We start from the raw sequence: 72,089 nt of genomic DNA on the forward strand, positions 1-72,089 counted from the left end.
CCTCTCTGTCATCTTTTCTTGGTCACCAGTTAATTCAACAGTAGGATAGATACTCAGATCTCTCGGGTGTTGGACAAAAGGAGTGCTAATAATAAACATAATCTTCGAAATTATAGGTAATAATATCCATTTCTTTTCCAGCTTTGCATAAATTAGTTATCTTTTTAAATTAAAGCACATCTGCAATATCCCTGAAAACTTGCCAAGATACTTAATATGTTTGTAGCATGCTTTAACTACTTTAATTTTATTTTTGGAAGTTTAGAACAATAGAAAAGCAAGTTCATATATAAAAATGAAATGTAAAAGATCTTAATAATTAAGATTCATTTACACAATGTGATAACACATTGAAGTCAATTCCTCACCTGACTTGCTCGTAATTTATCTTCATAATGGAGTTGATTCTGTGATGATCACTTTCAATCATTTAAAAAAAACTTCTTTATCTCAAACTATCTGAAGGTCATCCATCTTCCCAACTGCCACTCACCCAAAGTGTACCGAAACTTCTGACCTGTATAATATCCAAATTCAAGATTAAAATAAAAAAAAATCTCTTCACAATATTGGTCTTTTTAAAAAATGTGAGAAAATAATTTTAAATACTTTTCTAAAGATGGAATAATGTGGTGAGCACCTAACAATGTTTAAAAATATTTTGATCTCTGTACAGTGATAACATATGAAAAAGTCATGTCCCTTGTAATTGAAAAAAAGTTCCATTCTTAAGGACATTACCCAACATAGAAATAATGTACATTTATCTCTGGCACAACCAATCCACAAGAGACCTTTCCATACTTCGCACCATGCATTAGCTCTCCACTCTTTGTTTCTACAAAAGATAAATTATGAAAAGGTAATTTTTTGACTTTTAAATCAGATTAATTATTTTCTAACCAGTGATGAATAGAATATTTGATTTCCTTAATAATCAGGGACATATTATTCATGTTTATCTCAAATGAACAAAGTTTGATCCCCTCCCCCCCATCTCCACTACAAAAGGAAATAAACTGACTCAGAAACTCTTAATTCAGTGAGGTAAAGGAAATAATGGCATCAGACAAGGAAAGATTATTAATCATTTTTTCAGTTGAGATGAGATTATATCTTTTAAACAAAAAAAAAGTCGCCCCTTTATTTAGCTCTCTTAAATCTATATAAAAAAAAAAAATTAATGATTTTTTTCATTTTAATTTATTATATCTTGACACTATACACAGTGGTAGTAGATGCAATAAATTAAGAGGTGACCCCCCCCCCCCCCCAGATGTTACGTCTGAAATGTTAAACGACTGTTGTTCAATATCTTGATAGACAGAAAACAGTTATACACAACAATTAAGCACATTTTCATTACCTTGCAGTCAGTGTCGAGTGACACACGTAAACAACATCCCGCAATTTCTTTGTTTATTCTTGGCGGAATTTTGTGGCCTTGCAGACTGGTTCCCATACATTGCAAGTGCCCTGAATATGTCATACGCTTATTGGTTTTGTTTATAAGAGGTAATATCAGTAATATGTCCCGTTCATTTGACAGCCTTTACTTTAAAATACTGAAACATATATTATCATATTATACCGATGTTTTCCACCTCAGTATTGTGTAATCCTCTTCATTCAAGTCTTCTCGAATACAAAACGAACGATTTACTTTTAACAGTAACCCAAATATGGCACTGTGTATTCGGTTGAATAGCCAATCATTTCAAATCAAGTTGAGCGGGTCTCATCGAATTTTCTGGTATTTTTGACGAAAATATGCAACCAGTGATCAGTTGATTTAATACCTTTTCATCTACCGGTAGAAAAAGGAGGTTATTGCTTGGAAAACTGCTCGAGCTCCCGGGCTGGCAATTGGCTCGCACTGCAGTGCAGGTTTGTTTACGTTTTCCATCTGTTTTCAGCATATATTGTGGAACATTGAAACTGATGAAAGTCAGGAAAAATTACGCTAAATATGTATTTTAGATAAGTAACTTGATAAAATGGGGATAATGTTCCATTTTTTTCTGTAAAGGATCATGGGTTAAACAAGACAAAGAAAAAACAATTCTAGGTCACAGTTTTAGAATGTTTATCTGTTTACATTAATGCTAGAAAAAAAATAGAAGCCAGGGTAGGAGCAATGTTCTTAATAGAGGGCAAGTTAGGTTATATTTTATAGATATTATTTTGTATTCTAAACCATGTCCATTTTTCAAAAACAGGTACAGTGAAATCAATTATGCAGTTTCTTGAAGGAAAAAAGGATGACAACAATATATGATTTACCAGACCAAGGGATACCAATGTTTTTTGACGGTACTTGTACGTATTAGTTTTAAAAAAAATCAATAAATGGTATCATTAAAATGTTACTTAAACAATTATTTACATTATCAATTGCTTGACTTGTTCGGGAGTCAGTGTAATTATACATTTCTGTTTTCAAAAAAATGTGTTACTACTTTTTCCAGGCTCCACCTACTCAGCTTACTGTGAGAGAGTTAACACCTTATTGACAGATCTTTCAAGAAGAAGAAACACTTGAGAAGGGTTCAATAGTTTAATTTTATATATGGCAAGTATTGCTTAGACCTAAAGTATTCTTTAATTGTGAAGAAAACAAACATAAGGGTGTTTGGCAATTCATAATTATTAACTGTGATTGCATTGTGTATTTTCAAAATCATTCTTTGGTATGCTTCAAACTCCAAAGTATTTATGAAAACATTGACTATATTTATCTAGATGTATGAAATGTTTATCAAAGTATGAATTCCATTTTAGCATGTTAACTTCAAAATGAGGGACCTGTCAACTTTTACAATTCCAAGATCAGGAAATAATTCATGAGCAGCAACATGCTACTGGGAGAAAGGTACATATATCCTAAACCATAACTTGAGTATCATACTATAGCTCGATAAGCAGCAACTATTGGTCCTTTTGTTATCTGATTACTAAGAAGGAAAATGGAGTTAATTATATGTGTTCAGTAATTATCCATAGATACTGATGCCAGTACTTTTTCACAAATTATCTTGCAAGTAAGACAAACATTTTTCAATTCTGCAAAAGTATCTTAGCTACAGAAGGTCACAAGAAATCTTATACATGTACTACTCCTACATTAGTATATTTTGTAAATAATCCTTTCAAAAGAAATATTAGGTAATGATAAACAAAGAAATTACAGAGTTATTAAATTTTAATCTTAGGGGTAAGATAAAGGCTAGTGGCCCAGTCCATTTATATTATAAAATAAGTTAACAACAACATGTTCATCTGTTTGTATCTGTCTTATTTAATAAGATTAGCATCGGTTTTTTTTTTGGTAAAAATAAAGGCTGACATTAATGGTTCAAAATGTTTTCTTTTTGAGGTTAAAGGTCATGTATGAAATTTTTATTTATTAATATGGTGCATCTTGTTTCAATTTTCATTAGTCATGATACTGTGAATACTGATATCACAGTTTATTTGAATTTATAACACATATGCCTATGAAAATATTCATATTCATGTCACTGAAAAAATATATATATATATATTTTTCTTTGAAGGAATCCACAATAGAAGACTGCCTGCATGAGAATAAAAGTTTTGGACTCTGAAAAGGAAGGTGTGACACAATATATATTTGGACAGTTGTTGATTTCCACAGAAATGCATGTTCAGTAACAAGAAAGCAGAGCACAGTTTCATGTCAATTCAAATCTTTAAATTCAAGGATGAACAATTGGTTCTATATACAAAACAAAATGACATGTATGAAAAGGATTTTGGTGAAATGTATTCTGTCCTGGATACTTATTTATGTGTATTGGATTTGCAGGATAGACTATGAACAACAGATACTGTCAAGAAATTTGATGTTTTTGATTATATGTTTGTATAAAAATGTTTGGTATAGTAATAAAGAAAGTTTAAGTCAATCTGTTGTTACTTTGTGTATTAAGTATGATGTCCAGACTTCTTTTGCAGTTTCAATTTGGAAGGAAAAGCTTATTTATTATATGCACAAGCTTTATTCAGAAGAATGGAAAAAGTAATTATTAACTTTTGTGGCTATTAAAGATGGTATTTAATTAAATTTAAGATTTGTAATTATCAGCTTTAATGAACCCCAAATACTGTGTTTAATAAATATTAACTTTACTTTTTTGCAAAGTCAAGAAAAAGTGGGACATTACATAATATTTAAGTGCATGTAAAGTTAATGTAAAGGTTACCTTTTCCAACTTTGACTTTTTTCAGAAAAGCCAATTAAAGGCATTGTAAATAATAAATTTACATTATCTTTACTTGTTTTGTAAAGCCAAATTTTCATGCAGTGACTACTACTACTACTACTACTACTACAACTTCTATTACCACCACTACAACAACAACTACTACTACTACTACTACTACTACAACTTCTATTACCACCACCACCACCACCACTACTACTACTACTACTACTACTACTACAACTTCTATTACCACCACCACCACTACTACTACTACTACTACTATTACCACCACTACAATTACTACTACTACTACTACTACTACTACTACTACTACAACTACTATAACTACTACTACTACTATTACCACCACTACAATTACTACTACTACTACTACTACTACTACTACTACTACTACTATTACTACTACTACTACTACTACTACAACTACTATAACTACTACTACTACTACTACTACTACTACTACTACTACAACTTCTATTACCACCACCACTACTACTACTACTACTACTACTATTACCACCACTACAATTACTACTACTACTACTACTACTACTACTACTACAACTACTATAACTACTACTACTACTACTACTACTACTACTACTACTACTATTACCACCACTACAATTACTACTACTACTACTACTACTACTACTACTACTACTACTACTACTACTACTACTACTACTACTACTATTACTACTACTACTACTACTACTACAACTACTATAACTACTACTACTACTACTACTACTACTACTACTACTACTACTAATAGTACTACTACTACTACTTCTACTACTACTACTTCGCTATGCATGATCGGGTTGTGATTGACTAACTTTTTTTAATATTAAATGCAGCGTCGTAATATTTTCAGGAACAACTTAAAATAAATAAAAGTGAATTAAATACTTTATCGTTTTTTCTATGATTTTATCTACCCTATTCTTGTCTCTATGAACGTTCTCGGAAACCAAAACACATTGGAAAATGTATTAGGATTCTGTGCTATTTTGTCAAATCAAGCCCTTAAATCATTTTTTATTCATGCAATAATTTTAGGGAGAAATGATTACAGATTTAGCAACAACAAAAAATCAAAAAAAAATACAAACTAAATTGTCAATTTGAAAACGGACATGTTAAAATGTAAACGCCTCTTAATCAAAAGAGAAAATAAATAAAGGCGATGTATATATAAGTAATATGTGTTGGTTTACATTCTTCTGACCAATCCAAGATGTTATCGTCAATATAACATACTGTCAAAAAGTTCGATCGCCATATTTTCGCATGGAATTTTCAGTTTAGTACACGAAATCATAAAAAAAAAAACAAACAAAAAACAAATCTGGATATATGTCAGAATTAATTTTTATTCAAAGCATTTTCCCATTTCATTTGCTTTATTCATTGAAACCTTCAGGTAAAATATGTTACCTGGAATTCACACATAAAGCCCAGTTTAATCTTTTTTAAAAAGTGCTTAGTCCGTGCATGCTTGTTCATCCATTTTTTTTTTTAATGAAACTGATACATTTCTTGCCATGGTCTCCTTATCTAGACTGGCGTCTTTCTATGCCTCCGTTATTTACTCAAAAACATTTGAAAATTTCGATCAAGTATTGTCATGACACGTGCACAGGTAAAAACTTAAACTGTGTATATTGAACCGTATCTAATCCCGTTAGTCCAGATATGCCTACATTCACACGTATATCAACAGTTTATTGTCTTAAACAGTAAGGCTACAACAAAGAACCAGTTTTAATCGGCAGATAAACAGAATTTCGTATGCACTCAGCTTTTCTTCTAGATCCTCAATAAAAAAAGTTTGACAAGGAAACAAAGGGTGTGGGGTGGTAGGAGTAGCACCCGGCATTGGCAAATTATTCATTTTCAAAGTTTTTGAGGACATGCATGGGTGCATATTATTTATTTTCTAGGTAATTGAAAACGGACTAATATTTATTTCTAACATTTTGATAGATTATTTATTTCGGATATCTGTCTTTGCAGTCAATATATATTATATGTACATTTATACAATGTAGATGGAATTGTAGCTGTCTTAACCGTTTTCTTGATTGTATCTTCCCTTTAAAAGGCGTTTTTACACATTGATGGAAAATTTATGTAAAAAGAAAAACAATTAACAGAAAATTAAGTAATATTTTGCACTAATTATGTGCACTTCTACCGATTACTTTTCAAAGTATTTTTTCCTAGTGAGCAAAACACCTTAGGAATCCATGTAAAAAAAGCAAATGGAATAAAACCTATTTATTAAGGTCTTCCGCTCCAGGCGGAAGACCTTCTACTGATTCTGATGGTTAAGATTATTCTTATTATTCTTTTTTTTTTCCTAGACGCCAAATTTGAGACCTCATATATTGCTCATTTCTCAACGGATTTTGCTCAAATTTGCAGGGTTTAAAGACGTTACAAAATTCTATCAGAATGCTGTCAAAAATTTCAAAAACCAACTTCCGCTTTTGGGTTATCTCCCTTTAAATGAAAATTTAGGAGGCTTCATTTCCAGACAAAGGCTCAGAGACTACTGAAGCTGGAGTAGAAATTCTACCGAATTTAAATAATAGAAGCACTGAAGTTGTGCACATCGGTTTTTGTTTTTCAATTTCTGTATTCAAAATGGCGCTAGAGAGGGGTCAAAAATTAGAACGCAAAAAAGAGCGAAAATTTACACATATTTTCCTTTTTATCTTCTAAACTAAAAATATTTTGATAAAACATGTAGAATAAAAGTTGTGCACAATTTTAAGGCCTTTCATTTGAGACCACTAAAAAGGGTCTGGCCCATAAAATTAGGGATCTGGGGCCCTTTAAAGTTTTTGCTTTATAACTCAAAAACGGTAAATATTTCGAAATAGCTGCCGTAATTAAAGTTGTTATTTAACATCTTATTGATCTCAAGAAAATGTTATTTTGTTTGAGTCTTGTGTTCTAAATGAGCTAGAAGCATAACACATATACAGGTAAGTGTTTTCATTCAGCAAGTAAACAAGAGCTCTTCATGCGTGTAATTAAAATAAACTTACTATAAATAATAAACCTTGCTATATTAGATGCTAATATTCTTTAGAATCAGGTTTTTGAAGTATTTTGTGCTTTATTTCCAAATTATTTACTGACAACTTTCCCTTTTATTTCGTTTGTTTTCAAATTTGGATAAACCAGTCTACTAAACAGGGAAAAAAAGATAACCTTTTCTTCTTATCATATAAAAACAAACAATAAAGTTAGAAAATAAAACAAAACTTTAAACATAGACTATTCACAGCCACCATAAGTACACGCCTTTTACATTCACCTCGTGTGTTTACAATTATGTAACCCCTCCCTCGATAGCGCGTGGCAAAGGAGGTCACCGAGGATCAATCGGCGTGTGAACCAGCGACCTAAGGTCATACACAAAACAAACCATAGAATGGCCATTCCAAATACATTTTAACTAAGTGATGAGCGGATAAATATGTTGAATCTTTCAGATTATTTCATATCTTTGATTAAGTCGCTAGTACATTTCGATTTATATTTTATTCGCTCAATTACAAGAAAGTTGCATATTTATTCTTATAAACATTGCATTGTTGAGATAATTGCGCTTTGTGGAAAATTACTTTAAAATCATTTCGAATCTTTCATATGATTCCGTCTTACTGTTTAATTATCACTCGCTCGTTTTAATCAGCTAGTATTAAGTGCCTTTCACTTATTCACTTCAAATTCAATGCATTTTGAATGCCGAAAAGACCACTTTGTTTGCGTATTAAAGAAACAGTTTATTTATCTCTCTTATGTTATTATTTAACGAGTTGCTATTTCTTTCATGAACATTAAACAGGATGTGTATAATTAAAAACGATAATTGTATGTAGAGGTCACATGTTTAATTGTCAGGAAAATCGAAAATAAAATTAAGTACTTTTGAGTTTGTATTATTTTCTTCCTAACTTACAATATTATTGCATACAAAATACTAGGTGGGACGCATGTAACTTAACCGCCTCAATATTTCACTTGTATTTGAAAATTCTATCGAGCGTCGAATGAATTTTACCCGTTAAAAAGTGTACCAAAAAAGAACCCTTCCTATGCAGTTTTCTTTGGGAATCAATTGGCATAGATAGTGTACTCCGACATGTGTTGACAAAACTCACGCAATGAGAAGCCATACATTTCAAACTTGTGACCTCTTGGTCAGTGCATGTGAAGATTACGCATGGCAATTAGTGTCTGGAAAACGAAGTATGTTTTATAAGTTATTTGACAGGTTAAGATTTGTTCTCATTCCAAATTAAATACAAACACAAACCCTTTATTTTCTTTGTTCTTTTATACCGTCAGTTATATCAGATAGATTGTTTTAAAAACGTGTTGTTTAGGAAGATTAATCTTCTGCATTTGTTTTATTTCATCTAATAAATTGAATTTACCCATGACACAAATTATTGGTACATGCATGTAAGTACGCGTAAATGCGATTTAATTTGTTTATGCGGAAGAGCGCCCAAAATAAATACACTTCGAACTCTGGAATTTCCCTATTTTACTGTTTAAATCATAGGTCCACTCAGCTGACGAGTTGTTTTAATACCGGTAATAAATTATATTCAAGTCCTGGCCAGCGATCGTTACGGTTGGTGACATTGCAATTAAACAGGTCGATACTAAGGTACTAAGATACTAATGGGTGTATATATTTTCACCTAATATGTTTTCATAAGAAGTAAATTGCTGGAGGATATCATGTTCTCCCTGATCACATCGATAGCGTGTAGAAACAGCGGTATATGAACACACGCTTTTGTGTACAAAGCAAACGTGTAAACCAAAAGGATGGGAAAAAAAACGACGAAATAAAAACATTTCTCTATTAACTGAAATTATTGTCTTTAGACAGATAAAAGTAAATGATTATCCGCCTGAGAACATGTGAAAATTATACCCAAATACAATGTAACCAAAGATTTTGGGTTTAATCCCGAGTACACCATTATAGCAATGATGTGTACATGTAGATGCAGAATACCTCTTTTTTTATCCTTCGTCCATGTGTTCCTCCTTAACGGAAAAAATTATCAGTAAATTATATTATACCGAACGAGGTTGAAAAATGCCGAACTTTATTTCTTAAAATTAACAGCAATTATCCGACGTTTCTCATATCACTGTAAAAATGCCGTAAAAACTAAAACCGTCTGGTTTGACTTTGTCAACGCGTTTTAGATCGGGTTTGAGATTTTTATTAAATGTTTGGAGTATTTCGCTTATTCTGCAAGTCCGTATAATGAAAGAAAACACTGACAGATTTAGAGGAGGTTCAGGGGGCCTGCCCCCACTGGCGGATTTAAGTGGGGCTTGGGGGCGCACGCCCCCCCCCCCCTAAAATTTTCAAAATATGACATGACTAATATTAATAATGCCATACTTTGGTTTTATAATTAATGGTCAATCAATGGTCAATGGTAATTTTATTTTATGACCAAGTATCAGTTTTCTTAGAAATCAAGTCTGAAAACCTTGCATTCCCTAGGCTATGAAAATTATCTCATAATTATTCAAAGCGGAAAACGTCTCCCGATTTCGTTTGAAGGGTAGACAGCACTTGTCAATTTCCTATGATGATGCAAAGAAAAATACTGCAATATTTAAAGGCTGGTCGAAGGTAAATAACATTCGGCAAACCTCGGCTGATTCCGTCACCTTCATCCAGATGAGGTACGAATCGGCCGAGGTGTGCCGAGTGAGGTAAATAAATGAATTTAAAATCAGAAGGTCTACGTTACAAACCTATCCACTGATTGATGTATTTATTTATCAAATGGTGTAACTATGCAGTAATTTACTTACATAGATACAAGACTTTTTTTTAACGTCAGGATATAGGTTAGGATGGTCACAGACGAGTGTAACTTCGACCACCTGGTTAATTTCGACTGTTCATAAATACCTTAAAATAATTTGTTTAAAACCCATTATAGTGTACACACATCTATTTTATGCAGAAAGAAAATGCATTTTTCATATACAAATCAATGTTGATAATAATTGGCCAAAATTTATTTCTTTACTGGAAAATTACATCCAAGAAGAAATTTTATCGCCCGAAAAATTACGGACGAGTAATTTTAAACCATTGCGGGGAATTATCAGTTTATCACCTCTAAAAATATCTTGTATATACAGAAAGACACAGTGGATATTCCTGGCGTGAAATTTATCAACTATGTTTAAATTTGCAACTTAAATTCATACCTTTTAAATTTATAGTATTTAGTTTTTACAAATAAAATGCAAATCAGCTAAACAGAAATCGGCCGAAGTTACCCTTTGCATGAATACGGCGTCAGCAGGTAACTCAGTTCGACCAATGAAAATGACGCAATGCTATTTGTTACCAGAAAAAAATCATGACCACCATCCGTATAAAAAAAGTATTAGGATAATATTATGTACAAGAATACTCCGTAGAAACTAGTTCTATAACCGTGAAAAAATCATCTGTTTTGTTTACATGCGGTTTAGATGCCTGGGCATATATATATTTGTAGCATGCCTTGATAAATCGGTAAATTAGTCTCTAGGCACCTGGTGCACTTAATGTCTTCAAATTAGGTACATTTTGAAAATTGCTTTTTTTTCTTTTTGTCAGCATTTTTTCACAATCTTTTATGTTTTACAACAGAATAATTTAAATTAATATATATGTATTTTTTTTTAAATTAGAGATGACGCGAATAATTTCATTTATATTTGCACATCGATCGAAAATACCCCGTGTGCAGTTGAAGTTACCCAACACACATATCTTGTAAATCGAACACATTTATTTTATATCATGACGAATAATACATATAACACAATGTAATCTGAACAATAAAAGGTATTCCGAATGAAAAATAATCCAGTAAATGTTGAGCGTAATACATGTAATAGGCAGTGACATACTTGAACAAATCTAAATATAAAAAAATAATCGGTCGAAATTACACCACCCTACCCTACAGTGTATCTGTCATATATGTATAATACTATAAAAACAAACGTTGCAATATTTAATTTTTCAATATTCAGATATTCTTTGTGTATCATTGTGCTTCGTTTATTTCATACTGCTATAAAGGGAACTGCACGTTACAGCGTGTTCGTTGGCTGCGGTGGAGATACATGTGTAGGTCAGTGAATGGAATTTAAAAAAAAAAACAACACTTTTTGGAATAACATTAGAGTTACATACAAATATCAGGTTGACTAGCATCCTTGCTGAAATAATAATGATTGAGAACGACTTCTGACATACACGAAGTTCGAAGATTCACCAAGTTCGGAGATACACAAAGTTTCTGCTTTCTCAAGAGTAAATTTGAAATAAAAATTATCAAATGATTAATAAATTTATACATTATTCTTAAGCAGACGTGAAATTCCTACAAAGACTTTAGAGTATTGTAAGTTACAAACTTAATTCATATCTTATAGGCTTTTGTGTAAAGGAAGTAATCAATACAACTATTTTTGTGTCTGGTTTTACTGACTCTTAAAATTCACGAAAACCCAGGAGCTTCCGGGGGCTTCGCGCCCTGGGCCACCACCAGGGCTTCGCCCTGGACCCACTGGGGGCCTTAAGGCGGCCCCCAGACCCCCTGCCTGAACGAAGTTATCCACGCCCCCCCCCATCACAAATCCTATATCCGCCCATGGCCCCCTTTTGAATCCAAAATATACATAAGATTTAATAAATCAATTTATAATGTGGCTTTGGGCCCCTACCCCGACACAAAACTGGTCGGGCCCCCTTTTCAAAATTCCTGTTTCCGCCACTGAAAAAGAATGTGTTGTTCTCTTGGATGTCGATATCTGAATTATGTTTTATTTAAACACATAGTCTAATATATCATGGGCGCCCATAATAGGACGATTATTTGTTTTTTAAAGTGGTTCTTACAGATGTTAAAAAAACCTTATAAACGGCTAAATAATTATTTAATTCATCTACAACAAATGTTAGTTTAGTTCTTTGCTTTCATAATCTAACTTTTTATAAATTAACAAGAAAGTCGTGCGATCGTATACAAATACTCAGAAGCAATCTTTCATATTTAATGAACGTATAGGTGAATAAATTTCCTCTCATCACTATACGTAAACCCCCATCCTCGAAATAAATAGAATGTTTTCCTTCGCAGTCGGTTGGTTTTACCAGGTACATGTCAGTACAAGTGAGGATGGAGCTTTATAGAAGCAGGTGATTAATTAATTAAATTAATTAATTTAATTAATAATTAAAGAGAAAGGCACTGCCTATTTTATATACATGTACATTCTTAGGGACCTGGTTTTCTGAATCGATCTCACTGTTATTCAAAGACCTAGCTAGAAATTCTCTCTCTCTCTCTCTCTCTCTCTCTCTCTCTCTCTCTTTGAAATGCAGGCCCGTCGATTGTAAAAAAAAAATGACAAAATAATTTCAATTTTTAATAAGTATCTCATCTCCAAAGCCAAAGACCCAAGTAAGCTTTTGCTGTTCATAATTCTTCATCTTTGTTTGCTATATTGGTGTATATAAGCATTATCGTCGTTGTTGTTCTAAAGCTACTCGTAAATTTTTCTCATTTTTATCTTATCAAGAACCACTGGACCATAACAACGAAAATTAACACAGAATATTTTTGGTAAAGTTTTGTTCAAATGAAGGGTCACATCCTCTTTTAACGGATACATGTAGAAAAAATTAGATGGGATCCAGGTGCAGATCAAGGAATTTTTTTCCACGGAGGGGAGGGGGGGAGGGGAGGGGATCCCAATAAAAAAAATATTTCAACCCAGAAATTTCTTGACGAGCCAAAAAAAAAGAAACTCTTTTCCCAAACGTGAAAAACCTATTTCGTGTGTGTGTTTGTGTGTGTGTATGGGGGAGGGGGGGGGGTCGTTGACTTTTAAAGCTTCATACTTAAGACTAACACAGATCCGCGTTTTCGAGGAAGGGTCCGTGTTTTCTAAGGGGGGGGGGGCATGGTCAGTTTTACTTGTTAACTCACCTGAGCTGAAAGCTCAAGTGAGCTTTTCTGATCACCCGTCGTCCGTCGTCCGTCCGTCTGTCTGTCTGTCCGTCCGTCTGTAAACTTTTCACATTTTCAACTTCTTCTCAAGAACCACTGGGCCAATTTTAACCAAACTTGGTACAAAGTATCCTTGGAGGAAGGGGAGTTTAAATTTTTAAAATAAAGGACCAAGTCTCCTTACAAGGGGAGATAATCAAGAAAAGACAAAAATAGGGTGGGGTCATTAAAAAATCTTCTTCTCAAGAACCACTGGGCCAGAAAAGCTGAAACTTATGTGGAAGCATCCTGGGATAGTGAAAATTCTAAATTGTTAAAGTCATGACCCCCGGGGGTAAGGTTGGCCACAATAGGAAATACAAGTTTTACATTGAAATATATAGGAAAAATCTTTAAAAATCTTCTTCTCAAGAACCACTGAGCCAGAAAAGCTTAAACTTATGTGGAAGCATCCTGGGGTAGTGTAGATTCTAAATTGTTCAAATCCTGACCCCCAGGGACAGGACTGGGCCACAATAGGAAATACAAATTTTACTTAGAAATATATAGGAAAAATCTATAAAAATCTTCTTCTCAAGAAGCACTGAGCCAGAAAAGCTGAAACTTTTTTTGGAAACATCCTGGGGTAGTGTAGATTCTAAATTGTTCAAATCATGACCCCTGGGGGTAGGGCGAGGCCATAATAGAGAATACAAGTTTTACATTGAAATATATGGGAAAAATCTTTAAAAATCTTCTTCTCAAGAACCACTGAGCCAGAAAAGCTGAAACTTATGTGGAAGCATCCTGGGGTAGTGTAGATTCTAATTTGTTCAAATCATGACCTCCGGGGGTAGGGCGAGGCCACAATAGGAAATACAAGTTTTATATTGAAATATATAGGAAAAATCTTTAAAAACCTTCTTCTCAAGAACCACTGAGCCAGAAAAGCTGAAACTTATGTGGAAGCATCCTCAAGTAGTGTAGACTCTAAATTGTTCAAATCATGACCCCGGGGATAGGGCGGGGCCACAATAGGGGGATTCTCAAGTTTAACATTGAAATATATAGGAAAAATCTTTAAAAATCTTCTCAAAAACCACTGGACCAGAAAAACTGAAACTTATGTGGAAGCATCCTGGGGTAGTGTAGATTCTAAATTGTTCACATCATGGCCCCTGGGGGTAGGGTGGGTCCACAATAGGTATTACAAGGGGGAAGTCTGGTAATGAACAGCATGGCCAAAGTTACTCAGGTGAGCGATGTGGCCCATGGGCCTCTTGTTTAGTATATACATTTAACTGCCCCCAACCCCCTCTAGATCCGCGCATGGGGTCATTTGAAAATAGTATTCTCAAGAATCCCTGGACTAGAATGAGAAAATTTCCAACATAGCATACATTCATTTTATTTTTCAAATATTGATTCCAGGGAGAAGGTTTGGGCCGGAAAGAGTGTTCATAATTTAACAAAGGAATTTATATATCCCCCCAAACGAAGTGTGTGGGTTTGGGGTGGGGGAGTTTTGAGTCTTTTGGAATCACACTGTCCGTCTGCCTAGCTGTCCGTCTGTACGTGATAGTTTGCCCAGGATATAACTTTGTTATGAAGAAACTGGAAGGTCATACGTGGTACAAAGATTACTAATGATCCGAGGGTGTGTCATGGTTTTGATCCAACATCATTCCGGCAAGTTCAAGGTCACTTAAAAAATAGCAAAGTCTTGTCCTACCCATTTATTTGTAATAGAGAGTCACTGGAAGCTCATACTTGATACAGGAATTGCTTATGACAAAAGGGTTTGCCACGACCTTCATCCAAGGTCATTCCAGTAAGTTCAAGGTCACTGACAGAAAAGTGTAAGATTACTGTATGTGCTATAATTTTGGAAGCTCATACTTGGAACAAAGATTGTTTAAGATCCACCGGTTTGAGATAACATAGTACTAGACTGGCAGAAGAAGTGGCAAAACTCGTGCCTGGATTATAAATTTATAAGGGGTGGGAGGAACACAGGAAACTTTTTCTCAGATTGCTTGAGATGGGTTTGTCCTGACCTTGAATAGAGGTTTTTCCGGTAAGTTCAAGGTCACTGGCAGATAAATATTAAATTTTTTTTCCATGCTATAACTTTGTAATATAAAATCACTGGAAGCTTTTACTTGATGCAGAGATTGCTTATGATCCAAGGATGTGTTTTGACCTTGATCCAAGGTCTTTCTGGTAAGTTCAAGGTCACTGACAGAAAAGTGCAATATTCTTTTTTCAGGAATATCTTGGTCATTGAGTATCACTGGAAGCTCATAATTTGTTTAAAGGTTGTTTTTGACCTTAACATAGGTCATTTAGGCAAGTTCAAGGTCACTGATATAATAAGTGTAAAATTCAAAAAGGTCTAGTCGCCCACGTGGCGCAGTGGTAAGAGTGTCTCCTCTAGAGTCGTGGATTAAGGAGTTGATCCTTACGTCGCAGGTTCGAATCCACTGTGGGACGCAGAGACCGATCCTTCAGATGAGACCGTATAAACTGAAGTCCCGTCTGGCAGTAGGTGCTGGCACGAAAAAGATCCTTCACTGTTCAATGGCCATGAGTGCCAAGTATAGGTCAAAATTTGCAGATCTCAATCGGCAAATGGTGGCGTCTCCACATGATTGAAAAATTCTCAAGAGGGACATTAAACAACATACAAACAAACAAACAAACAAAAAGGTCTTTAATTTTGTAATAGAAAAAATTGCATGCATTTGCATTTCACTAAAAAGATGACAAATATATCATCCAGAGTGTGTAATGGTCTTGACTAAAATTCGAGGTCACTTAGAATATGATGTTTTGGATGAATAGTCTGAAAGAATACGTGACTGTGAATATTTTTTGTCGATGACATACAGATGGTGTTTGCTCTTAACCAGCTACAGAATGTGTCCTGGCTTGACGCACGATAATTTGAACAAGTTCAAGTTCACTGACAGGGGAATTTTACATTCTTTTACTGTCTTTCTACTTTTGAAACATTGCAAGTTGATGCCCCTTACAGGATTGTTTATATCCTTAAAATGTTGCATGACCTTGACTCAAGGTCGCTATGTTCTGTCCGGAGGTCCGACGGAAGACCTATTCGTTGCGTTGCAACGAGCTCGGCTCTAGTTATTTTATTGTTTGTTTGGTCATTCGGTTAAGAGATTTTTTTTATGAAGCAACAGCGACAAGAACGTAAAAAGAATATTAGACGAAATGAAAGCATGAGGGATTTACAAAATCAAACTCATTTGTTTAAAAGTGTGATAAGTGAATATTTAGAATAATAATTGTATTCAATTAGAAAAATTTAAAAAAAAAAAAAAAAAAAAAAAAAAAACTACGCTTATTCCTTAAAAAAAATGCAGATGGACGCAACCAAAATATTTTTTTTATCCTTGTTATACATTGTTTGTTGATATACTCCATTTCTTTCCATGTTATTCAACCATAAGTAGATGGTGTACAAATTAAGAAAATAAATAGACAACTTGAAGTATTTTATTTTAAAAATTGAAAGTAGTTCATACAGAAAGTAAATTAAAAAAAGATACAGTAAATAAGACAACTAGATACATGTAATAACGAAAACACAAAACGAACCGTTCCGTGCAAGAAGCGTACCGTACCGTGCACAAAGCGAACCGTACCGTTCACAAAACGAACCGTTCCGTGCAAGAAGCGTACCGTACCGTGCACAAAGCGAACCGTACCGTTCACAAAACGAACCGTTCCGTGCAAGAAGCGTACCGTACCGTACACAAAACGAAACGAACCGAACCGTGCAAGTGATTAGTAGCACGTTTTATTGTCTGTACTATTACCACAACTACTACTACGTAGTGACGGCGTGTTGTATGTTACCGCGACGGCGTGTTTTTTTCTGAACACACTGTTGAGCTTTTGTAAATGGCCCTATCCGGGACCATACTTCTTTCACTTCTGCACTAAGTCTCTTTTAAAAGAATGTTGATTATCTTCATGACCCATCCTTCTGATATGGGCATCACTATATCTGTAATATTCTTTTCAAGCTCTAAGTCTGACCAATAGCAATCAAATATTTTCTTGCTTGTAAATTATTTACTATGTCCAGGCATTTTCCTTGTTGCTGTAAACATGCTTCCATATATAATGATTTCACTTTTGAGACAGTCTATTAGCGAACTTTTTCCATTTAACCTTTGAGCGTTTATTCTTGCTCTGGTTCATATGTATAACTGTCATCAGCATGCACCTCCTCCTCTGTTGACATGCCCTATTATCCATAATAGTGTAACTTCAATAGCTTCTGTTGTGCTTTGTTATCAGATAATGAAAAATTATACATGTTACAGTATTCAAGTCTTGTGAAAAGGAATGTGTGTACAGATATTAAAGCACAATTATTTCAATAAAATAACATGGTCATTATAAATTCCGTAGATAAACTCATATACACTCATGCTGCACTACATTGTAACTGGTAATATTCATGCAAAATGTGTATATTTTATAAGTAATGAAAAGTTTTACCAAAATTATGTTTATGATCCTATGCGAGTCCCTGTACATATCGGGGTGTATGTACAGTTAATAAATTTCTCAATATATACTTTTTTTTTATATTATTTTACCATCCTGATAAAAAAGAACCATTATTAATTATTTATTATAACATCCATTTTCTTGGGGAACAACCATTTCAGTTTCATTTGTGGGGAGGTGGGTGGATGGAATAAAACTACTGGGTAGATACACATGTATATAGAATCTGAACTTGAAAATGAGTAAACTTTTCTCCACTGGGGATGAGTCAATCTGACCTTGAATGGTCCCACCCTCCCTGCCAACTATTTTCAGTGAATAAATATATACAAAAAAGTCTCCGGTCATCTCCTAAAATTAAACTCTATCTGCAAGGGTATTATTATTACTATTATGGTTATTCAGACAAAGTATCGAATAAATTACAAAGCTTAATACAATTTTTTTTAAGAATATTCTACAAAACTAAAATAAATGCCCTGACAAAATTCGACAGCACCCCCTCTTATTTGAATGAAATTATCACTCCTTTATCATGTTTATAGATCTTAATTTCATGCCCTTTTTTAATTCTTTCCAGTTTGTACTGCAAAATGGCATATGTTTTGGCTGCATTCGTGTGTTCTTTGCACAAGCGGAATATTGTAAACGTGTATCATGATACTTGCTTTGTCCTTGCTTGTTTTAGGATGAATCTTCTATCCGCATACATGCACAATGTTTGCTTGTCTCTCCAGTAAACAAAACGTCATCACGATGTTTTAAAGCATACATGTGTAATAAACGTTTTAACATATTATATCACAATTTCAATGTCTACACGCCGATACAACAAAATGGGCCTTAGCGCAGGGGCTATTTGCTTGTTCTAGCTAGATTGTTGCTTTTTTTTCTTACATTCAAAGATATTTAAAATGAGTTTTCCACTTTCATACAAAAATGATGATCCACAACAACTCCCTAGGTTCATACAAAATGATCATACATGACCATGATGACCTTCGTTATTCCATGTTGATATACATGTCATTTTTACCCAATAATACTAAAGAGTTCCGAAAAGGGGAGATAACAATTTAACTCCAGGAAATTGGTAGCAGGGGGCTAAAATAAGCAATAGAAATTTATATGAAGTATCTAAATCAGTTATTCCTATTTTTTTTTTATTTATTTATTTTTTTTTTTTTTATTTAGATATTTAGGAAATAGTCAATAAATATGATAATAGGCTGTTCTTTGAAATATGCGAAATTGTAGCAAAGTATGGTATTTCAAAGTTTATTTTGAACATGTAGATATTATTTCCCAAGCTCAATATTTTAATACATAGTAGACCTAAGACCATTCTAAAGATTACGCTTATTTTAATAATAATTTTTTTGAGAGAAAATAGCATTAAAAAATTGCTAAAGAATCATACTCATTGATTTAGGATCTATGAAAAGACCTTTAAGAAATAAAACATTCATTTGAATTAAGTTTTTCTTTATTATTTGTATAATAAGACCATGCTTTTGAAAAGAAAACACAATTTGAAAATAATCTGATGGCAGAAGGTCACATTTTGAATTAATCAGTTTGTATGGCTTTGTCCGTATAATTTAGTGTGATTTTCGACAAATATGCAAATGAGCTGTCACTAGAAATAGATGCAAGGTTCAACAATTTTCTGTAAATATTCTGACTTCTACTTTTATGTAAAAAAATTTAAGCCACTAAAAAATCCTAGGTTGCAACCTTCCATTTGGACGATTCTTTGAATTTTGCACTGACAGACTTTTAATGTAATTAGTATTTTTTGTTAGTTGAACTTCCTTTGTCAAAATGTTATAGAGTTGTAAATTTTCTGTCTTGTATACAAATCAATATATTTTTCATGTTTTAAAAAGGCAATCTGCCAAAAGTTCTGGAACTTCTATTTTACTTCTACACTAATATAGGGTTGAAAAATATATTGCAAGCCAGAATTTGGAAATGCAAAAATTTTATTTATGGAATAAATGGGAAGGTCTATTTGACAATAATATTAAGTTTTAATCTGTTACAATACGTAAGGTTTTCCTTATATTATTGTATTTATATTGATATTTAACTATTTTTCTCTCTCTTAATTTTAAAATATATTAACAAGTAAGCTTCCATGAACCAAAATGAATGAGTGTTAGTGAGAAAATAGGAGCAAATGGATAGGTAAAAATTATAATATGTACTTGATATCGTATTTTAGTATTCAGTTTTAAAAAAAATGGATAAATAAAAACTAAAGAAATTGTTAATTATATATATTAGATTATAAGAATTTCATCTTTTTGTAATTTTAAATCATTTAAAAGTTACTTTTTATTTTCTTTTAAATTATTAATAAGATTATTTTTTGTATAATCGGAAGATACAGATCAAGTTGATAAACTAAATGTCATTTGTCTTTTGGGCAAAAAAGAAAAAAAAGTATTATATTGGTAATGTAAATATTTCGAGTAGGAATTAAACTTCTAAGTGAGAGGAGTAAATTGTTTTATATACAGTATTTATACTTATATCGATTACAATGAAAAGTCAAGATAATTGAGGTGATAAGTTATTTGTATTTGTTTTGTAGGGTCTTGGGGTCTTAAGCATCCTTTTTATAGATGTTAATAGAAATAACCTTTCAATTTTCCTTACGTTCATCATTTTGACCTGATGTATGTCTACGGACGGATTTTTCTTTCTATTTTCCAATGGATATAGTTATATTTAGTTACCGAACTACATTTCAACGTACGTTGTGGTATAATGTTTATCAGTGTATAAGTCTGTGCAATAACAAATTCAATGCGACTATGTTATAAACTTGTTGAGAAGCGTGATTAATAATTCTTTTTATGTTTTACCTTCAGCTTCTCTAAATCTTTTTTTTTCTCTCTGTGTTTTAAAGGAAATGTTTTAATCATGTGTTTCTATTTTTAATTTATACAATGAAAATTTTTGTTAAGTGGAAAAAACAATTCAAATGAATATTTATCGAAGTAATTGCTGGTTAATGTCGGGGATGCTAAGAGATATAATTCTGTAATGCAGCAGGTGTTGTGCGACTTTTAATTTCCAAATAACAATTTACGTTGACTTTAGTACAAATTGAAAACAAAAAATGTAAAAATTTATCATGAAGTTTATGAAGATATTAAAATGATAAAACGATCTTAGACTAAGTTTTTCTTAATGTGAGTGTTATTCTCACATTTTCACGTATTTCATCTGCACAGCAATTTAAATTCAGGGGTATTTACTGTAAATCAAGTTGTACGTGTATACTAAGATGTATCGACAAGCGAGTTTATTTCCAGATATTTTAAACCAGAAGACTTCTCTATTTAATATTCCGTTGCACCCCCTTTGACCTGTCACCGGTGACCGTTTGCTTACTGACAACAGAGAAAATTTCTTCCCGGTTTATGTTGTAATCGCTTTTAAAATTGCACGTACAGATATTTTCCTTACGTAATTGCTAACTTAGCAAATTACTATATAGACAATATCATAACGTGGGATTCATTATTCCTAAAATCTTTATCAGAAAATTATACGCGACTTATGCACGAAAGGCTTTTAGATCCACTCCCGAGAATCGTGTTCTTAAACGAGGCAAGCTATTGAAAAAATATGCTGATGAAACAATAAAATCAATAGTGCGCTTAAAGTCAACATTTCGTAAATTCTATGATTGACACAATGACCTTATCCTGAAATTCAGCCCATCGTTGAGTCGAATGCTGACATTTTTATACAAATTGTTAGGCCATTATCTCACACTAAATCGTTAAGGTTTTACCGTTTGCTCGATAATGACAAGGACCACATTGGGGTGGGAACGGTGGACAGAGATACTTACTCCTCTATGACACCTGACCCCACCTCTGATGCTTTTAGATGTCCGTGTTTGCTCTGCTTCCTATTTGTATTGTTTCAATGGACTATTGATTGCAATATGTGGCATTATTATTTGAAAATGAAAAAAATGGTATGATTTTAAATCAAATCAATGTTATTCTACTGGTCAATCTTTACTCCATGAAATTATAAACGGAGGGTATTTGAAAAATTCCAAACTGATTTTATGAAGTGTAAAGCCTTTTCGTAGACGTTGAAGATGTATACCTGTAATAAGGTCACAATTTTTGTGATATATTAATTAATGGAATGACGTCATGGTTCCGTGTGCCTAGTGTACCGGGTTTTGTAATACATGATTACGTCGTAAGCGGATCTATAATCATCGTTTTTGTTAAAACTTTTTTTTAAACAAATTGGTACCGAGCTCTGCCAGGACCAAAAAATATTATAATATGATAAGTCAGCTATTCCAAATTTCTCTTCATAGCTGGTTTATAGCTGCGTTAAGGCCCAATTACTTTATCACGGATGATTTTTATCCCTCTGGTATCGTTCGTTGGTTGATTTATTATAAGGCTTTCTACTCTATTAGAAAAACATATTTCATGTGAACTATGACATGTTCTTAAAACGAAACATGAAGAACAAGACTCTCAGCAGTATAAATAAAACAGAAATAACTCCGTAAACACGCCTGTTTCTATGTGCATTTTATGCATTATTTGTACAATACAAAAACAATTATTGCGCCTCACTTTGGAGGTTAAAATAATGAGTATGAGTTTCATAAGTTACAAATAATATCTACTTACCATGATTCGTATTTTGTAAAAACAACGTATTTTGAACCCTTTATTTAGAACATGTATCGTAAAATCTTGCCATTTTTGAAAGATTTTTAATACGTCTTAGAACGATCTCAAAGAACACTTTTACCACTGTATATTACAAAGTCTACATAATGTCTTTCTAAGGTGTGCTCGAGGGTTGTAATCCGAAAAATTAAATTCAAAAGTAAAAAAAAAAAAAAAAATTGATAATTTAATGTGTTACACTGACATTTGGAGGCTAATGTATAAAAGTTGAAACACTTCAATAAATTCTTAATAAATTCCGAGAATCAGATATTTGTTTCTTTGAACTTGAATACCGAAATCGCAGAATTTTAATTGCATTGAGTAAGAGGCCAATAGTGAAAAAGGAAAATATGTATAAAAATTCGATATTTTCAAGACAGCTAACCAAAAAAAAAAAAAAAAAAAAAACAGTGTCTTAACATTAGAGGCATAAACTATGTGAAAAAAAAACAGCAAACTTTTCATTTTGATATTGGAATTGGAATTGCAATTGCAAAGTAATCATTTATGACAATTCATATTAACTTCAATAAAATCGATCCTTAAACGATTGCAAAATACAGAGTACGTAACGGTTAGCCAATCACTTTTCTGTCATTGATTAGGGTTCTGATATATATATATATTTTGGCGGTTGAAAGACCATTTAGCAAACTTTCACAGGAACGCAGCAGTTACTTTTTTTCCTTAAAAAAAAAATGAGCAATCAGTGTCTTATCTCTTTTATTGTCGGATTCATAGTTTTATCCGAACCTATCATTATTTCACAGAAATATACCGCGATACTGGAATTTAATGATAAGAAATCAAATAACGAACTTTTAGGAGAATATAATTCTCATTCATTGACCGAGTGTGCCGCGATGTGTCAAAGGGAATGCGTCTTCTTTGGTTTCAACTCTCAAATGAAGAAATGTCGTACCCACAAGAAAAGATTAACGTCTGAGATGTCTGATGAGGCCGGTTGGAGATACTACTCTGATAACTGTATGTATAATTGTTATTTCTCTTATGTCTGTTTGCTTGTTTGTTTTTTAAGATCCAATTCGAGAATTTTTCACTCACATGGAGACGCCACCACTTGCCGATGAAGGGCTACAAATTTATACCTATGTTCGGCACTCGGGGGCCATTGAGAAGTGAATAATCTTTTTCCTGCCAACACCTACTGCGACAGGGGACATCGGTTTATACAGTCTTATCCGAAGGTCCAGTCTCCACATCCCGCGGTGGATTCGAACCCGCGACGTAAGGATGAGCTCCTTACTCGGCGACTCTAGAGCAGATGCTCTAACCACTGCGCCTGTCTGTCTGACATAAATCACAAAAAACACTCTAAACGCTTCATCTGCTTTTATCGCACTCCTTTTAGGTCAAAGAGGTTTATTAATATTTACTATTCACGATGCGATTTTTTTCCCGTGAGATTACTGTTTTATGCGGTATAAACAATTGTGTTTTCAACATTATTAATTCTGAATAATATTTTTTGTCTCTTTACTGATTTTTTCTTATTATTTTTATTTCTAATTAATGATTAATTTGAGATTGATGGAATTATATTTTGTGATTCCACTATTTTATCTTTCTTTACTTTCTGTTAGTATTAACTTTGATAAAAAAAAAAAATAAATAAACTTCTATTGTATAGGATATATTAATGAAAATATAAGGTAAAATTTTCACACGGTGATTCTACAGTAATAATATTAATTTTTAGATTAAAGACACTGTATCATTCTTAACCATTAGAAAATTATAGCTTGTAATTGACTAAATAATCGAAAAAGAGAGATTTTTTTTAGCTAGGAACTCCAAATCGCTATCTTGCAAATAACTGTCCTGATAGCTGGGTGGAGAATCCTTCGCCATGCAGTAGTAAGCACCCTCTGTCTACCGGTCAGATCCACCTTGTGTCCCCTGTCCTGATCTGGAAAACGGAAAGTTCGTGGACATTTCATTGTGAAAATAAAGGCCTTAATATCTGTGTTAAAGATGTCAGTCTAAATTCAATACAACAACAGACTGTATTTGAAAACAAGGCCATTGTACGGACCTAAAAATTTAGGAAATGTTCACTTTAACATACCTTATATCAGCTGAAAGAAACGACACCATTGCCATGTATTTTTTTTTAGAAGTAAAATTAGTTCTCTTACACTGTCCACGTGGTACACCATCTGATCTATAAATGTATTCCTCATTAACATTCCTATAAGAAATACAAATAATGTTCGAATTATCAACAGAGTATTGGGATTAATTGTATTAAATTTTAGAAATACTTTTTACCATATCATGCATTAAAGATCTGAAACAATTAGAAAACCAAAATAATTTCATGTAATTAGGGAGAGCTTAACATAATCTACATTGTAGTTCACAATTTAGCTTCAAAAATTAACCTTAATATATCTTGCAGGTATAATGTATCCTCTCACTATCTGTATTTAGGCATAATATGATTCCAGTATTTTTTTTTCAGTTATTCCCTTAGATTGTAAGGATCTTCACGCAGATGGTTACACTGATACAGGGGTGTATGACATTTACCCCCATGGCACCATTACCAGTCCTGTCAGAGTTTACTGCGACATGGAGACAAGGGACGGAGGGTGGACGGTATCTAGTTTATATCAAAATTAAAAGTACAAAAAATAATTTACAGTCAGTGTTCTTGCTGTTTAAAGGATTGTAGAATTAAAAAAAAATATATGTATAATTTGAGTTGATATATCATAACACATTGATTCTACAATTCTTCTTCGAACCAATGAATTGTATTGTTATACATTTTAATTTTCAAAGGCAATTCAGAAACGCGTAAACGGATCCCTGAGTTTTAACAGGACCTGGACGGAATATAAGAATGGTTTTGGTTCACTTGAAGAGGACGTCTGGGTTGGTAAGTGTAAATCACTTTCAAATAAGGGCTATCACCCGCTACGAAGTTTGACAACATTTCTTTATTATGGAAGATATAAATTTGAAGCGTATCAAAGATTTGGTTTTAAGACTGTGTAGTATGTTTCGACAATATTCACTTATCCTGTTTAATTTGTATCTTAAATAATAAGAAAATAATGAAAGCAAGAGGTAATTAAAAATCACTTAGAGGCATGGTATTAAAGAGACAAAAATTAGCACTAGTGTCTACAGCTTAAGAAAATAATTTGATTTTCATCAAGATATATTCATATTCAAATAGAATTAATTGTATGCAATGCACTTTACAGTTGATTTTAAATATATCTTAATGCAGGAAATGACATAATCCATCAGTTAACAAAAGAAAACAACTCATTCCTCTATGCTGCCATCACTCTCCACAATGGTACAAGGCTGTATGAGTTGTACGGTCGCTTCTCTGTCTCCGATGAAACAGAAAAATACCAACTCTTTCTTGCAGGATCTGCCACGGGAACCTTAGGTAAGTGCTTTTTTTAGGTAAGTTCTGAAAATTGGGTTCAAATCAAGTGCACCATGATGTAATTCTTTGCATATAATGTTTATTTAGTTTTTGAAAAAAGAGACAAAGAGACATTTTTCCCTAGTATTCTGTAAAGGTCTTTGATTCTGCGTTAAGCAAACTTCTTTTTTTTTTGTATTTTACGATATCATTTGTGAGTACAAATCACAAATTCCGCAGGCATTGAATTAGTCACTGCTAAATAGTAGAAATTTTAAATTGTATATCTTAAAAACCAAGAAAATTATGTTTAATTATTTGTAAGTAGTATATCCAGTAACTAGTATATCCAGTAACGTGTATATCCAGTAACTAGTATATCCAATAACTAGTTTATCCAGTAACGTGTATATCCAGTAACGTGTATATCCAGTAACTAGTATATCCAGTAACTTGTATATCCAGTAACGTGTATATCCAGTAACTTGTATATCCAGTAACTAATATATCCAGTAACTAGTATATCCAGTAACGTGTATATCCAGTAACTAGCATTTTCCAGTAACTTGTATATCCACTTACTTGTATATCTAGTAACAGGTATATCCAGTAACTTGTATATCCAGTAACTAATATATCCAGTAACTATATATCCAGTAACGTGTATATCCAGTTACTAGCATTTTCCAGTAACTTGTATATGCACTTACTTGTATATCCAGTAACAGGTATATCCAGTAACATGTATATTCAGTAACTAGTATATCCAGAATCTAGTATATCCAGTAACGTGTTATCCAGTAAATAGTATATGCAGTAACTAGTATACCGAGTAACGAGTATATCCAGTAACTAGTTTATCCAGTAACGTGTATATCCAGTAAGTAGTATATCCAGTAACGTGTACATCCAGTAACTAGTGTATCCAGTAACGAGTATATCCAGTAACGTGTATATCCAGTAACTAGTGTATCCAGTAACGTGTATATCCAGTAACTAGTATATCCAGTAACTTGTATATCCAGTAAATAGTAAATCCAATTGCTAGTATATCCAGTAAGTAGTATGTCCAGTAACTAGTATATCCAGTAACTAGTATATCCAGTAACTGGTATATCCAGTAACTAATATATCCAGTAACTAGTATATCCAGTAAGTGGTTTATCCAGTAACTAGTATATCCAGTAACTAGTATATCCAGTAACGTGTATATCCAGTAACGTGTATATCCAGTAACGTGTATATCCAGTAACGTGTATATCCATAACGTGTGTATCCAGTAACGTGTATATCCAGTGACTAGTATATCCAGTAACGTGTATATCCAGTGACTAGTATATCCAGTAACGTGTATAACCAGTAACGTGTATATCCAGTAACTAGTGTATTCAGTAACTTATATATCCAGTAACTACTATATCCAGTAACGTGTATATGCAGTAAATAGTATATCCAATTACTAGTATATCCAGTGAGTAGTATGTCCAGTAACTAGTATATCCATGAACTAGTATATCCAGTAACTAGTATATCCAGTGACTAGTATATCCAGTAACGTGTATATCCAGTAACGTGTATATCCAGTAACGTGTATATCAAGTAACGTGTATATCCAGTAACTACCTTTGATCCGCTATTGTTATTCAGCTTGAGTTTCTTGATGATTTTCAATAATTTATATTTTTAACTACTAATGATTAGGAAATTTACAGTGCGTATTTGATATGTAATGTCAAAATGTTTATGAAAGCTTGATGTTCAAAGAAAACTATTTGATCGGGAACATAGTCAAATTAAAACTGCCGAATTCAAAACATCTCAGGGCATTTCACTTTTACAATACATATTCTATATTAAATGAAAATCTTATATTTTAAAACCATCATTTCTTACCTTGTTAAAATTTTGAATGATTTGCTTCGTATTGCATTTAATGCATTTTTAAGTCACGATCTCTAACAGATATCAATTTTTAATATATTGGATATATTCATTGTTCTAATATTTCCAGTGACCTTTACCTAAAAAAAATATTTCGTTTTTTTTAATCATAAAATTGTAATACGCCTGGGGGTTTATTGTTCCATTAGAAAGGATGCTGTATGAATTGCATAGCGTTTTGTATTGTATTTTTTATAAATGGTATCGTTATTTACAGAAGACAGCACGAGAAGCCGACTATCTTACATGTACTTCAGTATTATTGACAATAAAATTAATGTGATATATTTACATTCCAAATGTATTTTGCTTATAAAGTGTGAGGAATCTACGGCATTCAAAACACCATAACACAGACAGGGGGTCAAAAGGTTAAAGTATGCATTTTATTTTAACGTCACAAACGTTGAACGCCGTGGAAGTGCTATGTCAGGAGTGAAAATCAAAATCAAAATTCGGGATCACATTAAACAGAATCTGTTGCAATGTCTCTTCTATTAATTGTAACTTATCCTAAGGATAATACAGGGATTTTGAAATCTAAATCAAATTTACAGTCAAGGCAAGGAGTTAAAAATATAAATATCAGCGATAAAGCTCGTTACTCAATTTGTTTGCACACACCGTTGTAGTTATGAGACTAAATCTTACATAAAATAATGATTCAATGTTTAATGTAGGTCGCGGGTTTGCAGGCCTTTTAAAAGTGTCCGAAAACATACCATGAAAATTAGTTATATGATTTCTCTACCTTTGTTTTACATTCTCGGAAAGTTTTATAAAATTCGTCTGCATCGTTTTTAAGTAATTAAATCCCAAAGATGCTATTGTTGAAGTAACATTTTCGACGTTATTGTATTTAATTATATAGGAAAAACGTCGATTTCGGCTCGTTTTCAGGCAAGATTTTTTTTTCGAAAAGTGTCATTAACTTTTAAATGGTGCAGACGAAATTGTTCCCCCTTTGGTATCTTAAACTAGAATTGATTTGAAATAAATCTATGTGAAAAAATTAATATGTCTTCAGGTTTGTTTTCTCGTAATTTAAATGTAGATAGTTGCTTTTATATCGCAAAATTTAACATTTTTAAGAACTACGTCATAAAATATCGCGACGTCACGCTTGACGTCGTGAATATCGATCCGGTATACAGAGCAGAAAAACAAATTAAAATATTTTTAATCCACGTCTGTCTGCTTTCATACGACCCACGAATCGTATCATAATAATTCAATAGCAATGAAATGGTTATTAGACATGCATCTCTTCTTATATTCCTTGTACGTCTCATCACAGGAGTCGGCAGTTTTATCCATAAAACAATGTAAACAACAACCATTGAGCTTTGCGAGCGTAGCGAAGCTCACTGGTTGTTGTTTACGTTGTTTTATGGATAAAATTGCCGACTCCTTTCGTCTCATATTAGTGAAAATTATCTCAAGGGACTTAAAACGACAATCAGTCCTTTAGTTTCTTTCTTTCAATGTATTTTCTTTATGTGTTGTTTTCTTACCGTTTCTTTTCTTTTCGTTTTGTTTGGTTTTCTTTTTCGTAGATAAATATCCTATATTTGGCTGTGTATTTTTCAGCGTGCTGGCGGAAAACGGTTATCCTCTTATTCAAGTATACATATGAAATGTTTTTATTTAGAACATTCAGCAATGCACTCATATCTACGATAACTTCTTAATTTATGAATTTCCGCCAAATATCGTCCCGGCTAAATACATTGTGTTTTCAGTATATATTTTTTAAAAAAATGTTTTTATTTATTTTTACATACAGACAGGAGATAACTCAAAAAAATCTGAACTTAATTTTATGATTATACCTATAAGAATAAAAAAAAAAAAAAAACTAAAAAAAAAAAAAACGAACGAGACATTTTTAGAGGGGTAAATGGGACGAGAATCTAAAAATTGATTTTATCTGACGTATTCAACAGGCAGATTTTTTTTGTTTTGTTTTGATTTTTTTTTTTTTTTTTTTTTTTTTTTTTTTTTTTTTTTTCAGAAGACTTTCAATTTATATAACATTGATTCGACTGGTTGGACATGGAAAGCAAAGTAGCGAATAAAATCTGTAGATAACAGCATTGTAAGCCGTTACTTACACTGGCAATTGGAGTATTGACCGCCCCCCCCCCCCCCCTTCATTTCTTTCTTTTTAAATCTGGGGTCGAGTCACCCTTTTCCTATTTTTGAATTCTAATATGTACTATATGTTATCAATAATGTAACCCTTTTGTCTCTATAAGCTGTTTATAAATTTATTGTTTTCGATTGATACATAAAAATGCCCCTTCCATTTTTTTTTCTTTTTGAAACTTCGCATGATTATTTATCTAAAGCATAAGAAAACAGGAAATATGCAGACATCAATATTTTTTAACACATTCTTCTTCTGTTTCATATTTCCATTTAATTTTCATGTGCCCCCGATTAGTAAATAAATCACCCGCATCTAAGGGCATCTTTACGGCCTAAGGGTAAATTGTCGGTATTAGAATACAAAAATAGGAAAAAGGTGACTCGACCCCAAATTTAAAGAGAAAAAAAATGGGAAGGGGGAATCCATATCCCCAGTGCCTGTGTTTATTTACAGGAGGCCAGTGTCGCTCAAAAAATGTATTAGTTTATGTTTCATAGTACTTTAGCAGTTTTTAATTTGTGATAAACCTTTAAATGAATTTTTAAAATGCCCTTTTTAAAAATAAAAGTTAAACTTTTAATGTAATAGGTGTATTTACGATTGTTTATATAATGATTTCTTTATTAATTAAACAAACTGTTAATTCAAATACGTTCAAAGGAAAAGAGGTCAGTTGAAACTTGTGCCCATATCGTTTCGCGATACCATGTGATATCTAATCAATCGCAATTTCACGGACCTTTCCGACAAGCCGAAAATTCCGAGCTCTCCGGGATGCTATTGATAACACTTAATGAAACGCTTTCTAATACTTCCAGTGTGGATTCGAATCGTAATAAGCCTTCATTATATTTGATAATTCAGTTTGTTCTATAAATAACATTACACTAAACTACCATTTCCAACAAAAGTTATATGTAAATATTGTATCGACTATTCAAATCGTAAAAAGCCTTCATTATTTGTGATAAGTTGTGCCTTAAATAATATAACAATAAAATACCAACAAAAGTTATAACTAGATAATGATGTACTGAAATTGCTTTTTCATTGTGACGTCATAATCAACTGTGCACAAGAAAGTCACCCAAACCATATAAATTGCGTACCCAGTTTTAATGACGTCAGCAAACCCGCGACCTACGTTAAATGAATCAATCAATGATCTCTGTGATGTATTTTCTCTACAGGTGACAGTATGTTAAACACGGGGAGTTCTGACTATAATCTGTCTGGGATGTACTTCAGCACACCAGACAGGGATAACGACAGGTGGAGTGGTAATTGTGCTGATTCGTTTGGAGGAGGCTGGTGGTTTAACTTATGTTACTCCGCCTTCTTCAACGGTCCCTGGTCCTCGGCAGACTGGTTCTGGCCTTGGTTTCCTACAGTAGAGAATGGAACAAATGTGACGGGGACTCTGATGTTAATAAAACGTCACTAGGTAAACAACACTCAATCTTAAAAACCCGTATTTAATATTTGGTATTTCCTTGAACATTTTAAACGGTTATTAGAATATTCGTAAAAGGCATAAAACATGCCCTTTTTTCTGAAACATTATTAAATTCTTTTACTTTTTTTTCATAAAACATTATTTAATTCTTTTATCTTTTTTTTTTTATAAAACATATCCTTTTATTTTTCTTAAACATTATTTGATACTTTTATTTATTCTTTTTTAATTACAGCAGATGGACGTTCAAAATTGAGAGACCAGGCCTAAAATTGACGACGATCACCAATCAGTCAAATGAAATATTTCTGATAAAAGAGACAATTTTAAATTTATCATGGGATTCTATTCATTATTATTTTTTTTTTTCATAATGTTATATATTAAGAGAGAAAACTTGTAAAGGAATGTGTTTTGAGGGGGGTTTGTGGTTGAACTATTTGCTGAAGCAATAATGTTTTATCAATTTTCCTTACCAAATGTGCCCAGTTAAAGCTGTACATAATATGTGTTGTAATAAATTGGAAATTAGAAATATTTCGTTCTTATTTAAGAACACTGCCACATGAAGATACCTTGACAGATAATTGGGATAAAGATTGTTCTATTATAGAAAGTATTGCAGTGGAAACTGTTTTCTCCGACACCTGTACAATCTGTGAATTCCGACATTGAATTTCATTCTCATTTCTACTAATTTCTATTATCTTTACACTGTGTAATCTTACATCATGTTTATTTTCTCCCAGTGCATGTCGGATAAAACAGGTTTCGTTGTATTCAAGATATTTTATAACCTAATCATAATTAGTTACATTTGATGTTCATGTACCGCAGTACAATATATCCAGGATTAGGCTTCTTTAAAGAGATGTCCCCATTTTTTTTCCATGAATGCATATTTTGAATGGATGAGCAGACATAATCAAGTATATACTTAATATACTTTATCCAAAAAAAGAATAAAAAATAGAGTTTTCCGCTCTTGAATGTACAAGATCCATCATAGAAGACATATAGAAACTGTAATTTTTAGTCGAGTTTGAACGCAGATAGATATATTTACATTTCACAAGTACTTTGGTTATAACATGTGTTGACAGCTACCCATTCAAAACATTGTAACAAAGACGGGGGCGAAAAAGGTTATAGTATGCATTTTATTTTGTTGTCAGAAAAATTCAACGCCGTACAAGTGCAATATCATAAGCGAACATCAAAATTCACGTTTACTTCCATTAATTGTAATTTACCCGAGGAATAATACAAATATTTTTAAAAAAGAAGCAAAGCAAAGAGTTAAGAAAAGTATATGTATGCATTGAATCATCATTTTTTGAAAGATGTAGTCTCGAATCTCCAACGGTGTGTGCAAACAGTTTTTCATAAGGCGCTAGCGCGCGTTTCTCAATTTGTTTGCACACACCGCTAATATTATGGGACAACATCTTTAAAAAATCAAAGCACTGAAAGTACTGGAAAGCGCTAAGCAATGTTTACAATTTGACATTCATCAGAATTATTTTGAATTGAAATTGCCTATTGTATTGGAATAAGTAATATGTTGACAGTGCAAACGCTAGGGGCGAGCACAGTTGTTTGATACACATTTACTTAAACCGCACGAGGATATATTTGAAGATTCGAGACTGTGACATCCCATGACGTCGTATATACGTTGCTATTTAAGGTATGTCACTCGTTAGCTATTAAAAGTTCAGTAATAACCTCTCACTTCAAAACTATTTATTATAATTTCATTTTCTATAACATATTTGAATTATACAAATTATAAAACATTCAATTTAAAAACTGGCCATAAAATCATAAAGAACAAGATTGATGGGGGACTGTTTCTTGTGGTGGAAAGATATTTAATAGAAAGTTCTACAAATCTACACAATCTACTATCTTGGAATGTTAGCCCTACATATTTTTACTCGGAGCATTTTCCCCGTTATCATACGCTAGGAATTTGAAATGCAGGTGTCAATTAATATTTTGGAACAAATTTTACATGTTCATTCAACAGAATTTGCCAAAAATGAATATATATTTAAAAAGTCAAGATAAAATTCACACAGTTTTTTGCCTGAGCGTCAAATTTAGTATCTCTCAGCAAATTCGATTAAAGCAACTCAGTTACTTTTTTTTTTGTTTTTGAAGTTTAATTTATTTATGGCAAGAAAGAGCAATACCACAGTTATGGAAAAACTGTCTATTTGTGTTAAATTGCAATTCCGGAATTATTATAGAAAAAAGTTCATTTTGGAGCAATGTGCACAGTCCGAATTTTACTCTTCGTCTCGGCGTTCCTTTAAGAGCTAGTTTGCCGTTATGAGCAGCACTCGCTTCTAGTTTTCTTTTTCTTTAACATCATTAAATCTATGCAGATAGAACAAATCTGACCTCTCTAGGCTTTTCGTGTAATTCCGAGACGCTTCTACATTTTACGTTATTAGAAATCGTCACATCTGTTGCTTTCAGTTTCAGTTTATTAGACTGAAACACTACAGCACTGTGATAATTTTTAATAATAAATTCATTTCGTGTTCACGAGTGTTTCAAAATGAAGATTTGCTGTTGGTGACATAGGCGCTTGGTTTCAGGTGCATGGATGGTGTATTTTGTGTATTATGTGTTTTTCTAGGTGTGTCTGAATACACTCATTAAAATAAAAATCGAAGATCGCTGAAATTAGCACGTTTTAAAAATATCATATAACTGTATATAAAAAATAACCAAGGTACGACAGTTGCCACCTTAGATTTCAGGGGGTGTCTCGGTTCACACTTGATTTTAATCAATACCTACACTTTTCCTACCGTTGTCGGATGAGATCTAGCTTCAAAAATGATTGAATAACGCCCTTCAATCGTGTGCCGATTTGAACTGTCTCAAGCGCCTATGGTTGGCAACTGTCATTTTATTTGTTAGAAAATGTAGATGTTATTTCTTATTGCATACAATACTGCATATCGATAAAAAAAAATCCTTATTGATAACATTTATTAAAGTTATGAATAAAAGATCTTTAAAATAACGAAAATAATATTCAGTCTGAACTGGGTTTTTTTTAATCATATCTCAATTTATTCTCATATTCATAAGCGATTTATCAATTTACGATTTCATAGAAAGGATTTTACAAGAAGTACATTCAATGGAGTGTGTAAGTTATTTACACAATCGCCGGTATTAATTAATGATAAATAAGACTTAGACTATTACATTTTGTTTTGAATATGCTACAGCTGTGCCTTAAACATTTTTAACACTTCACATTCATCGCACTGTGCAACATATCGGCATCAAGTATATTATATTTGTCTTCTTCGTTTGATGAAAAAACATTCAGTGCTATTCTTTAATATTTGACTTTCATATACATGATTTATAATGTATTTGGGTCGAAATTTAGTCTTTTCTGTTGATTTCACAATATGTGTAGCTGATTTGTAAATATCACATTTTTAAATAAAAATTTTATACTTTTTTCTTCGGAATAAAAATATGTCATTAAAAACTCGAGTATTTTTTTTAACTCTTTCTTGTTAAAATACTTTAAAATGAATCGGTAATTATTTTTTACGGACATTTGATGCTTTAGGTATGATATCAACTACCACTTAACACAAAACATGCTGATAGGAATAAAATAAAATCCACAGCACTGGTGTGTTCCTTGAAAAGAAATCCTGAAAATAATTGACCAGTAATTTTTGTGCTAGTTCCATGATATATAATTCAACAACCCAAAAAAGAAAAGATAGTATATTAATCTCAAGTATGAACAAATATGAAACCCCATTTTCTGATTTTCATGAAGATATACAACATTGTTTCATTCTGTTTTTATTTAGTGCTCATAAAGTTGCTAAGCAGACAAATCGGCAACTCAAACATACCTGTCCCGTTACTGAGAACGTTAAAGTAAGGTTTTACATTTTCGACATATCTTGCGCACAGCACACACAAAGCGCCATATTTGTCATCAATATTTCCGAGAAATTAGTTTTCGTCTTCAAGCGGATTCAGCCACTACGTGTCCTACATGTACGTACAGTCGTAAACTGCCTTTCCTTGCGAAACAAGGCTATATTACATATATTACACGAATATAGACAGTTCATGAATGCATTTACGTCTGTTAATAATTGATACTGAGATGCGAAAATCAACATCATTGATAGTTCTCTGCATGGTGCAAGGTTGATAATAGAAAGACTTGTTTTTAGTTACATTGTCTGAAATAAGGGTCTAGAAGAAAAAAAAGTTAGTTAATATGGATATGAATTATATAGATCATAAGAACATTGTATATCAATTTTATGCGAAATTTTCTTTTAAATAACTTATTTCCAGTTTGAGTTTTAAATACTTATTAAAATCCAATATGAGTTTTAAACAATCACTATATACATGACATATAATAAACCGTTTTTAAAGTATTTGCACAATTGATGGTTTTTTTAATACTTCTTCGATACATGTATTATCACTGCAGCAATTGTTAGCTACATGTTACACAGTGCCGACATAATTTTTTAATGAACTACAGTGTATAGAGAGAAGAACCGCCTTTATCAACTAACAGCAGATTTTCGTACAATGTATACTATCTACCTCACTTATTGACACCTATTACTAGACATGTGCATAACACAGTGTTACTCTAAAAAAGCCGAAAGCGAGTTGGGGATTTCCAGTTGCATATTTTTTAGAAGACTCGATGGAGTTATCTTACTTGCTATGTGGCGCTGGATCGCGAACGGAAGTAGTATTAAGATGACAGTAAGCGCTTTGCACTGCGCTTAGCGCTTAAAAATGATTAAATGTTTAAGTGTATGTTGAGACAATTCATTCTCTATTATGCGGTGTATGGACTATGATACATATATCCAAAAATTTTATAAACTGTTGTTTGGTACTTGTCGTCCAGTAAAGAATAAAAGTTTTTAGGAGCTGATGTTAAAACGACAAGATGTTTCGGGGAAACAATGATGCCCTCGTATGGCGGCTTATAGCGAAGGTTGTCATTTGCAAGTCAAACTCTGATGTCAAGGTCAAGAGATCATCATTGTTGGTACTCAAAAAATGGTCTTGTCACAAAAGCACCAACAGTTCAATAATTATTGCCCAAATTAAAGATTTTCAAAAGTAAGTCAAAACTTGTCAAGGCCAAAGGACCAAATCTAATAGTACACAATTGAATTTCAGAAGAAATACACAGGTGAAATATGGAAGGTTTAGAATCAGCTATTAAAAGTTATGATCGAAGATTTTAAAAGTAGGTCAAAGTCTGAGGTTTTCAAGAAAAGCTCTTGCCACTAGAAATAAAGCGGTGAAATATTAAAGCCCTAGCACTAACCATTCAGATATTACGGCCAAGGTTAAAGATTTTCAAATGTAGGTCAAACTCATAAGATCAACACCAAATGGTCAATATTGTTAGTACCCAAGATGAGGTCTTGTCAAAAGAAATGAACACGTGGAGCATGCAATTACCTGATTTAACCGTTCAATAGATATGGCCAAGGTTAACATTTGGTATTTTTTTTAAGTATGTCAAATTCCAAGATCAATTTTAAAAGGTCAAAAATATTTACACCCTATGAAAGGTCTTTTCGCATGGAATACACCTGAAAGGATTGAAAACCATTCTTTTACCAATCAAAAATTATGGGTAAGGTTAATGTTGTTATTTTACTGACTAACAGAAAACAGATAAACTGACAGACAGACAGAAAAACAGACGGACGGTCAGAGCAAAATATATATGGTCCCGAATCTTCGATTACGGGTGCATAAACTTTATAATAACACTTGGTGTTAGGTATTATTTTCTACCTATGGAAAGAAAAGATCTGAATGTAACTTTCCTTGAAGAAATGCGAAGATAACGAGACGCCACAATATGCATTCTGTCTACAAGCTATCCGAAGTTTATTTAAAAACTTGAGGATAAATCTCTCCCGAGAAGACAAATGTATTACATAAAATTTAGAAGATTCCATTCAATTATTTACATTTTTTTTACTGACTAGTCTAACACTGCATTTTTACAATGATAAAAATATAATGGTGGCAAAACTTTATTTTCATTTTAAAACAATGAAACATTACGTAATAGAACACTCTTCCGGCTCCAAATAAAACGGAGAATCCTCACAAATAAAGGGAAGTTTTAGTCCGTCTTCTCCTGTGTAGAACGTATAATTCCTTTCAGTAACCCAGCGCCACCTACCGTCGTTATGATTAGTCAAAAGGAGGCCAAAGATAGGATCAACTGTCGTCTCACCCTCGTCGTTTGGATTCCAGTTCTGATATGTCACAGGTGTCCAAATATCAAAAATAAGTCTTTCATTGTCAAATGTCAAAACAGTGGCAGGGAATTTCCAAAAACCCATTCAGATCAACTTCTGCAGAAAAAGGAAAGAAAATAATATCAGTATTGAAATACTGATTTCTGTGTCATAACATATAAACGTTCTAAACTCTATTTATATAATTTGTTTGTTGTTCTACACCCATACCCTTTAAAAACTTATAAATCGATAAAATTGAACTTATGTATCGAAAACCAACAGATATTCAAAGGGAAAGTATCCTATTCTCGACCTAGGTAAAAAAGTACAATTTTCTGATACATGTAAGCATAAGCCAGTCTAGGCATAACTAAAATTCAATTTGAAGAACAAAGGGAAATAAGTATCGTTGGATGGTGTTTGAAACCATAACCGAGGTCTTTAAAATGGAAAAACAATTGAAAAATTACAAACTTCATACACTGCAATAATCTCAGTTTCCAGATTTCAATGAAGCTAGTAAACTAAAAGTTCTAAAATTTAAATTTGTGGAATGCAAAAAAGGGGAAAAAAAGTATAAGGAGTTTATACATTAATATAGATGAAAAGCAGTTCTGACTTCTACTCAGTTGCAAATTAGAGAATTTTATTAAAATATCATAATATAAGGTTTATAAAACGTTTGCTAAGGTACTTAAAGATGTGATGAAGGAGTAATTAATTACCAAGATGTAGGCGATTTATTCCTGGAAAAACTGATGTAACAGATAATATAGTGTTATAGATCGTATAAGTACCCGGATGTACACGTTTAACCTAAAAACCTCCCAAAAAATCAAGGTATGTGGTGTTATAGATTGTATAATTACCCGGGTGTATACCGTTTTCCCCTAAACACCTCCCAAAAAATCAAAGTATATGATAAATAAATAGCATATTTACCCGGAATTATACAGTTTACCCCTAAAAATATCCCCGTAAATCAAGGTATGTGAAGTGATAGATTGAATAATTACCCGGGTGTGTACCTCCAATATCCGTCCCCATACCAGACAGAAGCTCTCCATCCGGTTCTATGTCACTTGACGTCATATAGAAGATGATGCCCTCGCACGTTATAGGGATGACATTTTCTTGCTATTATTTGGCGGAAGAGTTCACAAATCGTAACCAGTTACTACAGGATGGGCTTCTGCATCTATGTTATAAGTACCATCGGTCCCCTATTTATCTACCTTTAAAAAAGTCTTAAATCAGAAGGGACTCCATTGTATATAAAATATTTACATACGGAGATGAAATATATGAACATTTAAGGTGTCTTTCCGAGCTTGCAGGAAAGGCTCGGACAGATGCGATTAATTTTAACACTATTTAAACTTTCAGAACGTTAACATCTAAATTATTTTCATTTCCAAATATTTTTTCTTAAGATACTTTGCAAATTAGAAAAAAAAGTTCCTCTTCTCATGAACTACCGTGGGATGAGTTAGAATATTTCCATTGTGAAGTAATTGAACTTAAAAAAAAATAAAGTGCTTTTTTTTCCCCAGAAATGATCGTTGAATGACAAAAAATATGTGGTAAGTCATTCGAAAACAATGTAAATATAAGAAATAAATTTAATTTTTGAGAATCCATGGGGTTCATGAACTACAACGCTTCACGCCTGCATATTTATCATGAAGCGCGTTAGTCGGCGTGAAGCGTCCTAGTTCAAGTCCTGATGAATTCTCAAAAATTAATTCCTTTTTTTTAACTCATAATTTTAACATAAGTTCAACATTCATATATTGTGTTGACTTTTCTTTAACAAATCATCAAATGGATCAAAACATTAGAATCTTCGATACAAATGATTGATTATAGATTAAACTTCGATACAAATGATTGATTATAAATTAATTTTTTCTTTTGTTGAAGTAATTTTAACAGCCTTTTTGATGTAAAACTTTTAGATGTTCTCCTTTAAAACATTCTTTTTCAAACATTGTTTATCTGGAATATATAGAATGTCCCGTGTGTGGATGAGATATTGTACTTGATTTTGGATGATTCTTCAGATAATTTTACCTGCCATGAGTAAAAATCATCTTTCCGGTCTACAGTGTGAATAAGTCCTTCATAAATCCCGAGGATCGTAAACTTCGGTACGAAGGTCTCTGCCCACGCGCCCATTCCCGCCCCCGGAAGTGACGAAAGTTTTATGGAGAATCCAGGTGGCGTGGTAAGGTTAGCTCGCTGATGTGGAAGGGAACCTAGAGGAATCTTACATGTACAAGATAATGTCAAGGACACGAAACATAGGTCAAGGACAGATAATTAAATAATTTTATGATGAGATATATGGAAATAACGAATAGTATTCGAGCTCATTTTGCTGTATTTACATCCACTGAATATCGTCTCCTTTATTTCTTGAGAAAGCCATAGCCATTTATCAGACAGTAAACACAGTTAGCATATCACCTCTACAGATTTCTTGAGTAGTGGCTGTTCCATCAATGAAACATACAATGGCGTACATACCAATAATACACAATTCCATCTATTTAATTCTACTTTAAATGATTATTTGTACAACTATAAATATAAACAATAAAACGTCTTTTTTTTTTTTTTGGTTAGTAGGGGAATTAACGTTGCAGCTATTGTAGAAAAAAAATACGCTTACGCTGGTAATGCATTTTCTCTGCAACAGCTGCAACATTAATTCCCGTACTAAGAACCAACGAAAGCATTTTATTGTTTAAGTACATACCTTTGCATTAGGAATGTGTCTATATTTAGAATTTTTACACAGTGTTTAATGTAATCTGCACAAACTGCAAAGAAAAACAAAATTGTACTAAGACTGTCCTAGGTATGCAAAGCATAATATTTTCAGTCGAAATGTATTATCCTGATAAACATGTGTTAATAACATCGGTTTTGTTAATACCATAACAAGTCTCTTGCTAATAAAGCACTGATTTTTTTTTTCTTCAATGCTTTTTTTTTTTTTTTTAAATCAAGTGTGTATTAGCTAAACAGAATGGAGTTATTTTAAGAAAGTGATACTTTATTAATTCACCATGAAATTGATTAACGTGGATAGAAGTATCGAATTTTAAATTTGTGCACACGTTTTTGACAAATTAATTTAATAGAAAATACTATATGGACAAGCATTCAAACATGTACATATACATTTCGTTTGCATTAGAAACTCTTTATTATCAAAGAAAGAATTTTTTTTGCGCGTGAGGTATGAAATGAAGGTCACGTGAAATGAGGTGTGAAATAAAAAAAAAATATAGGATGAGGTGTGAAAGTAGTTTAGGTAGTGAAGTTCGAAAAGTAGACCGAGTAAAGCGATACGTGAAATGTAGTCAGGTGACGTAAAATGTGGTCAGGTGACGTGAAATGTAGTCAGACGACGTGAAATATAGTCAGGTGACGTGAAATTAACTTGGGTTCTCATACGGAACATCAACAATTTTTCATATCTTCAGAGACCATTTCTGCCAACAAACTGTTGGAATTTCGATGGGCACTAATTATGCTCGGTTATTCACAGGCACTTGGGGTATGCCCCCCTCCCGTTTTTCCATTATTTTTTTTTTCTTTTTGAATCTTTTTACTAGCCGACCTGTTTCTATATGAAGCAGAATAAAACTTCTACATGAGAAGAAGAGAGCACTTGCTTTGGCCTTCAATTCGATTTTCAGAAATATTGACGACGTATAATCAGTTAACAATAGTTACTTCCATTCATATGTCGACTCGATCTATCCCAGTGAACTTGAAATAAAAGAAGCCTGTCATATTTTTTTCATATTTAGAAAATATGGTGATAGATAATACTCGATAAATAAGGAAATATGACGTTGTAAGAGCTAAGATCATCTCATTTGTCATACAACAAGTTGTTAGTTGACTGTTACAGTCAATCGTCAGTAGTCAGTAAAACATTCAAGTAAAGCTGGTAATGTACATTTAACGTTGTAAGAACAAATGAAACGTAAAAATCAGTAACCATACAACACTATTTGAGATAAGCTTTAAATCTGAAGTATCACTTTCCCTCTATTGACTCTTCTTTGCTTTTTTAAAATCATTTTCCAAATAAAAATCTTATTTATGATTAAAATGTGCAGAAACTGACAGAAATGGCCAATTACCTAGATTCTTCTACAGAAACAATAGCAATTTATTCCAGTAAGAGTTATCTCCCTTTTCAGGCGGTCAATGAACCCTAATACTTACAGTTCTTCTTTTCAGTCTCAACACCCCATTCCCTCTGAGCAATCTTAAAAAGCTCCTGTGAATGCAATAGAATGATGAACGTTATATATGCTGGAAGGTATATTTAATTGAAAAAAAGTATTTTGCGAGGAATTGATGGAAACGCATGAATTTTGAATTTTGTTCTTACAATAATTCAAAAAAAAGTATTAATCTCTCTCTCTCGTTCTCTCTCTCATCTCTCTCTCTCTCACTCACACAAATCTCTCTCTCTCTCTCTCTCTCTCTCTCTCTCTCTCTCTCTCTCTCTCTCTCTCTCTCTCTCTCTCTCTCTCTCTCTCTCTCACACACACACACACACACACACACAAGAATGAATACTACAATGAAAAGATTGTGGTAATTTCATATGTTTATGTTTGTATTATAGCATTGTGGAATGCAAAAAAAAAAAAGAAATTCAGCTCTTGTATGCATGTCAAACTCTTGCATGTTATCCTGTTTTCCAATGATCATCCCAGTCACGTGATGTATGTAATATGAAAGATGAACGGGAATTCTCATTTTCCCCTTCTTAATACTTCTGTGTTTACATACTTTCAAGTATTTATTTTCTATAGCAACTGTAGAACTACGGTCAATCAATCAATCAATTCAACTGAACAAGATACTGTAAAAAGGCTAATATATAAACCGTATCTCATGATTTCAAAAAAATTCTGAGCAATTTGAAACATGCAACTACAATCGCTACATTTAATGTTCTACACATGATGTTTCTGAACACCACATATTTTGTGCACCTCTTGATGAAACATGTTTTAATTGACATTGTTGAATATCAATTTCAATGAGTTTCAAGTGTAGCTTAATGGGATGCAATATTTATCGGGATATACATGATTTTTTTTATGATCTTATCAATTAGTTCGGAATTTTGAATACTAACTATTTAAGGACCTTAATACAGTACACACTTAAGATTTGTAATTTCATGTTGGTAATTTAAAGCAATTTTAGTCGCTATAATTTTCCCTTTTTGTAATAATTGAATAAACTGAAATCTACAGTGCAATAAACAGTTTGCAATCAACTCATGCATTCTGTTGTTTTGTACATGTTATTTGACCAGAATAAATTAGTTATACGTTTTAAATGAATAACACACATGTAGATATCAACAGGAATGAAGAATGTTCCAGAATTTCCTACTTAATTACTCAATATATTTGAATAATCATTTAGTGATGATTAACTGTCAACAATTGTTTGTTTTGTTAACTTTCTCATTCTCATTATCATTTTATATACATACAGGAGTTATCTATCCTGCAGTTGCCCCCTGGCCATGGTTTATACAAAGTTGTATCTACCAGAGCAAAGGTGAATTTGATTTTAACTGGAAAAGATTGAATATTATTGTTTCTAACCATCCTATGAAAAAATATTTTAATGTCTCCCCCTTTAATCCCCAAGTAATATTTTGATCCTATATTGTACCCTTTCCCTACCCTCAAGGGCATGGTTTGGACAAATTTGAATCTACGCTTTGTCATGAAGCCTTCTTTCAATGATACGTTATCTTTTCTTGTCCAGTTGTTCGGAAAAAAATGAACGGATGCCCAAACTCCATATTTCCATTTTCTTGATTAGCCAAACAGGAAGATGATGTTACGTTAAACGTATTGAATCCCATTTAATCAATGGGCAGATAGCGAGAAAGACGAAATTTAACCAGAAAAAGATCATTTAAAGATAAGTTATAAATATAAATATGATAAGACTGATTTGTATAGAGTAACTGGTATAAAACCTAGAACAATAACAGAATCCATAAAAAATCCTGACTGAAAGATTTATAAATGAATCACTTTTAAATATTTCTAATGCACATGCAATACAAATACCACAACTTACTCTGACATATTCAAGGTATTCGAGATATGAATACATTTATTCAACATACCGAAGTGCAAATTTATTAGGTATTGAAAATAATCGTAATTGTCATATACTGAAAAATGACCGATTATTGATCAACACGTTTTTTTCTGGACTTTGTAGTTCTTCATGTCCCTTTTGATAATTAAGAGCAATTTGGCAGATTGCATAAAAATATTTATAACAATCGTTTTTATTGGTATTTCAAACTAAAATCAAAATGCTATAGCATCATCAATGTAAACAACATGATCTGAGCAGATAAAAAAAATCAAAATATAACAGGAAAAGCTTCAAGATCAGAGTAATACTACAGGTTATGTGATTGTTTAAGTAATAGAATACATTGTATTCAACTAAATTTAAATCTATATTGAAGATTTTTCCTTCAAAACCTTAAAGGGATTATTTTAAATACCTCATTCTGCTATTTTTTTTTTTTTTTTTTTTTTGTAATTTATAAAACTTCTTGTAACTCTAAATTGCCGCTATTCTCGGGAACATAGGTTATAAAACCCCTTCCCTCCGAGACTTCCCTGAACCCTTTGTCGATAGAAATGAAAGATCATTGTTCATCAGTTGACTATCACATAACATGTCAATGACGGACTACATAGGCTTTTTGAAAGCTAATCTTGTATGAAGACCGAAAAGCTCTCTTATAGAAAAAAAAAATTGTAGAAAGTTGTGATATATGAAAACCTAGACAATGTTCATCGCATGGATGACCTTGAGTTCTAATGCACTCTGAGTATTGTGATACCAGCGTGATGTAAACTTAAAAGAAAGGCATATAAAATATGATTGCTTCTGACGGCATCTATTCGTTATTTCACTTTTAGATTGATTGATTGTTATTAAATTTAGGTCACTTGCAGGATTTTCTCATTTAATGATACGTCACTGTATGCCAGTGAATGGCTTCAAATTAAGACCTCTACTCTAAACTCAGTGCCATTGTAAGCAACAAGTCACTCTAGTTGGCATGAGCAAATAAGATAAAGTAATTTAACCCATCCTAAACCTTTTTCCCCCTCCTTTTTTTGTACATGTACATTAACTGCCTAGAGACTATAAGATATATCAGACTCAAGTGTCTTGTTTTACGATTTAAGTCAATTTGTGCTGCATTTGATCTTTCTCCCGACAATTTTTAACACACACTTCCTGGGTTTTAAGTCTGCATCGTGACACGTAATGCATTTATAAGAAAGTGGATTTTTGTTATAGTCTTTCTAAATACTTCCGTGTCAACAAACACATAGCAAAACATAAATCAATGGTAAACCAACCAATCAATAAATTGAAATCAAATGAAAAAAAATAAATGAATTATTTAACTTTTGAAGGAATTAGTATACTTAAGTTACTTCACAAATCATACATATAGCTTGTATATCATGCCTCACACAGTTTTGCAAAACTATTAACATACATCTACTGAATTTTAAAAGAAACCTGTACAAACAAAACTTTTTGAACATCAACAATTTCATGAACCTCTTTATGAAATCGTTTAAACATCAGAATGGGATATTAGTATTGGATTTTTAAAATGTTAATTAGACAATGTATCTTGCTATCTTCAAAACATTATTGGTGTATGGACGACAATTAGATAAATAAATTAGTATCAATTAAGAAAATTTATATATGCATGTAAAAGATCTAAAATTTCTGAGTCGGTTTGTTGACTGTATTTTCCGAACATGAAATTCTCGGAATTTTCGTCTACAAAAAATATACAATTCCTCCTAGAACAAATTGTGCATGTTTACCTGTCATACAATTTGAAAAGAAATAAAACCAGCTGACAATTATTTCAGAGAATTGTGATTCCGCTTTAGGATCTTATTGATTGGGGTGCAATAAAACACCTGTCTTTGTTCTATCTTGTCAGATCATCATGCTAGAAAGTTTTATCTTTTGAAGGAATATGCTCTTGTGCAAATGTTACAGCCAAATTAAATTGAAAGGTACATAAAACTTCAAGGTCCTGTATAAAGGTCATGGTACATGTTCTGGTACAAATGTTACAGCCAAATTAAATTGAAAGGTACTTAAAACTTCAAGGTCCTGTATAAATGTCATGGCACATTTGGAATGATCTTGACAGAAGTAATGTACACTTGTAAATATGAACGCCCTGTCATTTTCAGATACAAAAGTAAAGACCAAGGTTAAAATATTCAAAAAGAAATTAGCCGTTAAATTCCTTATTAAGTGTAATATAATAGTTACTTAAGTATTGTTATCCTGTTTATCAGAGATCATCTCAGTCACGTGATGTGTGTCTCATATATTGACGATTCTTCTATTTGCCTTTCAAAAATTCCTTGTTGACAAATCTTTAACTATTTTTTTTTCCAACAAGAACTATGAAACAACGTTCAAAAGTTGAGATGCAATATTTATTGTGATGCTTTTTGTTTTATTTTATACATTCGACAAGAGCAAATTCATGATTTTGATGAATGGCAATTTTAGAACTCTATAGCAGAACGTACTAAGTAGTTGTTTTATACATTCTCGGTAATTTTATGCAGTTTTATTAGCTCTAATTTGCCCTTTTACAGTATATTAACTGCTTTTAGAAAGGAAATATGGTAAAATATTCAATATTGTTCATTTCCATTTAGGCAACTAAAGCTTTTATACATTTTAAAAATGTAAATGTTATTCTCTATCATAATGTTTGTAAATTATCATCGAATTATTTTTACTTTGATAAAAATCCTGTTTATTTTGACAGAAAATCTATTGCGTCTCAGTAAGTCATCATAAATATGTATTGTCTTAAAAACTGACCTGATCTAAGACCAGTGATCGTTAATAAAAATAGAAATTTAAAATGATAACAATGCAGCCGTGTCCAGGCCCCTTCAAATGTGCTTTTTTGAAACATAATCTAAAAGGTTTACGTACGTCGTCATAAACATGTATTGTTTTAGAAACTGTCCAGCATATTTTAGGTGACTGAGTCTTAGATCACGCTAGTATCATCTACAACTGGACAGTTATAATTGTTATGTCATAATTATAACCCTGATCTTAAGTCACTAAATTTCACCAACAGTGATGAGAAAAGCAAAATGGAACAAGTTACACAAAAACTTTATTTCGTGAGAAAAAAAGCTGATAGAGATTTTTTTTAATCTCTTTTGATCTTTTTTATCTTTGCACAAAATATAGTCTATGCAAACAACTGCTGAAAAAGTTAACCTTTACACAATCTTTAGTGCAAGCCAAACTCTATTCAGTGTAAATTAATATCTTAGTAGCGTTTTCCTGTTTTCAAGTGATGGTCCCAGTCACGTGATGTATGTATTCGATGAATGGAAATTTCCTCTTTTTGCCTTCTGAAAATTTCATTGTCATCAGAACTTAAATTATTCATTTTAACGTAATTATGAAAATGCGACCAACAATTCAGTCGATCCAACTAAACACGATACTGCATGAGATATTTAGACTGTAACTCATGATTCCATAAACTTGTAAAGAAGCATTAACTTCAAACACTTCATTATATATTTCCCACCATTAGATTTTATTGTATCTCTTGATCGAAAATACTTAGATTTGATACTGACATGCCTGTGTGTTGGGTATCTAAAAAATATAAAGTGTACATGTGGTTAAATAACCTGGAGTATTTATCAATATATAAAGACTTTCATTATCTTTTAAATAAGAATGGAACAAATTAATGATTTTGAATGCCAGGTGTCAGCCATTGATACAGTACATACTAAGGAATTTCATTTTTGTGGCGCATTTAGGTAATTTTAGTAGCCCTAATTTGCACATTTTGCTAAATAAGCTGAAATGAGCAGTACAATAAACAGTTTGCAATCAATAATGTATTCTTCATTTTTTTTTTACATTACACCAAAATAAAGTGAGAATAGGTAAAAAAATATATCGTACAAACAGATATCAATAGAATGCTGAATGTTTTACAATTTTCTAATTAATTTTATATCCATTAATCGTCATTGAGAATTGAGAACAACTGCTTATAAAGTTAACTTACCCATTTTCATTCTCGTAAACCTTTCATTTGCATGGATGAGTTATCTTTCCTGCAGTTGCGCTGATTGAGTACTGTTGGATTGCTACGGAAAAAAAATCTTGAATCAACTTAACTTTGGAATCTAACATATTACAATGTTATTCGATTTAAATTGATTGATTGTACATATTTGTTGTTTCTCGTCCCATTTGAGATTTTTTCACTCGTAAAAAGACGTCGCCAAACACCAGTGAAGCGCTCCAAGTTTAGAGCTTTACTCAGCACTCATGGAAATGAGCAGTGAGGGATTTTTATTGTGCCAACTCTGTCTTGACACGGGGTCGTTGTTTTTAAGGTCTCGTCCGAAGGACCCGCAACTTTCACTTCAAAGTGCAGAGCGCTTGGCGAAGAAACAGTTGCTACCTTTTTTAATGGACGAAGGTCAGTTGCGGCCGGGGTTCAAACACACAACGGTTCGATCACGGAGAGAATTAATTCAATTATGTGCAGACATCTTACTCTTGATCTTTTTTGATATCCTAAATATTTTCTTGTAGAATTTGACCCATACAATAATTCCAGGGCCATGACTTAAAAACAAGATTGAATCTGGACTGCCTGGTCTTCATGGACATTAATTCAACTCATTACCGTTTTGTTCTTCCTCGGAAAATAAAACTTATTTTTATCCCTTATCAACCCCTATTCAATGCTTTGATTCTCCACTGTAAGCCCTACCTGCCCCCGAGACATAGTGAGTACAAGTTTGAATCTACACTTTGTAAGGAAGCTTTCACAAAAGGTTTATCTTCCATAGTCACGTTGTTTTTAAGATAATCCATAAGTAATCAGCTGTGGCCCCTAATTAATTTGTGTTTTGAAATATAAAACACACACCTGTAGTTTAACTACTTCCCTTTATGATCTTTGATATGTAGGATATTTTTGTAGTTTGCCTGTGTGAAAAAGAGATTAGCAGATTTTGCCAAGTAGCAAACGATTTTGCTATGTTTGTCTTACATAAATACAGTAAGTGCATTTGTCTCTAAAACTTAAATACAGGTCTCTGTAAAAATCAGGCAAAGGGTGAATCATGAGGGTTCTCAGAATTGGATGATTTTCCATGAATAGATTTCTTTTGCACTTTGAATTATGTATGTAAAATTAAAAACAAATTGGATTATGGGTACAATGGAAACCTGGTTAAAGAAATTTCCCTAGCAACCAGCCGATTTTCAATGTGAATGGACGAAAAAATCACTTATATGGAAGGCTTGAAATTAAAAACAAATATTATAAAATATTCGTTTTAATGAATGTTATCGTAAAGATAAACATTTAAAGTGTTTTAACAATGCAAAACATACAAATTAGATTTTAAGATATCTCCGGCAAAAGGAAAATTAAGATATGCATGTTTTACATTTTCTGCTGATTCGTCATTTTTGTAAATTTAAGCACTTTTCAAGCCCATATTTTTCAAACTTCTGACACAATACATAAGTTTCGTATATTTTACACAAAGGAAGAGGAACATCACTGTGTGCCCCTTCCACAGAGACAATCTCGGAATAGCTTGGCAGCAAAAATCTACGTGCCAGTATCCTCTTCATGAAGGGAAGGCCAAACCATACCGCAGATTTACATTCCAATTGAGCAAGCTGGTTTTCAGTCATTTTGCCACATTGATACCAGTTGGCTCAAGTATGTGTACAGTTTTAATTCTATTGTGCTGTTTTATAAATTCCATGAAATAGTGGGACAAAAATAAGTTCACTGTACTCTTGTAATATATCAAAGAAGTGTGAATTCAGGGGCAAAAGGGGGGAGGTATACTACACAAATGAAATACATAAAACATCAGTGATATTTTTGGTGTCACCTTCAACCCCCCACAAAACAAAAGGAATGTTAAACGACTTTTTTTGCAACAAGATAATAATGAAGAATTAAAATGTTCCTAACATCATCTATATGAATTTGAAAGTACATGTATACAAACTGTACAGGAAATTCATTTATTTATTGTAGGCATTTGCCGTAAGTGTATTGACCTTGTCCACAACCTGCCTGATATTTTTAAGGAAAATCTGTGATAAACAGACTTAAAGGTAAATGTACTACAATGAAATCAAAAAGAAATTCTTTAGCACATACATGGCATGTTTCTGTTAGGAATAAGGGAAACTGTCCTAACCATGTATGTTCGGAAACAATACAGATGTTGATTTCTATTGAATATTTTTAAAAAGTTCATATCTAATAATATAGCAACAGTAAAATACTGCAATTTACTTACTGAATAAAAAGTAATATTTTGCAACAGTGTGAAATATCATGGTGATATTTGGTCACAGTGTTAATTAAAGAATATCAAAAGTGTGACAAAACTAGAAATTTTTCTTTCCATTCATGAAGAGTGTTGAAAAATACACTCAATGGCCTACTTTAAGATAGAGTCAATAAAACATCCTGACAGAGACTTAAGAACTCCTCAGGTTTCTCCAAATATGTTGAAATCCATGTTCACAATGTTTTCAATCCCTAAGCTGTGACATCTCAATGTCACAGCCTATGATGTTGTGTTGCTAAAAGATAGAGGCGAAGGGAAAAAAAATTTAATAAACAGAAAATTCAATATCTTGTAGTTGAATATGGAATATATTTTTTTCACTCGTGATACAGGATTTTTTTTTATTGTGTTAACCAGTGCGAAGCATGAATGAAAATTCTAAAATGTATATATATATATATATATATATATAATATTTGATGGTAATTAAGAATAATGAAATTATTCCTGATACGATTTTGAAAGTATGAAAGTAGTAGAAGGAATTAAGATAGTGAGGTTGCCATCGAGTTCCTGTTGTAAACTTGAGTTAATATAAGATTACAAGGAAAGTTTACAGAAGATTAGTTCTCAAACTTAGCAAAAGAAATCTATTTATCTCTTTGCTTCAAGAAGTGCTTTTTCTTGTTTATGATCACAATTTTCTGTGTAAAGTGTAGTAGAATAGTGCATGTGATAAATTACCTACGGATCAATCTTAACAGTGTGTGATAAATTATCTACGGATCAGGCTTAATTGTGTGTGTAATAAATTATCTACGGATCAGGCTTAATTGTGTGTGTAATTAATTATCTACGGATCAGACTTAATAGTGTGTGTGAGATAAATTATCTACGGATCAGGCTTAATTGTGTGTGTGATAAATTATCTACTGATCAGAATTAATAGTGTGTGTGATAAATTATCTACGGATCAGGCTTTGTAGTGTGAAATGTGTAACGAGTAGAATCACGTATGTGATATATTATCTGCGGATCAGGCTTAATTGTGTGTGTGATAAATTATCTACGGATCAGACTTAATTGTGTGTGTGATAAATTATCTACGGATCAGGTTTTGTAGTGTGTATGATAAATTTTCTAAGGTCAGACTTTATAGTGTGAAATGTTTCGAGTCTCGAAATAAAACATTTAAGCAAATGCCAAAAAGTGTTTTCTTTTTCTTTTTTTTTCTTCTTTTTTTTTCTGTAGAAATTATCTTACTTTAACCAGTTTGACCAAGATTAATGAGTTAATTTTAACTCATTTAGACAATTATTCAAATAAAGGTTCAGATTATCTGTTAGATGTATGTAAGATGCATGTGCTAAATGTGTATCTTTTAATATATTTTCCAGAGCACTAAATGCTGTGCATGCTTTTCAGAGGAGGAACATGTCAGATGCACTGATATTTATTTTCTCAGTACTCATGAACTACCAAAAGGTACCCTTTGTATGAAAGAAATTTGAATATCGTTTGATTGATATAAATGTCGCCTTTTCGTTTAGAATTGACAAAAAAAAAAAACAATCTCACGAGAATTCTTCACAATAGTTTAGTCTATAAATACTTGCACGATTTGATGTAATGGTTGAATCAATCTACACCTTTTGTTGGCTTATCATAAATTGTGCAGGGACATTACCAAAGTAATGAATAGAACGTGTCTATCTGTTTACGATCATTAAAGTCTCATTTTCAGTTCAAACTAAATAATTTAAATGCTGGTGACATTTTATCTTCAGTATATTCATCATTGCTTAAAATTGGTCTCAAATGCATCCAACCTTCTATTAATTATTCAATACTGGTTTTATAATATAGGGGACCATCACCAAATATGTTGAATAAATCATCACATTTCTACATCTTTTTTTTAAAATAAATCCCCTTTAATATGCCTACAGTTATACATGAGTGGAGTAACGTGACAACAACACAAACTAAATATAATAGGAGAAAGAACCAAGAGGTTAATATTTCATTGACTTATATCATTTCGCAGGTATGTTAAGGCAGTACCCAGATCATATTTCGGCGAATTTAGACTTTTTTCGTAAAATGTAGCATTGATAAATCGGAAAAACCATAGATAAAACATTTACTATTATTATCCATTGTATAGACGTCATTGAGTCTTAGGCTAAAAGAAGCACTCCACTACGACGTCATCACGTGACGTCTCTAAATAGAAAAATTGCCTTAATGAAAAAGTGAAAAGTTAAACACTACCCCGGAGATAATTCATTTCTTTTAGTGAAAATAATTATGTAAAAACATCACTGGGCCATGAAAAGTGCTGCTAGAATCCTACTCTCCTGACGCAGAAAAAAATATTCCAAAGTTTCGCATGAAACCTTACCAAAATTTTTACATTTTATACATACGATCAAGGAATTTTTATCAATTCCTGTTAACCACACGATTCTAGCAGCACTTTCCAAGTACTATAGAATACAAACTTTCGATACAAACAAAAAATATATTTCAAAGTATGCGGCTTAGTGTTGAACTTTTGCATCTTTGTTGTTATAGAACGACAGAGGAACGGCTGATCGGGATTTCAAAGCTCTGACTATGTTCATTATAAGAAAACATGATAAGAATATATCAGCGTACCTGATTCTTAATCTTTAATTCTTTATGAATCACACATAACATTCATGGTATATGCCTTAAAACTCCCATTTCATATATTTGTTTACATGAATTCTCATTTCACTCGGCAAATTTCTGATCAATATTTATGACGTCATGGGTTTGGTATCTAACCCCCGTGCTAAATAATTAGCTATTTATACCACCCAAAAACGACAAGATTTAGTTTATGTTATGTTTTGAATGATTCCATTCTTTTCTTGGACCTGAAATTAAACTTTAAAGATAGATATTAAGAAATTATTATTTCTATAGTTCACGTCATACAGCTTACTATGACGTAATATTGTGAAGACAAGTAGGATATCTCTGGGTGTAGCCTTAACATACCCGTGTTATTTATCAGTTTCTCATAATCTTTTTTAAACTGCACAGGAAATTAAAACCCCCTTCAGAATAGAAATATAATGATTTTATGAATTATTTCATTTCATTAAAAAAAAAACAAACTGATTAACTGTTCATTTTTCACAAGCATGATATGATTGCAAATATAAATTTAAATCATCTGTAAACACATTATTTTAAGTCTAAATCTAATCCATCTAAGCATACGCTATTCAAAGTTCAAATCTAATTCATCTATAGATGAATTATTTTTTAATCTAAATCATTTATAGATACACCATTCCACGTCTAACTCTATTTCTCCCTTTAATACATAATTCCCCGTCTAACTCTATTTCTCCCTTTAATACACTATTCCAAGTCTAACTCTATTTCTCCCTTTAATACACCATTCCACCTCTAACTCTATTTCTCCCTTTAATACACCATTCCACCTCTAACTCTATTTCTCCCTTTAATACACCATTCCACCTCTAACTCTACTTCTCCCTTTAATACACCATTCCACCTCTAACTCTATTTCTCCCTTTAATACACCATTCCACGTCTAACTCTATTTCTCCCTTTAATACACCATTCCACGTCTAACTCTATTTCTCCCTTTAATACACTATTCCACGTCTAACTCAATTTCTCCCTCTAATACACCATTCCACCTCTAACTCTATTTCTCCCTTTAATACACTCTTCCACCTCTAACTCTATTTCTCCCTCTAATACACCATTCCACCTCTAACCCTATTTTTCCCTTTAAAACACTCTTCCACCTCTAACTCTATTTCTCCCTTTAATACACCATTCCACCTCTAACTCTATTTCTCCCTTTAATACACCATTCCACCTCTAACTCTATTTCTCCCTTTAATACACCATTTCACGTCTATCTCTATTTCTCCCTTTAATACACCATTCCACCTCTAACCCTAATTCCCCCTTCAATACACTCTTCCACCTCTAACTCTATTTCTCCCTTTAATACACCATTCCACCTCTAACTCTATTTCTCCCTTTAATACACCATTCCACCTCTAACTCTATTTCTCCCTTTAATACACCATTCCACGTCTATCTCTATTTCTCCCTTTAATACACCATTCCACCTCTAACTCTATTTCTCCCTTTAATACACCATTCCACCTCTAACTCTATTTCTCCCTTTAATACACCATTCAACGTCTAACTCTATTTCTCCCTTTAATACACTATTCCACGTCTCACTCTATTTCTCCCTTTATACACCATTCCACCTCTAACTCTATTTCTCCCTTTAATACACTATTCCACGTCTAACTCTATTTCTCCCTTTAATACACCATTCCACGTCTTACTCTTTTTCTCCCTTTAATACACCATTCCATCTCTAACCCTATTTCTCCCTTTAATACACCATTCCACCTCTAACTCTATTTCTCCCTTTAATACACCATTCCACCTCTAACTCTATTTCTCCCTTTAATACACCATTCCACATCTAACTCTATTTCTCCCTTTAATACACCATTCCACCTCTAACTCTATTTCTCCCTTTAATACACCATTCCACGTCTAACTCTATTTCTCCCTTTAATACACCATTCCACCTCTAACTCTATTTCTCCCTTTAATACACCATTCCACGTCTAACTTTATTTCTCCCTTTAATACACCATTCCACGTCTTACTCTTTTTCTCCCTTTAATACACCATTCCACCTCTAACTCTATTTCTCCCTTTAATACACCATTCCACCTCTAACTCTATTTCTCCCTTTAATACACCATTCCACCTCTAACTCTTTTTCTCCCTTTAATACACCATTCCACGTCTAACTCTATTTCTCCCTTTAATACACCATTCCACCTCTAACTCTATTTCTCCCTTTAATACACTATTCCACGTCTAACTCTATTTCTCCCTTTAATACACCATTCCACCTCTAACTCTATTTCTCCCTTTAATACACCATTCCACCTCTAACTCTATTTCTCCCTTTAATACACTATTCCACGTCTCACTCTATTTCTCCCTTTAATACACCATTCCACGTCTAACTCTATTTCTCCCTTTAATACACCATTCCACGTCTAACTCTATTTCTCTCTTTAATACACCATTCCACGTCTAACTCTATTTCTCTCTTTAATACACCATTCCACGTCTAACTCTATTTCTCCCTTTAATACACCATTCTACCTCTAACTCTATTTCTCCCTTTAATACACCATTCCAAGTCTAACTCTTTTTCTCCCTTTAATACACCATTCCATCTCTAACCCTATTTCTCCCTTTAATACACCATTCCACCTCTAACTCTATTTCTCCCTTTAATACACTATTCCACGTCTAACTCTATTTCTCCCTTTAATACACCATTCCACGTCTAACTCTATTTCTCCCTTTAATACACCATTCCACGTCTAACTCTATTTCTCCCTTTAATACACCATTCCACGTCTAACTCTATTTCTCCCTTTAATACACCATTCCACCTCTAACTCTATTTCTCCCTTTAATACACTATTCCACGTCTAACTCTATTTCTCCCTTTAATACACCATTCCACGTCTAACTCTATTTCTCCCTTTAATACACCATTCCACCTCTAACTCTATTTCTCCCTTTAATACACCATTCCACGTCTAACTCTATTTCTCCCTTTAATACACCATTCCACGTCTAACTCTATTTCTCCCTTTAATACACTATTCCACGTCTAACTCTATTTCTCCCTTTAATACACCATTCCACGTCTAACTCTATTTCTCCCTTTAATACACCATTCCACCTCTAACTCTATTTCACCCTTTAATACACTATTCCACGTCTCACTCTATTTCTCCCTTTAATACACCATTCCACGTCTAACTCTATTTCTCTCTTTAATACACCATTCCACGTCTAACTCTATTTCTCTCTTTAATACACCATTCCACGTCTAACTCTATTTCTCCCTTTAATACACCATTCTACCTCTAACTCTATTTCTCCCTTTAATACACCATTCCACGTCTAACTCTATTTCTCCCTTTAATACACCATTCCACGTCTAACTCTATTTCTCCCTTTAATACACCATTCCACCTCTAACTCTGTTTCTCCCTTTAATACACCATTCTACCTCTAACTCTATTTCTCCCTTTAATACACCATTCCACGTCTAACTCTATTTCTCCCTTTAATACACCATTCTACCTCTAACTCCATTTCTCCCTTTAATACACTATTCCACCTCTAACTCTATTTCTCCCTTTAATACACTATTCCACGTCTCACTCTATTTCTCCCTTTAATACACCATTCCACGTCTAACTCTATTTCTCCCTTTAATACACCATTCCACGTCTAACTCTATTTCTCCCTTTAATACACCATTCCACCTCTAACTCTATTTCTCCCTTTAATACACCATTCCACCTCTAACTCTATTTCTCCCTTTAATACACTATTCCACGTCTAACTCTATTTCTCCCTTTAATACACCATTCCACCTCTAACTCTATTTCTCCCTTTAATACACAATTCTACCTCTAACTCTATTTCTCCCTTTAATACACTATTCCACGTCTAACTCTATTTCTCCCTTTAATACACCATTCCACCTCTAACCCTATTTCTCCCTTTAATACACTATTCCACGTCTAACTCTATTTCTCCCTTTAATACACCATTCCACCTCTAACTCTATTTCTCCCTTTGATACACCATTCCACCTCTAACTCTATTTCTCCCTTTAATACACTATTCCACGTCTCACTCTATTTCTCCCTTTAATACACCATTCCACGTCTAACTCTATTTCTCTCTTTAATACACCATTCCACGTCTAACTCTATTTCTCTCTTTAATACACCATTCCACGTCTAACTCTATTTCTCCCTTTAATACACCATTCTACCTCTAACTCTATTTCTCCCTTTAATACACCATTCCACGTCTAACTCTATTTCTCCCTTTAATACACCATTCCACGTCTAACTCTATTTCTCCCTTTAATACACCATTCCACCTCTAACTCTGTTTCTCCCTTTAATACACCATTCTACCTCTAACTCTTTTTCTCCCTTTAATACACCATTCCACGTCTAACTCTATTTCTCCCTTTAATACACCATTCTACCTCTAACTCCATTTCTCCCTTTAATACACTATTCCACCTCTAACTCTATTTCTCCCTTTAATACACCATTCCACGTCTAACTCTATTTCTTCCTTTAATACACCGTTCTACCTCTAACTCTATTTCTCCCTTTAATACACCATTCCGTAATATCACCTTCTGAATCAGAGGAACATTCCCCTTCATATAAAGAAATACACATAAAGTAGATACTCGTTGCAAAGAATCATAAACAACTGAAGAAATAAAAAAAAATACAAAACTATTTCGTCCTCAATAGAAATACTTTTTACGTTTTCAGATTTTGATTTCAAGCATTTCCACTGAATGTTCTGACAATTGTCATGCCTCTCCATAGACAACAAGAAGAATACTGGACACTAGGTACTGTTTTCAATCTCCAGCCGTCTAAAAGATATTGTCCTTTCGTTTGGTGATAAATTATGTTGATGTTAAATACTTTGCTTTCAATAAAAATTGAAAGCGACTAAGCTGTTTAATGAAAAGAGCTCTATTAAATCTGAGTATCTCTTTTTTAAGTAATTCGCGGAAGGATGTTTAAACACAAATCACAACAGTAACCCCTTTCTATTTTTCCTTGTTCTTGGAAATGTTGTAGTGGTTAAAATATCTTACCATCAAAGATCTTTCAGAAATGAAATATGATAAACACCCCTCCTCCCGAAAAAAGGTATATATCACATATTCTTACAAATTAAAATGCATATGACGTCCAGTTCCCGGTTTGGCGGAGGGGGTTGGTGAGATTTTTATCACTAAGGGTGCGATTGCAACGATTAATGATACGTTAGATTGTATCATTAGCGGTCGATCATGTAAATATTTGCTTGTTTCATTAAGCATTAAGGCTGCTCTGCGTTTGTGACGCTTAATGTTATAATTCTATCATTAAGCGGCGATCTAGCATTAATGGTTGAAAAGGTCAACCATTAATGCAATAATTTATGACATCAAGCGTTAAAAGTGCAACGCATAATGATATGAGTACCATTAAGCGGCGTGATATCATTAGCGGTTGCTACAATGCCATCTCTTGAAATAAAATTTCCATAGGCTTATATTTTCTCCTAGCTTCAATCATGAGAATTGCATGATTATCCTGTTTGGTTTTCTCATAGTCAGGGTTTTAAAAAGTATGACCTTTTTATCTTCAGAGAAATGTATAATTCATAATTAAGATTTGCATATGATTTTAAATTTAGAGTATCTGGCTATCTGCATAAACAACTGTGGCAAAACTCAATAAAAGTTAAATTTCTTTTTCCCAGATTCGTTAAAAAAGAAAATAATGAATCCACATTTTTTTTTTCTATTTATACTAAGAAAATATTAATTTTAATGAGAAACTGATGTGAAAACTTGATTCAGGCATGTAGCATCATTTTTGAAAGTGGATGGATGGGAGGGGGGGTGGCAGAATTTTTTTTAACTTACCCTGGGGGTGTAAGTTCCACCTTCCTTTAAAAACCCAATTATATCTTTACATATAATACTATGATTTAAAGCTATATATGGCGTATCTGAGCTAAAAAATAAAAACACGAGACTGAGTGAAGATAAACATGATATATGTTAAAATTTTCCCCGATTTTGAATTTGAATAACCCCATGTTTCCATAGTTAAAGTGACTTTAAAATATGTCCATTATTTTAATGCGGGCTCAGTAAATCAATTGGTTATTTTTTTTTTTTTTTTTTAATTTCTAATATCTTTGAAACATGATTGGTTTTAATTGTGTTATTTACAGGAAAGTCCTATCTTTATATAAAGTAATAAAATAAATAGAAAGGTCTTTTTAATTTTAGTTAGTCTGAACTTATCAGAAATACGCTATATATGACTTTAACTATACTACAACAAATAGTGGGTAGAGGGCAACCATGCAGCCTAAGCAAACATTTACAATATTTATAAAATATCAAACTCCCTGATACAATATAACACAGTGTTATAGCACTGTGGATAGTACAAATGTTGTGATTTGAACGGTTGCTTTCTCATGTTCTCAATGGCTATAAACGGTCGCACCATCTAACACATACAGTACAGTCAACGCAGTTTATGCATTTACCGCGCATCCCCGCGGTGTGAATCTCATCGCGGTTAGTACAGGTGTCTCAGGTGAAAATTGCGTGCCCACGCGGTTCGGCCATCCAGGTAATTCACGCCGCCGCGGTGCAGCCTACCGATCATAGGTGAAAAACAGTCTTGGTCTAAAAGGCGAGTTATCTCCATTCGAAATTATATAAAAACGAAACCAAACAGAAAGAAAGAAAAATAAAAAAAATATATGAGTAATGATATTTAAAATACAGAAGCTGAAATATTAGAATATTTCAAGTACAAAATGAAAATAAATTTTCTAATAAAAATATATTCTCGTGTATTTAAGATAATTTTAAACCTTTTTTTTTTGCATTTTTCAAATAGCGTTATATAAGCCTTGAACTTTATTTAATGTGCATGTAGCGAAAGTCAAGCAATGTGTTCATTCTATTAGAAACCAGAACCGTCGATATAAATACCTGTAGGTGATATAGTTTTAGGACTATGCAAGGTAATATACCCTATATGCTATTCATGATGTTCGATATTAATTAATATTTTCTTAGTGTGTTTTGTAAATTTTAGACGTATATTTTTAGGGGGGGGGGGTGTTAAAGAATGCATCTATCGCAGTTTCATTGGAAAGGGGGAGGCTATATTTAATTATTAAAAATCCAATATAAGATTAAAATAAGCAGAAGATTTTGGATGTAATTATCATTCTCGGAGTCGTCTGTGAAACGTCATTCCTATCTAAATGTACATGTATTTCGGGTGTAGTTCTTGAAATCCGTAGGAATGGGATAATATGTGTGCGTAATTTGATGACCCCTCAGTCCGGTTTGTTCCTGTTTTGCACACATTTGAATTTTAGGTATTGAAAGAATGTGTGCAAAACGGGAATTCGTCCAGATAATTACTTAATTGCTATAGTCTATATCATAATTTGGAATTTGGAGAAAGAGAATTTATGGAAAGAATTGGAATAAAAAAGATATTAATTTTGCATTTCATATTTTAATTGATCATAAATACTAATCAAAACTATAACTATTTTCATATGATTATCTCTGTCCCTCACCCTCTTTCTACTTAATTAATTAAGAATGAATTCATTCACTCATTCATTTGTATCTTTATGAATAAAAGGGGTAACTGCGATGAGGATATTTGTCTAAATTATTAACTTCTTCAGTTGGATTGGACAAATTAAATTTTCAAAATTTATATTATAGTGCATTGTTAAAACACTGGTAATTCCAGGTAAATCCCTGATCGACAGAAATCAGACTATAATTGCTATCAAAACATATTTCACACCTATTGTTCTATACCTAATTATCAAATGTGTGCAAAACGGGAACACACCACCAGTCCTTAAAAGATATGTAAAATTACGTAATGTCTAGAGCTTTACTTGGTACTCATACTTCGTCCTCATACCTGTATACTCTACAAGATGCGATCCCCTACACCAGCCCTACACCACGTGCGCACGCGCGCAAGCAGATCAGTAAAACTGTACGGTATAACATCTTTCACATTTACATCGATCATTTTGAAACAGTTGGTTGTTGTTATTATATTATTGATGTGTTTTGGTTTCAAACAATTTTTTAAAACAAATATACGAATTATGTTAGCTAAAATCAACATCAAAATCATGAAATGGTTCGGTTTTGAATAAATTCATAAGTACATGACGTATGGGAAACCCACTCAAAATTTTAGCAGGAAGTGGATATGTAATATTTTAGCTTCATTTCCTTTGATCTTTAGTAGGAAGGGGATTTCTATGAAATTCTGCTCCCTTCATGAATAGGAAGACGCCAAATAAATAAAAACGATTCTCACATTTTCTTCTTCCTCATGGGTATCCGGTTAATGGATTTGATATGCATAGATGGTATTGATTGATTCAGTCATTGCATAGAATCGTGAATTAATTATGGACTAAGTTTCTTGTCAATCAACCATTCAGGAAACAGTCATGCGATTTTACCTCAAATTATAAAGACCTTCTTATCTAATGATAATTGATAAACATTGCACAAAGAGGAACCCCATTCACATTTACCAAAAGTTAAAATGTAAAGGGAGAAGATACATTTACCAGAAGTTAAACTAAGGAGATAACATTACTGATATGTACATAGGTGATAACATTATTGTATTTTTTCAGCAAGGGTCTCTATTATCTAGTTTAATATAGTGTTCACACCAATGTAAACCCCTTCCTCGCAGTACAGTCACGCATTTTAATGTATATACATTTACTGCAATTAAGCACTTTAACACACATTCAATTTTGAAGATTTCTGCTCTGATAACGTTTTCAATTTTTGATAATAAATGATTAGGTAAACAATTTTGCAAATCTATTTTAAAATATTGCCCAAAGAAGAATGTTTATTTCCCCTTTCAAGAAGTCCGAGTTGTTCAATTTACCTGACGATACTTCGCAGACGAGTCAATTTATGCAAGCCTTTCTAATGACTCTAAATAAACTCACCACTAGAATCATTGGCATGGTGAACTGTTTTAGAGGGTTTTGATGTCCTCAAATTTTGTGCGAGCTAGGAAGCTTGATCCACAATTAACAAAATTCGACAAATGAATTTTTTTTTTTTTAGTTAATGTTTGATGAAAAGTGTTTTATTTTCATTTTGACGCTTTTTTGAAATATTTCAGGATTTTTTTTTTTTTTTTTTTTTTGGGGGGGGGGGGTATGTACTTTATTGGTCAATTGTTTGTTAACCAGGTAGGTGGCAATAAGATTTTAAACAGGATATAACATATTTCATTCACAACATATTTACCAAAAATGAAGTTTAAAAAAGTCAATGCCTCCATGGCACCTGATCCCACCTCTGATGTCTTAGAGGTCCGTGTTTGCCCTGCTCCTATTTTGTAATGTTTAATGGACTTTTGAGCTCGAATACTGTTCGTTATCTCCACATATTTCATTGATGAAATAATTTTATACGTATGCAACGTTTCGATTTTATTTCGACTTTATAATCTGCAAGTTTGTTTTAAATTCGATCTAAATACGCTTATTCATAAAATTCGTCATGCCATAGACATGTGATGGCAAAATGTATTTCGTTTGTATTTACCGGAAGTTAAAATGTAAAAGGAGAAGATACATTTACCAGAAGTTAAACTAAGGATATAACATTATCTATTTGTTCATTTTTTTCCAGCAAGGGTCTGTATTATCTTTTTCACATTGTGTTCATACCAATAAAAACCCCTTCCCCGCAGTAGAGTCACGCATTTTAACGCATATACATTTACTCCGCAATCACGCAGTTTAACGCACATTCAATTTTGAAGTTTTCTGCTCTGATAACGCATAAAGTTTTCATTGTTTGATAACAAATGATTAGGTAAAAAATACAATTCTATTCTAAAATATTCCCAAAGAAGAATATTTTATTCCCCTTTGAATATGTCAGAGTCGTTCAATTTATTTGACGATACTTTGCAGGTGATCCAATACATGCAAGCCTTTCTTCTGATGCTAAATAAACTCACCACTGGAAACATTTGCATGGTGATCTTATGAGTTTTTTCAGCTCCTGTTTCATGAAAACTGTGCACAAAAATTGAGGGAATGAACTCATTTATACTGAAATGTACAACAAAGTTGAATGTAGAAATACAAAACCCACCATCTGAAAATCTATAGCGGAGGATTAGTTAGGGGTTTGACCTCCTTTTTAGTTTAAGAGTAAATAAATCTTATAATGAAGTAAGCAATCAATAGTCCCCATTTTATCAAACGTAAACATATCACGTATACCTTGTAATTTACGAAGTTGGAGTAGTAATTTCAGAATAGATGGAGGGTGCACCAGGTGGAATAGTCAGAATAGGCGTAGGGTGGACCAGGAGGAATTGTCAGAATAGATGGAGGGTGCACAGCAGGTGGAATAGACAGAATTGGTGTAGGTTGCACCAGGAGGAATTGTCAGAGAAGACGGAGGGTGTACTAGGTGGAATTGTCTGAATAGTTAGAGGGTGCTCCAGGTGGAATTGCCAGAATAGATGGAGGGTTCACCTGAAGGAATTGTCAGAATAGATAGAGGATGAACCAAGTGGAATTGTCAGAATAGGTGGAGAGTGCACCAGGGTGAATTGTCAGAATAAATAGAGGGTTCTCCAGGTGGAATTGTCAGAATAGATGGAGGGTGTACTAGGTGGAATTATCTGAATAGGTGGATGATGCACCAAGTGAAATTGTCAGAATAGGTGGAGAGTGCACCAGGATGAATTGTCAGAATAGATAGAGGGTGCACCAGGTGCAATTATCAGAATTGATGGTGGGTGTACCCGGTGGAATTGTCTGAATAGGTGGAGGGTGCACCAAGTTGAATTGGCGGAATAGATAGAGGATGCACAAGTGGAATTGTAAGAATAAATAGAGGGTGCACCAGGTGGAATTGTCGGAATAGATAGAGGATACACCAGGATGAATCGTCAGAATAGCTAGAGGGTCACCAGGTGGAATTGTCAGAATAGATAGAGGAAACACCAGGATGAATCGTCAGGATAGCTAGAGGGTCACCAGGTGGAATTGTCAGAATAGATAGAGAACGCAACAGGTGTTATTGTCAGAATAGATAGAGGGTGCACCAGGTGTTATTGTCAGAATAGATAGAGGGTGAACCAGGTGGAATTGTCAGAATAGATAGACGTTGAACCAGGAGGAATTGTCAGAATAGATAAAGGGTGCACCAGGTGTTATTGTCAGAATAGACAGAGGGTGAATCAGGTGGAATTTGTCAGAATAGATAGAGGGTGCACCAGGTGGAATTGTCTTAGTAGATAGAGGGTGAACCAGGAGGAATTATCAGAATAGATAGAGGATGCACCAGGTGGAATTGTCAGAATAGATAGAGGGTACACCAGGAGGAATTGTAAGAATAATTGGAACACACCATCAGCAGTACGTTTGTATTTCATTCATATATCGACCATAATATTGCTAAGAATATATCAATTAGAATAAATTGACTCCTTTAATTTGACGAATTATTGTCGTCCAATAGAAATTTGAGAGACATATTACCTTTTGTATGTAAAAAAAAAATAATTCGTATAAAGTGAAACAGATATATTGTATGCTACAAATACCATATGTGGTATGTAACTCCCCTTCAAATTCCGTAAAACGACTGTCACAAAAATCTTAACGAGTGATTATTCTTCTCTTCTCATTTCTTCTTTTTTTTTATTTCATAGGAAATCCTGCATATTTAGATGAAATGGTTGTGCATCTGTCCAAAAAAATAAATAAATATATAAATATATAAAGGGAGATAGGAATTTCGTCTCTCAGTTTAACATAGAAATGGAACCCTGTCCCGAAAATCCAACAGTTCTAGCAATGTTTTAGATTAAATAAACTTTTTAATTAAGTAGCATATATACTTGTAGTATCGAGGTCACCTATAAATTTCACTAGTGCCAGGGCATAATCAAGTTAAAATTCTAAATTTAGTGTATAAATATTTTCAACACGCATTGTAGTTTCTAAAAAAAGTGCTGCGATCCTTTATAGATTCAGCTTATTTACTGTTAAAATCATATTTGTATGGCTCCATGCTGCATTTTTTGCAGGTCAACGGTAGGTATAATAATTCATTTTCAAGATTTCACCAGGATCGCAGCACTTTTCGGATACCTTAATACTTCTTGAGGTTACATGTAAAAGCTTACTGCGATCAATTAAGCGTATGCCCTTGCACTAGATCGATTTATTATGACCCTTACATTACCCACCGCGTACAAACTACGTCAAGTTTTACGAAATGACGTCACATTGACCAGCGCATCACGATCAGTGACTTGTTTATACCTTACTATGTGGGATTTAACTAAAGACAAAACATCGTGTTAAAGTAAGTTTTGATATAGTTTGATAGGCTCCGATAATTTAAAATAGCCTTTTTTTTTATTTTGTAGTATTTTAATGAAATTTTGTATAGTGTCATAGTTAACGTTTCCCGTACAAAGTATGCTCCGTCCCCTTTTTTTAGCCTTAACTGTGCTGCGTGCTACAACATATACACGTAGGCGGTTGAATTATGATATAAAACTACACTCGGTATAAAAAAAAATAGATAGTTAAGAAAGTGAAAATTTAAATGTCAATTAAACGTCAGTATTATCACTTGTGGATAAAAACACATCAGTGTCAGTGTGCTTTGTACAGTCCCAATTGTATTGTTTCCAAAAAAAAAAAAAAAAAAAAAAAAAAAAAAATCCTGTTTATTCATGCCTGACAAGTTAATATAATCTTCCTCATTTATGAATTCTTTAATTGTCGGAATCCACTCCTGTACTTTTTAATTTTAACAAACTCTCTCCCTGTGGAAAGATGAATAATAATTCGACTGATTTTTTTTTACTAATATCTTCGTTGATCGGACACGTGAAAGGGCCATACAAATGCATGTTCTTGCTTTTAAACATTATGCTTTAAAAAATACCTGCGAACATGGACTTTTTTTAACATGATCTTAAAAAAAAAAAAAAAAAAAAAAAAAAAAAAAAAAAAAATAGTGAAATTTTTTGTGCCGATGTAAATAGTTATAGCATTTGCGTCAGAAAAAACCTGAAGCTTCCCTCTATTCAAAGAAGAAGGTACGGTTTTGACTTTATTGTGCCCTAAAAAAAAAATATTGTTTTCTAAAAGTTTTGAGACTGGTTTAAATATGAGATGAGTATATGACTGTAATAAATAAGGAATATGGCATAAAGGAGTAGCATTCTGGAAATATAACGTCATTATTTTGATACATTTCTCTGTTATAAGCAGAAATAGCCTCAAATGGCCCTTTTCTGGGGTTATTTTCCTTAAGAAAGTAGTGTCCACAGCCGTCGCCCACTTTAATTTTCGAATATGTTGTGTAACATTCTTTGAAAAATCACATATCTCAAAATCTTTGTGGAAGATGCATGTCGTCTATATCTGAAAGAAAATTTCATTGAAATTTTATGTCTTCTGCAACTTTTTAAGGAAATACCGGAAAATGCACAAGTTCATGACGTCACTTTTAGCATTTAAAAGGTCATGCGAGAAAAATGATTTGTGTAATCTTTCCGCATGGACTTTCAATGATTCAGAATGCATGAGTTCTATTTTTTTTTTACATCACTTTCATATTTCAGAAAAATACAGGGCAAGATTTGTGTTTAAACCGTACCTTGTCCTTAGGGGTGCTTTTGTGCACATGTATTCATCCGGTGACTTTTCATTCGATACACATTTTTTGAGCGCTCCGTACTTCATTTTCTTTCCCTTAAGGATTCTTCTTTTGGAAGTATGCATTTGTGCACTTGTAACAAACAATTTATTTTTCTAAAGACATGATGAATTGCAGTGCAAGGAAGTAAAAATTGAAATTAATAACCTACAATGTTTGATGGAAAGATTGAGGCAAAAATATATAGAAAATCTTTATTTTAATTTTTTTGTTGTAAATTATCAGGGGGCCAGATTTGGTCGTTTAAAGGATTCATCCTTTGACAGTAAAAGACCTTCCATCTTCATAAATTTATGAAGAAATGATAGAAAATATACGTCATTAAGAGTTGTCTCTCTTATCAAAGTATCAACGAACCTTAAGAGAGAAACACTTTTTTTTATTGCCTAAAATTAAGTATTCCCAGGCAAACTCTGATTTCGGATTGAAATCCCTCCCCCCTTTCGCCCAAAATATTCGAAAACCTGAAAAATTTGTACAAGCTCATCCCTGTACGTTTTTTCTAGGTATCGGAGTTGTCATGGCACCTGATCCCGCCTCTGATGTTTTTGGAGGTCAATGTTTGCTCTGCTCCCGATTTTTGCTGTTTAAATGGACTTTGAGCTTGAATACTGTTTTTTTTTATCTCTATATTTCATTTAAAATTTAATTTTGATGATACATTTTAATAGGGCTGGGCAATAAAAACAATGTTCCTGTATATTGCGGTATGTTGACAAAAAATATCGTATTGCAGTATGTTTACGTAATACCGATAAACTGGCAATATGTTTGGACTCAGGAATTCTATCACACTGTATAAAGTATCAGTTGTCAGAAAGGTTTGTGATCAAACGGTAAGAGAGCAGGACAAAACATGTTATATAGACGTATTTCATTGCATAACTGTAATTAAATCAACAGGATACTTCTTAATTCAAATTCTCAATTACCATACTTATGTTACTTATGTACATTCTAAATGAAATATGTGGAGATAACAAACAGTATTCGAGCTCAAAAGTCCATGAAACATTACAAAATAGGAACAGAGCAAACACGGACCTCTAAGACATCAGAGGTGGGATCAGGTGCCATGGAGGAGGCAGCATCCCCTGCCGACCGGTCACACCCGCCGTGTGCTCCTTGTCATATTCGGGAAACAACAGAAAAATCCGTCGACAATTCAGTGTGAAAATAATGGCCTAACAATAAGTATGAAAAAGTAAGCCAGCATTTGACTTAATGATAGATTGTATTTGCTGACAAGGTCGTTGTATCGACTATATAGGACTTACGAAATGATGACTTTAAACGAGATTGCTGATATTTTTGTTTCATCAACTTGTTTGCCAATAACCTACCTCGTTTTAGAAATTGTTCATACGTAGAGCATGCTTTGGCGTATCGAAACATCTGAGAGATATAAACCTAGTATGCATTGCTGCAAAAATAAGGGAAGATAACGATTGAAAAGTTAAAGTCATCACGTTTATCATAAAGCTTGGTTGTTAGATTACCATTAATGTCTTTTTCTAATAAAATATCTAAATATGAAACAGATGTGTCAAACTTTGTTGTATCTTTTATCTCAAGCTCACCGGGATATATCGTGTCGACATAAGAATGGAAATAACCTTTGTTAATGACAATGCGTCGTCGATATATCTAAATGTCGAGTTGAAGACCACGGCAAGTGTTTTCTTCTTTTCACGTTAAAGATTTTGAACAAATTCTGCTTCATATGAATACAAAAATAGGTCTGCTAATAACGGGGCGCAATTGGTACCCATGGGAATTCCAATAGATTGTTGGAAGATCTGGTCTCCAAAAACCACATAGATGTTATCAATAGAAACTTGAGCATCTTTTTAATGTCAACTTCAGATTACTTGTGTGTACAATCAGATTGTTTTTTAACAAAGTAAGTTTGCAAATGACCAATGACAAGGTAAGTAAATTTACGAGTTTCATTTTTATTGAAAAAAAAAAAAAACCAGATGTCAACGATGTCAGAAAGTCTGGACTTTAATTTATCATGGGGAATAGTTGTATATAAAGTTGAAAAATCGTAAGTTTTTATGTTGTTGATTTTGGTAAAATTTTGTGATTTCAAATGTTCCAAAAGTTCCTTGGAATTTTTGTAGTATCCGTATCTGATTAACACCACTTCTCGAGTTGCGCAGTACTCTTGAAGTTTCTCCTTTACTACTGTTAATATCTTAGTGAGGAGTAAAGAAAGAGGCTTGGTAGAACATTTACTGGAACCCGCTATGTATCTCTGTTTGTAAGGATTTTTATGAAGTTTCGGAATCCAATATAGATATGGTTTTGAAGAATTTCTTCCTTAGAAAGGGAGCTATGCGTATAAATTGGATTTCCACTTGTAGAATCAAATCCCATTTCCTCTAAAATGCAATTTATATAATGAGCCTTACAAACAAGGACAATGTTGTGAATGTAAAAGGAAGTTAATATAATAAGATAATACCATTTAAATTTTTAATTAAAATATTGCAATACATATCGCAATACACTCCAAAATATCACAATATATCGCATTAAAAATATCTAATCAATACCCAGTTCTACATTTTCATATAAAAGCATCTATTAATTTAAAGAATTGATGCTGTTATTTTATGAGGAAAACTTGGTTCAGCCAGAAAATAAGATAAGGATCAGAATCTATCAAATTCCTCCTCTTTGCCCCGGATGGAAAAAAAAGGTACACGAATTTTGTAGCAGACCGATATATGTAAAAATGTATTTTCAATCATTGTTTCTTTTCTCAGTTAATATCAAAAAATCTAACCGACAAATATCGAAGCACGTGAATGGAATATTCTTTTTTGGAATAATGCGTGATTGGCCCGGATTGAAAAGTTCCCATGTGACCTTATATTTAATGAAAATTTGTTATGTATTATAAGCAAACTTATTCAAAGAAATTTTGCAAGTCATGTTTTACATTTCATAAGTCGATCATTATCTAAAAAAATGTCTTTCCACAGAGGGATGGATATGTGACTAAACGGACCTCAAAACCTAAACTAGTGAATGTGTAATTTTTCACAGCATTAATTCATTTGACCATTCTGGGTTTATACGGAAATTTTCTTACTCTTAATGGAATTACCATTTATAATCTCAGTAGAACTCAGTAGAACTCAGTAGAACTCGTAAATGTACTTACTTTGATATTGGAAATTTGCAAAATTATTTTGCTAAACAAATTTTTGATTGTACACACAAGTACTCCGAGGTTGATTTTAAAAAGATACACGACTTTCTGATTGACAGCATCTATGTAGTTTTTTGGAGATCAAGTCTTCCAACAATGAGTCGTAATTCCGCCCCTTTATTAGAATATTTATTTTTATATTCATATGAAGCAGAATTTATTCAAAAACTTCTTCATGAGAAGAAGAAAACATGCTGTGGCATTCAACTTGACATTTAGATATATGGACGACATATTATCAATTCACAGTAGTTACTTGTGTCGACTCGATATATCCTTGTGAACTTGAAATAAAAGATACCACAAAGTCTGACAAATCTGTTTCATATTTGGATATTTTACAAGAAAAAGACGTCAATTATAACCTTACAAAAAAATAACTTTATCATTAACGTGATGACTTCGACTTTTCAATCATCAACTTTCCTTATTTATGTAGCAATATACACTCATCACCTGCACATAGAGTTTATGTCACCCAGTTGATACTCTAGGGCATGCTCTACGTACGAAGAATTTCTATAACCAAGGAATCTATTAACAAACACGTTGATGAAACAAGGATACTAAAAATCTCGTTTGAAGTCAACATTTCGCAAGTTCTCTGGTCGATACAATGACCTTTTTAGCAAATACAATCTATTATTTAGTCGAATGGTGACCAACGTTTTCATACTAATTGTTAGGCCATTATTTACACACTGAGTTGTCTACGGATTTTTTGATTGCCTGACCATGACCAAGAGAACACGGCGGATGTGACTGGTCCACAGGGGATGCTTACTCCTCCATGGCACCTCATCCCAACTCTGATGCTTTTAGACGCCCGTGATTGCTCTGTTCCCTATCTGTTTGTTTCAATAAACTTTTGACCTTGGTTTCTGTTCGTTTTCTTCACATTCCTTATTTCTAAATGTCAAAACTAATCATTTAACATTATTTCCGCTATTTAAGAAGAAGTAAATAAAAAAATGGCCGTAAATTTAACTTTTCTGTCCCTGCTTTCACTGAAAGTTGGGAATATTAATTTCGGCATTTCCAGTTATCCGTCCTTCTGTTCTTCGAAATGTTATTTTGTCTGCGTGGAATATTTTCAGACTGTTATTTTGTCTGTGTGTTAACATTTTGTTTCTGAACAATATCTTAAAAAACTGATGAATTTTTTCAATGAAATTATATATCATAATTTCCTTTGGTCTAGAACAGACCCCTATTAAATAATTTGCAATTATAACAGTTAAAAGTATAAAACTACACCCAAGCTTAAAATGCAAACATTGTATTCATTTTTGTCTATAGTTAAGTACCACACATCAAGATGTAAACAAGTAGCTGATCGCAGTGAAGTTTTCGATATGAATCATGTTAGAGAACTTTCAAGCATATTATGTGCGCTGATAGGTGGATCAAAATTTATTTAACAGTGAAAAAGAAATTAATTATTAAACAGAATTTTTGATAAAGATATTTAATCGACCACTCATTCCAATGCATAGCCTTTGTTTAATGCCATTGCTATTAAATCCCGATTTTTTATGGGGACTTCGTTGATTTAGTGGTATGACGAATCCAACCAATTCATTTTCCCTACGAAATGCTACATGTATATACCTGATCATGTTTCTTCTTCAGCCACGAAATTAAAGCCCCTTAAAGTTATATTTTTACCTCAATCCTCGAAAATTTGACTCCCGAAAATATATGATTTTACAGAATTCAATAAATATTTAGAGAGTGTATTGAATTTATTCCATAGCGTTGTGGGTTTTAAAATGACAGGTTGAGCATGGAAGTGCCCCGTTTAATTGTCTTTTCGCAAGAGTATACACAAAATGGATCTTGTCCATTTTTTGAAAATATAGATAAATGAAGTATTCCTTATCCTGAAAAGTTGTGCTGCTTTCGTGAAATTATGAATCACGAACGTTGCATAACAGATACACTAAATACTTGGTCAATGTCATGCATATTTCAACTTGAGCCACAATACTTGAAATTTGAGGTAAAAGCTAAAAGGTCAAGGATAGAAATTCATACATTATCTT

The 72,089-nt window shown here is 32.8% G+C and overlaps 1 protein-coding gene and 1 pseudogene across 1 annotated transcript; one reads left to right on the top strand and one right to left on the bottom strand.

Annotated features, from left to right (window-relative positions):
* Positions 1-23,326: 23,326 nt before the first annotated feature.
* LOC133198503 (fibroleukin-like) lies at positions 23,327-31,536 on the top strand. Its single transcript, XM_061334588.1, has 5 exons — positions 23,327-23,577; positions 25,076-25,212; positions 25,399-25,495; positions 25,853-26,020; positions 31,283-31,536. Exons 1-5 carry the CDS (start codon positions 23,454-23,456, stop codon positions 31,534-31,536), a joined length of 780 nt encoding a protein of 259 aa, XP_061190572.1. The 5' UTR covers positions 23,327-23,453.
* A 6,089-nt stretch (positions 31,537-37,625) lies between these two features.
* LOC133198504 (histone-lysine N-methyltransferase PRDM9-like) lies at positions 37,626-40,644 on the bottom strand (annotated as a pseudogene).
* Positions 40,645-72,089: the final 31,445 nt, after the last annotated feature.

The sequence above is a fragment of the Saccostrea echinata genome, unplaced genomic scaffold, assembly GCF_033153115.1.
Source record: "Saccostrea echinata isolate AGI-Se365-2 ecotype Australia unplaced genomic scaffold, CSIRO_AGI_Sech_v1 ptg000033l, whole genome shotgun sequence".
NCBI classification, from domain to species: Eukaryota; Metazoa; Mollusca; class Bivalvia; order Ostreida; family Ostreidae; genus Saccostrea; species Saccostrea echinata.

What these genes read in the sequence shown, in the direction of transcription:
- LOC133198503 (XM_061334588.1), top strand. Translation starts at nt 23,454, where the DNA reads ATGTGTCAAAGGGAATGCGTCTTCTTTGGTTTCAACTCTCAAATGAAG. An exon ending in CAAGGGACGGAGGGTGGACG is followed by an intron (nt 25,213 to 25,398) that starts GTATCTAGTTTA and finishes TAATTTTCAAAG; the next exon opens with GCAATTCAGAAACGCGTAAA. An exon ending in ATCTGCCACGGGAACCTTAG is followed by an intron (nt 26,021 to 31,282) that starts GTAAGTGCTTTT and finishes TTTTCTCTACAG; the next exon opens with GTGACAGTATGTTAAACACG.